The following is a 72,089-nucleotide window of genomic DNA, read 5'->3' as shown; positions in this document are numbered from 1 at the left end:
GAAAGCTGCCTGGAGGAAAAGGACCTGTGGTTGCTGGTTGACAGCCAGCTGAATCTGAGTCAGCAGTGTGCCCAGGTGGCCAAGAAGGCCAATGGCACTTTGGCCCATGTCAAGGATTGTGTGGCCAGCAGGACCAGGGCAGTGATCACTCCCCTCTACTTGGTGCTGAAGAGGCCACACCTTGAATCCTTTGCTCAGCTTTTTACCCTGAACTCCAAGAAGCGTCTGAGGGAGTTGGGATTGTTTGGTCTGGAGAAGAGGCATCTCAGGGGAGATCTTATTATTCTCTAAAACGCTCTGAAAAGAGATTCTAGCAAGATGGGGTTTGGTCTCTTCTCCCAAGTAACAAGTGATAGGACAAGAGGAAATGGCCGCAAGTTGCACCAGGTTTAGATTGGATACTAGGAAACAACTTCTCACTCATAATATTGTCAAACATTGGAATAGGCTGATTAGGGAAGTAGTTGAATCACTATGCCTGGAGGTATTTAAAAGATGTGTAGGTGTGGCACTTAAGGACTTGATTTAGTGTGGACTTGGCAGTAACGGGCTAACAGTTGGACTCAATGACCTTAAAGGTTTTTTTCAACTTAAATGATTCTATGATTCTAACTTCATATGTGACAGAATTTTCCAGCCACTTTGGTGTAGGGCTCCGATGCCTTATAACCATTAGTATGATATGCTAATTTGCTTCACATATGTCTTAAATAGTTATGACATTTTTTAAGTTCACCTGCTCTTTCTTTTCTTAGGGGAGTGATGGGAATTTTAATATGTGGTGAACCAAAATTAATTTAGTATTTAATCTAAATTTGTTTCTGTTCCTTTGTAGTGCAAGTTTTCATTGATGCCTTCATAGTAGATGTAACAGATAACCAATCTGTATCTGATGTAGACAAACACAAAAAATTGATGACAAGTGGAAATGTGTTTCTAACTGTAGTGGGAGTTTGAGTTGGCTTCAAGTTCTAATGTTTATGCAATATAAATTATTAGAGAGGCTAAAGCATTGCCAGTAGCTGAACTTGGATAGAAAGTTGGATAGAAACTTAGCTATAGCACACACTGAGTTGAGTCTTTTCTGTTTCTGCATGCACATGTACACACAGAACTACTGGCATAAAGGAGACTCTGAACCTAAAAAGTTAGTCTAGATACTGCTAAAGAAGTGTTGGAGTAAGTAGCGCTTGAGAAGTTCACACTAGTGGTTTGTTTCTATTTCTTCCAGAACAGCTCTGACTCTCAAGGTGCACCAATGCACGTGTTTGTGGGACAGGCCTGAATATGGATCACTGAATATTTTTAGCTTAAAAAGCATTCTTCCTCATTTCAGTGAGCTTTGGATGTAGGACAGGATAAGCCACAAATAGAATAAGGGACTTGTGTGGCGTATCACAGGCAATAAAGCTCTGCACATATCTCTCCTGAATTGAATACTGTGACAATAAGAGAATCCTGGTACTAAATTACATGTGAATGTTAAACTGTATTGTAAGAGATCTGGTCCAGTATAGAAATGTTTCAGGCAATGAAAGGACAGTTTTGTAGAGTATATAGGACCTATATTCTGAATATCAGTGGGCATTCAGTGTCACCTTGAAGCGCCTGTCTGATTTCTGATTGAAAATCAGATGTGGGAATGTTCATTTTAGAGAGATGTTGTGAGGTATAATATAATTTTCTGCAGAATCCTTTCCTGTTTGTGGCCAAGAGCATACTTGGTAAGAAGCTAATAGTTTTTTAAATGCATAACATTTGCCCTAAGTCATGAATCCAGCTTCCGCAGATATTGACTGTTTAAACGAAGTAAGGATATCATCTTCTTTATGGTCTTACAGAAAAGTTCTGGATTCCAAGGAAGAGCTTTACTTCTGCTAAATGTTTCAGGAGTGTTTCACTCAATCCAGCTGCACTCAAGCCACAATTTTTCAGTTTGATATGAGGCTGAGTGAAAGCTCAGAAAAGAATAAAAATTTAGTCTTACATCTCAGCTATGGCAAGGAAAGTAATTTTAAAAATCATTCAGAAATGATGGGGTAAGGGGAATCTCAGATGTATTTTTCCTAATTTATAACAAACCACAATAATTTTACATTTTAAAGATTTTTTTCTTGTTCAGGAATATTTAGTAAGAACATGTCCAGTTTTGTCTGCATTTTGAGACATAATTCACTGAGATGAATTATTGCTTTGTTTTGTAGTGAGATCACAACTCATAAGATAGAGGATTAATATATATTATCTAGCCCAAATCAGACTTTTATGTATGGTATTTCTTTGTTTAAAGGGGGTGGGGGTGGGAACTCCTGCCTCTGTAGCATTTCCAGAGTAGTGTGCTTTTCACTTAACAGCAGGCAGCAGGTACATCAACAAGAAATTTCAACCACATTTAGCCAAAAGCCATCATGTTCCTCATGTTCTTCACAATGGTGGTAAAAATCAGTCATTAAATAGATCACCAGAGAACACGAGGATCATCTGAACAGATATTGTGTTCTCCTTTCAACTTAGTAACCCAAGGGATCTCCATCTCCTGTCTCCATACTTGACTTGCCACCTATTATTGCCAAGGCATTAACAGAGACCTTTGTAGGATGCATAAAGAGGTCAATATGTACTTTGGACTAAGACAAGTTGTATTGCTATCAGAACATCTCATCTAGGGTTATATCCTATGCATACATATGTACACATAAATATGTACATATAAATAAAAGAAAAATCCTTAAAGTTCCCAGTCATACATACTTTTGCTATCTATTTATTGTACATATTTTTAGTTTTAATAAGGCAAACATTTAATATAAAATATTCAAAAAGATAATTTTCTACCACAAAGTGAGGGAGGTGGGGCGAACTTTATTCCTAAACTCAAGTAACAGCTAAATTCAGATCTGAATTCAGTTCCAGCTTAGAAAAAGAGTAGAGAGAAGCAAGGATGTTTTCACATGTGTCAGACTTTAAGCTAAAGTCTCCTACACTTGCTTTATGCAAGTACTAAATAACTCTGTATTTTATAAATTAAGTAGGTGGACATGATGTTAAGAAATTACTAATTGGCAGTTGGCAGGTGTACCTTATAAAGATGATGGAGAAGTACAGTCAATATAAGTCCTGCTGAATTTCACAACTCAAGCACGTAGGTGTGCACATGAAGAAAATTAGTCGCTAAGTAGAAAAGTAGTAAGAGATTATAACATTATAAAATATGTTGCCTGTTTAACTTGTTTCCCGTTCCTTTTTATTCTCTGGGTTGCAAAAGAAAATATTGCCCACACTTTGAGAAACTAATCATCACTGAATGACACAAATGAAACCAGTGGGACAAGAGCAAACGTGCAGTTAAGATTTTTTTTCTATACTTGATCAATTATGTGTTACTTGATGGGTTAATTTATGGTGACAAAACACAAGCAGCACTTTAGCTTTCAGGCAGCTGAAAGACAGTGTGAGATGTTTCCCTTCTTGCAGTGCAACTACCATGGGAAAAAAGTTAGAGATGCAAGAAAAATACAAATGAGTATGCAGACAGTTTTTCTTGCTCTCTTGCTTTTCTTACCCTAAAAGGGAGAGAAAGAAAGAAAAAAGAGAGTGTGTATGTGTGTTACATGGGAATATTCAGCCATAAAAGTGGTTGCTTCTGAAGACTTCTAGACTTGAAAAAAATTAGGTAGCTTTGAATATAAGCTGTAGTGAAGGTATAGCGTTTAGGTTACCTTTTTCCTAATAACCCTAGTGGGTACAGTAAGAAGAAAGTAGGCCTTCTTTTCCTGTAGGACCTTTCTCAAAAAAACCCCAACTTCATCTTGTATTTGATGCAGTTCTAATTTGTTTTCATTTTTTTAACCAAACTGGAGAAGTGTTTTGTCTCAAATTAACTTGGGTGGATTTTTTTTTTTTTTTGCTAAACTGTGAGAGGAGGGAAAGGGAAGCAGGGAAGAAGCAAAATGTTTTATTTGTTCAAGCCTTTAAAATCTTTTTTATTGAACGCTGGCAATTTTCTAAACAAAAATGTCACTTCAAAATGAAAACAGATGAGTTCATTAAAAAGAAAAGCTTCAAGCTTTTCTGAAATTAAAAAATCCACAATAATAAATTTACTACAACCATAATAAAACTTGTCAAATGATAAAACTCCTTTTATTTTGGGTTTTTTTTTTCTATTTTAGCAAAACATATAATAAAGCAAACCTGCTTTACTTCTGTTTGATTTTAGTTTCAAACTCCTGGCTGACAAGACCTCTTTTTTCCTAATCTTACTGTTGTTAAAAGTTTTTTCTTGGTTTTTTATTTTCCTCTTTCACCTTTCTTTCCTCTTTGATGTTTTTTTTCCTTGCTGCTTCTTATAAATGGAATTTCTCAAGGAATAATCAATGAAGGTGTTAAAGAAGCCACAGAAAGACTGTCAACACTCTGGGGCAGCACAACAGTTATCTCTGTGTGTTAGGTTTCTCTTTCAGCTCAACTCTTCCATGTCCCACACCAAGAAGAATATGGTGACTCAGAAAGAACTCTTGGAAGGTTGCAGGGTAAACCGAAGGAGAAAGATAGTGAGCAATTAATATCTTTCTTGAAATGGTCTTAATCACATTGTTTCCACTGTATTCAGCAGAGTATTGTCGTGTTTATCTTACAATATCACATTGTCCTTTCCCAACATATCAAGTTTACACCCTGCCAGGCAGCACAGAGCTGTCATGCATCCTCTTCCTTCATAAGCAGAAGAGGGTGGAGGTATATATTTCTGGTTTAATTTTGGAAATATTTCCATGCCACAGTATATATCTGTTATTTTGAGAAAATCTTGAGTCTAGCAAAGGGTTTCTGGGATATTCTTCATTGTGTTTCTAGGATATTCTTCATCTTCAGGTGACCCTGAGATTAGCTCAGTTGGTCAGAGAATGGTGCTAATAACACCAAGGTCACTGGGCTGATCCCTGTATGGGCCACTCACTTCAGAGTTGGACTTGATCCTTGTGGGTCCCTTCTAACTCAGAATATTCAGTGAAATCTGTCATAAAGCTATAGCAAATAGGACTTTACATCATCCAGAGAAAAATTTAATAATATAGGTTTGATGTGTGCAAGAATGTCATGTGAAAATAGATGGAATTCTGGTAAAGTGTTAAGAAGAACTTCAGCACAAAGCCAAACCAACAGACTTCAATGCAAGATTACCCCTCATTGCCTTTTTTTTTTTTTTTTGACAACCCTCTCCTTGGTACAATGACCTAATTCAGATGCTGGAAACATTACAGTAGAGAGTTCATGAACTATTGAAAATACACCCCTCATTTCTTGTCTTTTCTCAAGTTTGTAGAAACTCTGTAAATTATAATAACATTCCATCTATGAAAAATAAAGGTGTTTTCAATATTAAAGGAAATTTAATAATTAAAAAATTAAGATATAGTTATGGGATTTTTTGGGGTTTGGGTTTTTTTGGTGTAGTAAAGATTGTGTAAAATGGGGTGCAACATTATTGTTTCCTTCTAAAATTCAGCAAAACCCATCCAGCAAGTTCTGTTTAACTTAGGATCTATTTGTATATTTTTCAGTTTTGGACCTCCTGGCTGTCCAAATGGAGTTTCAGGAGCCTACACTTAAACATCTCTTCATTAATAGCTTGGTCTTAATTATAATATTATTGGATTGTTGCAATCAAAAACCGTGTTGTTTTGATCAGGATGGATGTGGGGATCAAAAAGCAGCTATTGGGAAGAAACTAGAGAGATTGTTTTTTAGCCTCATAAATTGAAGGGCGGAGGAAAATGTGTAATGGATCTGTATAAAAGGATAGCAGAGATGAATTCTAGGGTCAGAGAAGTAGTGCTAAAGGGCAGTGCTAGGCCAGAAAAAAAGGATATTAACTGAATAAATTTTGGCTGGAAAATGCTCCTCTGATGGTAAGAATATTTTGCTCATAGTGTTCTGGAATTGTGTTTTAATGTAGCAGCAAGACTCAGGCCAAACCCAACTCAGAGGTAGATATTGAATGGCTTTCTGAAAGGGATTACACAATCAGCTTGCATTAGCAGAGGTCTTCTTTGGAGGCAGTTTCTTTTCCCGTATTTAATTAATGTATTTTGTTATAATAAAAATTGCAAGGGTTTGAAAATTTGGAACTTAAAACATTTTTAAGACACAATATTCAGAGATTTATATAAGAATCATGTGAATGAAAAGTTTTGCTGAAAGAATGCATTATTGTTTGGAGTTTGTTTCTGGCATTAAGTAAAATGAATCTTGATTATGTGATATACTCTCTATTGCTACATTCTTATGTGATAGCTGTAGATATAACTGGTAGGCCATTGAAAGACATACTTGGAAAATACAAAGGTCATTTATGCCTCTTTCAATACTTCATGTACTTTATTCAAAAATAGACTCTTGCTATGACACAATCTCCTAGATGTGTTGTAATTGTATGTGGTTTGTGGTCATAGTTTAGTAGCTTTGGATTGTGGCCTGAGGTGCAATGAAACAGTTTAGGTATCACAAATGCTACCCTGTTTCCAAAAAAAGATTGGCTTCCCTGTGCTTCTCACCTTGAAATCTTTGGAGATGTGAGCTTTTTGAACCTGTTTGTATTCAATGATGATTTTTCTGGTACACCATACAATTTAACGTAGGGCTTCTTTTCAGTTTTAGGTAGTAAAGTCTATGATACCCCATGCATTGCCTGACAGACTATTATTCCTGAGTCAGGTATTTGGGTTACTCTGGACTCATTTGTGCTGCCTTTTTTTTTTCAGCTTCTGAAATGTAAGAGTTCATGAAGTCCTTGTTGTATACAAAGCTGATTAGACTGAGAAAAGACTTAATTTCTTATAATTTTTTGCTACTTTTTTAGCTCAACTGAAGTGGCAACATTTTATGTAAGCTGCAATATGAGGCCGTCAAAACTCCATGAATGTACGTTGAAAGTCAGGTTTTCTGAATTTGGAAGAACCAATGAAAATCTGCACTTGAAAGTGCAAAGCTGTTGAAAAGAAGCATTTGTATGAATTTATGCCTGGGTCAGGTGAGAGTTTTAGTAATGTACAGATGGTAGCTTTGGAAATAATATCTGAGTTTGTCTAGAAGGTCATGAGAAACGTAAATAACGAGCAAACCATACCAAATAAATGTACATGCTGTGCTGAACTGAGGTAAAACAAATTCACTAAGAAATCACAGAACTAGAGGTCTACTGGCAGCTGCACATTTGTTTCTGTTCAGTGTGTGTGCAGTGAATAAAATCTTAGCCAAGGGTTGTGTTGCACATCTGCCTTGACCCTAATGCTACAGGCTCCAATAAAAACATTAAGAGAAAAAAAAATCTATTTCATGTCTTCCAGCATAGCATACAAAGTCCATTGCTCTCTGGAGTGATTTTAGTAAATACAACTGCTCTTGCCTATGAGGTTTTTAGCTTTCAGTTTCCAATGGCTCAGCGCTGATGCGGCAGATATTAGTGATTTTGTATGTGTGAATTCATGTAAATGGAGCTGGATTAAAAGATTTCAGGCTGGCCTCTCTTTCTCTATTTGTCTGCTTCATGATACTTTCTCAAGAAGATGTCTGCTGAGAAATCCCACTGCAAACTGTGCCTTATGCTACCAGCAAAGCTCTACGTGAGATGTCCAGATGGGATGATTTTCAAAGGCTAAGTCAGTACAAGGCATAAAGTAAGAGGCAAGATTATTAAAGCAATCTTTAAACATTTCAGTTTAGCTTTGATTGGAGAAAAACAACTATATTTCAATATTAAGCTTTTTACTGTCTATGTTTGAACTGCTTTTTCCACTACTGCATATTCAGGCATGGAGAGATTAATCAATAGGGTTCTCTAAATAATTGATCAACTATACAATCAAAATAGTTAATAGAGTGTTTCTGTGTATTTGTTCTCACTGCATAGAAAATTAAGAAGATGTTCAGCAAGTCTTAACCAAAAAGATGCTGTTGCTAGAATGTTTTCTTTCCATATATATAAATTATATAAAAAAATTGAGATTTAAAAAAAAGTCACTTTATGTTGGTGGTTGGGACACTTTACCCAGGAAGTGCCATCACTTGAGTTATTGTGCCTAGTTTGGTACTTATGCATACTTACATATTTCCACAATGTACAAAAGGATGAATAAGGGAGATTGAAGCCCCCATGCAATCACTAGAACATCCAGATAGCAGTGTTGGAGATGTTGGGTTCATCCATCCTTTGGCAAATAAAAAATGCTTGTATTTCATTTTAGGTGACTGGCTACAGCCATTTTTCTACATTTAAAAAAAATCCAATCAAACTTACTGCTGAACAAATCTTTTTTCCTAGTTTGGCCTGAATTTGTGAAAGTGTCAAGCTGAAACTACATTTTATGGAAATTTTGTGGTTTGTAAGTTTTGCCCACCTCTTATCTCTACCCAGATCAAAGCATACCTTAATGTTATTGACCCCAGCGTCAGCCTGCACAAAAAAGTATAGAGAATTGTCTTTTTAATATAGGCGGACAAATCAGCCTCTAAAAAGTGTTCTTCTATGTGCAGTTATTCTCTAACACTAATATTTCCTGGATGATCTCTGACAAAGTAGAAATCTGTGAAGAGAAAATTTTATAGTTCACTGGTAATCATAATAACAGAGTTCTTGTTCCAAGAATGGGGCCTAATTACCTTCTGAAATTCAAAAAAATCAGACTGACTATAGTATATTTTACATCATGTGCTGAAGTTATTTTAGGATATAAGCAATTTCAATCTTTTTTAATAAAAGCTTTTTACATGGCACTTTAGCAAATCTGTGTATAAGTGGGTTTACAGAATCACTTACTTTCTTGGCATTTATTCAGGAAGATGCAAATTCTGTGAACTGTCAGCTATATATAAATGCCATAAATGCACAGCCATAATTTAATTAACTGTTGGGTTTGGAGTTTTTTCCCTTTTAGAAACATCTTTAAAATAAAATAAAATTCTGTGCATCATCTTTGTTGTAATTTTAAATAAAGCTAATTTACAATCCCTGGGAAAATGCCTGCTAATATCTGTCTTTAAAAGTTTGATCCATATGAATTATTGTTCTCTATTTAAAAACAAAATCAATTTAAAAAAAATACATCTTTAATTTTTGCTGTTTTCACTCATGAAAGATTGAGAAATGATTAACAGAGTCCAATGGTAGTGGTGGAGACACTAACAAAAAAAAGTCATAATATATTATTGCATATTGCAACAATTTTCATTGCTTGAAGTGCTTCAAAAACAATCACTCTCTCAAGGGTCTAATCCTGGTCCCATTCAAGCTGATGGAATTTCTTCAATTAATTAAATGAAAAACAGCACAGACACAAGTTAAAATGAACTTGTTAGCTGAAGTGTTGCTTTATATTCTGCCCCTGCAGAGATTAAATTTGTTGCCTACCAAAGGAAATTCTCTTCATTTGTTTACTACATTTTAATTGCAAAACATGTGAAAAGTAATATTTTGCATTCTCATGAGCCACATCCCTGTCTTGCATTTACTTGTGTTTAATCTTCATATGTCTGTGCCACCGTGAGAGGTAAACTCACAGGTTTCCCACATGAAATCAGTCTCTTACCTACTTACCTGTGAATCGTTGCTTTTAAGGCTTGTATAAATTCACTGTTTCAGTCATTCTACCTAAGACGCATATTCTCTGAACATTTTGGCTTTAATTCTCTAGAGTTCAGCACACCTCTAAAAACAGAGCTATCAAATATCTTATGTTATAGTGACTAAGTGTAAAAATGGAATTAAGATCATACCAGGCAGTGCAAGTACACAGCACTTTCTCATTGTGGTGGGCTGCCTGCTTAGATGCTCACCCAGCCGCCTTCCCACTCCTCCTCTTCCACGGGATGGGATTAGGGAAAAAAAGACCTTGAGGGCCAAGACAAAGACAGGGTGCAGGGGAACGAGGAACAGAGTGCTGAGGTCAGTCTGCGCCAGCCCCTCTTGGTCGCTCCTGCCCTCTCGCGCTGTTTCCCTGCTTCGGCGGGGCTTGTCAGGGGAATCCGGCGGCCGGAGCCTCTCTTGCCACTCCTCCTGCTCTCCCCTCGGGGTTGGCAGGGACTTTTCTTCCCCGTTTCCCCTCACCCCTCTCTGCCCAGGGCTCAGGGACTGCCTGGTCTCGCCTCTTCTCAGGGGCACCCCTGCAACCTCCACAAACACCTGGACACTTGCGCCTCACACACTCATCAAGAGACGTGTAGCAGACACCCTGCAGACACAGGGCAGAAAATTATGTTGCTCCCCTCAGGTAATTTCCTACTGATGGAGGAGCACAGCTGCCTCGGCTGCTCTCTAGCCCGCACGCATAAAACGCAGTGTTGTAATTGATTTGTGACAAAACTGACATGGTGAAATGTCGATTTACATAGGTAATTGCACACCGTAAATGATCCAGGGATTTTTAGTAACTGTGACAATTACCATGAGAAAAAGCTAAACAAATGTTAGCAGTTGGAAAAATAAACCTGCCATTTGGTTGTGAAGAGGCTTTTGGGAAGGTGGTTCACCTGTTCCTAATAGCAGTGTATCTCTGCTGCCAGCACCTAGGCCTGCGGACCTGGATGTTTGTGAGTGGAAATCTACTGCAGCATGCCAGTAATATTTCGTGTGGGTGGTTGCACAGAGTGCTGTGGAGCCATAGAAATATTAAGTATGTATTAAAACACCCCCTCGATGTAGATCCAGGCTAGCAGTAGTAAGTACATAGATTTACGGTTAGGTGGTGCTTGTTGTGCTGAAGGAAATATTACATATTTCAGTGTTGTTATTAAATGTAGCAAAGGCTTCTGTCTTTACAGCAATGATAGGAGGTCTTTACACCTGGCTGTGTACAGTGCTGACTTCAACAATGTAAGGTTTTGGACGCCAAAGAGTCTTTGCTAATGATCTTTTTTAAGGTATGAAGAACCTCTATTGACCTTAGTGATACTAGTCCAAGGGATTAGTATAATGAAGTTCTGAAGCATTTTTTCCTTGGGAGATAAAGACCAGGAGATAAATAAGTGTATAATAATGGAGGACAGGACAGGACACAACAAAACCTACGTGTTAACAAAATCAATTAGGACTTTCAAAAGGCCTTTGAAAACATGCTTCTTTCCCTCAGAAGCACAGAGAAGAAGCCAAGTAGCCATGATGTGGAAAACAAAATGTTACTTTTGAATCTGCAAATGATTAGGTCAACAAATAAAAAAAATAAAGTGATCAGTGTTTATCCCACTAAAAAGATACTGTCAGAAGTACAGAAATCCCCCTAGAACTATCGTACTTATTTCCCAGCTTTTATTTATATGCAGAGAAGAAGGAATTAGCAAATTTCATATGAAAAAAATTTGAGAAGTTACAAAGGGTCTGCCTATGCTGTAAAGTAAATATTGAAGTACCTGAGTTAGCTCAAAACAAGCACTGGAATATTTTAGAGGTGATAAACTGGCAATTTATCAGCTGATTTTTCACTCCTAGGTTCCTCAGTAAGAAACAACTAGGGAAGACAGGGCTTCTCACAGAGTAGGACAGCTGAGACCTTTGCTGAATTAGGTGAACTGCTCTCAGTACCCCAGCTTGGTCCTTTGAATGAAGCTGGGATGTCTCCCTGTTGCAGTGAAAATTGCATCTAAAACAATTTAGGGGAATCTCTGGGCACCATGGTTTGGAAAACAAAACAATCAAACAGTCAGAAGGGAAAAAAGAAAAAACAAAAATAAAACCAAAACAAGAAACCACCAACACAAAAAATACCAAACCACATTTCTTTGAACTTTTGTACCTTTAAATGATGAGGATCCAAAAACTATCAGCTATTTATGTCCTTTACAAGAATATACAAAGCTACAATAATAAGTTAGAAAAAATGTTTTGAAAGGGATCATTATCACTATATCACTTGTGTTTAGAGGAGGATAAGCCAGCCTTTACTGTCTGAGGTCAGGAGGAAACTTTTTCTTGTTGGGATAGCTCTTCCTATGACCACCTACTGAGTAGATTTTACTGTACCTCTTACTAAGTCAGCCAGGATTGCCCACTGTTGAAGGCAGGATAACAGGGTATACGAACCACTGGTCTCTTTTAGCATGGGAGCTTTTTTCCCATAAAGCTCAATGAGGGAAACTAAGAGAAATATGGTTTGTGCATCTCAGGTTGAGGTAAGAGACAAGGAGGATACTGCAGAGGGATTCTTCCATCGCATTAGCTTCTGGACTGAAAATGTATACTAAGGTGTTTGGGTTTGTTTGTTGTTTGGTTTGGATTTGTGTTTGTTTAATTTTTTGTTCAGTTGTTTGGGGTTTGGGGGTTTTTGTTTGTTTGTTTGTTTGTTTTGTTTTGTTATTTTAATATATTTTCCTGTGTGTTATTGTCTTATTGCTACCTATATATTTTATTTTTTTTTTTTATAATAGAGAAACTTTTTATTTTGGCAATTTACTGTGCCAACCATACAAGACAAGGCCCTGACAAGGTCCCATGTAAATCGGATACAGCTGTTTCCTAAATCCAGTCATTCCTGCCGTGCTGTTTTCTAGTAATTACCTCCTGTACAAGAAACGCTGTATTCCTGTATTGTGCCCCTGAGTATACTAAGTATTTCTATTAGCTTGCCTGCTAATAGATTTGGTATGTTTTTGGTATGTTTGTTTTTTTTAAATAATATCTTTCATTCATCTAAATAAATAATACGGGTGCTGTACTTTGCATCATCAGTATTCCCACTGGTTTAAGAAAGTTTTTGGTGTATTATACACTCGGTGCCTCCCTTGGTGTCTGCTTATGGAGGTTTGAGATTAGTGCTTGCTTGTATATTCTGCAGTTTTGTCAATCATAAACTGAGATGCTCAAAGTTGACGTGCTGGCTGATCATAATTTTTCCACAACTTTTCTTCTGCTTCTGGGAAACGTATATCTGTTTCTGTCATTTAGTCCCTGATTTTTTTGAGTAATTTGTCAAAGAATTAATGCAATGTCAACAAATTACCACAGGCTTTCTTGTCTCCAGCTGCAACATAGCTGTAAAGGGCTTTTTTTAATGTCCCCATCTCTGAAAATGTGGAGGTTTATTTGTGTATTTGTTCATTGTCACTAAAGCCTGTTATATAACGTAATTTCCAAGGTCATCCTGTCCTATTTCTGGCCCCAATACAACAAAACTCTTAAGCACTCAGTTATCTTTAGGTGTTAAGTATTCCTACTGTCTTTGACATTGTTTTGATGCCTTCCTGTGAAAAGGAATCTGCTTCCTGGATAAAATCTGATTTATTTTGCATATTCAGTGATATGCTGCCTTCTCCTTGCAAATGTAGAGTCTCTGTCATGCTTTACAGAAAGCACAAAGTTAAATAAGTTTTCTATAAAAACTTATTTCTACATGGTCTGTTTTCTTCTCTGAGTAAAACAGACCAGTGAGGCAAACCATACAGAATTTAAAGCCTGATGGGGACATACTTCTGCTTATAGCAGTAGTAACTTCTTGTCCCATCAGCCACTTGGTTTTTTCACACTGTGCACTCCATGTCCTTCTGTTCATTTGGAGTGATCTTTTTTTAATTTTTTCTTTTTCCTTGGAAACCTTTAATCTCAGAGGATAACACTGGAATCATATTGGAAATGAAATATACTGTGCAATTTCAGATGGTGAACTTTACCTACGTTTTCCAGGTTTTATGTCATAGCTTTCCCTTGACTTTACTCATGTTCACAGTCAGTCCTATATAACAATTTTTGAAAATGGAAGAAAAATTCCTGAATCTATTCATGACCCTTTTCCATGCCTTTTGAAGTACAATGATTGCCGTTTTCCCTCAGGGGTGAAAAAGCAATTTCTGTCCTCTGTCCTCTACTGATTTTTCACTGCAAAGATCACCAAAAAAACAGCCAAATATTCTAAGATTAATTTGTTTAAAAAGCCTAGCAACCTCTGCATCACTTAAATATTAGTTTTTCACCAAGCATGTTATAGTTCAAAGACTTTTATGCAATGTGTCTCTCTATCCTATCTTCCTGAAATGGTAAAGCATGAAACGAACCTATTCTGAATGAAGATGGATGACAATATATGATTTGCATTTATAGCATAACTGTTTTTAGGGTTTTCTATTATTCTATGAGTTTTAATTCTTCTTTACAGGCCTGTGAAAGAAACATTATTACCTACACTACTTTCCAGATAAGCAAAAGCATGAAAGGGCACATGCGAATATTTTGAAATGTAAATATGGTATATCCTCTGGATGCCTCATTTAAATTAGACCCGTTAGTCTTGTACTTTTCAGTATAAATATGTTTAGTTTTGCTATTCAACTCTGGTAGTGCTGCAGGTAGCTGTTCCAAAGCTGTAAAAGTCTGAAGAAAGTGCCAGGGAAGAAGAAACTGGTTCCAGAAAGGGAAGAAAAGAATGTGTCAGATTTATTTTTTCATGATATTACACTGTTTGAATAACAGTGTTGCTGTGTTTTGAAATTTGAAATTCAAAAGTTCATTGCAAGAAATAAATGTTATGATACTGCATATGCCCTGATTTCTATCAATTCCTAATAAACAGTGACTTGTTCATAACATATTGACCCTTTATACCTCTTTTGAAAACAGGTAAATGGGATAGCAACTGTATTTGTGAAACTCCTGGAAAAATTGTGATCAACCCACAGTAAATACAGCTTCCGTCATAGCACTTGAACATCTGTCAGAAGTTCTAGTTAGAAATCACAAATAAAAATACTCCATATTGATTCATGTGCATTTCCAGAACCCAGGACACTGAAAGAATTTTGTGTCACTTGGAGTGATATAGAATGCCAACTGTATTTATTTTCTGAGAGCCCTCCTTGCCAGGCTGTGAGTAATGCCCTGTTGTACATTCTGCATTTTGTATTCCAAAGTCCACATTGTGTTCCTTGTTCCAAGTCATGAAATCTGGATGTGTTGGAGGCAAAATAAATTTTTATTACTCCTTGGTGTGATCCTTAGATAAAAGAGCAGGTTACTTTAGATGACACAGACAACCAGTTCAGTATAATTGAAAAGAAAATTGTGCTTCCTTGCCTGTGTCATAATTCAGGCTTTGTTTCTGATATAGGATAAAGATGACTATAAAATCTTTGAATGAGCATCAGTGCAAAGCTTAGGATAAAACTTGTCCTAAGTATAGCTCTGATAAGACACCATCTAGGCTTCAGTAAACACACAAGTGTAAGTAGCATAAATTACTGTTTGAAATTTCTGAAGTAATTTCCCTGATCCTCTTGTTAAATAAGTTGGCTGTGGATGGTCCATCAGTTTAAAGGATAGAACAAAAGGTCCTACAACTACAAAACAAACTATTTTGGCTTGCTTCTTGGGTGGCTGCTTATTGTTTTACAAGACAATGGGAATTGTCAGTGTTTTGGATTATTTTCATAAATTTATTAAATATTTATTGTCAGGAATACTCCAGTTTTGCATTTTGAAACTTGACACTACTTACATTTTGAAGAAATTCTCTGGTGCTTTTCCAGTTTTCTGTGACTTTTCCTAACCACTCACTTTCAAAATCCTTTTAATTTTTATTTGTGGACTGAGTAAACAATCTGGAAGTCATTGATAGACAACAAAAATGGCACCCCACAATGCCATTTAAAAAAAAAAGGGCGACAGATGCTATTATCTTGTCTACATTTGACATACTTTCCTAAAATTTCCCACAATTACTGGCTCAATTTCAGCTCTACTGGTGGGAAAAAATGTAGAAATGTTAGTATACACACCGCACTGATGCGAGCTGGTGTTTCAGATCATCCATTGTTATTTATTTTTGTTTTTTACTTGTGTATTACAGTTTCTAGGACCCAGAGTCATGGATCAAGGATCCCATTGAGCTAGACACCAGGCCAGCTGTAGGGAGCAAGACTGTCCCTGCCACACTGGGTTAAAACATGATAGTTAAAACACTGATGAGCCGTGCACGTAAAAATGTCTCTTTTGTTAACAGAAATGCAGAGGCAGACCAATACAGCTCCCAGCAAATTAAAATACTAGTCTGTACTTTTACAACAGCTTCTGTGGGGAGGTTGTGCTTCCTTTACCACTCTAAGACCAAGGCATTTCTTGAAGTTTGATTCTACTCACTACTACAATATAGTGATTAAATATATGTTGATAAAATATGTGTTTATTTTATTTTAGAAATAAATATAAAAATTATCCTGGGGAATGAAGGAATGGACACATCATGAAAGACTTAGTATATTATGTAGCTTTTGTTCCCTATTGGCAGATGTACTTGGGACGTACTTGTCCTTCCTCTATTTTTATGTAGGTTGCTGAAGAGCTGGAGAAAATAAATTTCAAAAAGGTTTTATCTTTCTTGTGAAAATTTCTCTTATACAAATATATCACTATATATACTGCCATAATCTCTAATTTAGCAGGTCAAGTTCACCCCTATGTCAAAGCAACCAGATTCAGTAGACATGTAAGTTATGGAACTGTGGAAGTAATTTGTTAAACTATAAATGATACTATGTTCCCAGCAGCACAGAATCTGCTATTTCTGGAGAACTGAACACATTTTTACTGATCTGAGATCAAGTTGGAGCCTTAAAACCTGTTTCTTGCTCTGATTGGTTTTGACCAGAGGAAGTATATTTGTTGAAATGAGACTTTCTTTCAGAGGAAGGTGATTAATTGCCCTTTTAAAGCAGGTACATGGGCCAGAATAAAAATGTTTTAACCTCTACAGCTTTTTCCTATGGGGAAAACGTGCTGCCTTTTCTTTGTTTTCAGGAGTAGATGGGGTTTCAATAACTATAAGAAGACAATAATTTCTGGACACATTGAAGTACTGATTGTCTGTAAATTTAACTGATAACAAACTGGAGTGGCATGATGAATGAAGTTAGTACAGTATAAAATATTAGCCTGGAGCATTCTTACTTATCCTGAATTACATTAGTTCTCGATAATGTCTGGATTTTTTCTTCTTCAGCACCAAATGCAGAGTTGCTGGGAATTCACCATGTTGTGTAACAGGATTAACATTTATTTATGGATTTCATTCATCAGTACTGAAGTAATTTCCCAAAGGCATTTTTTGAATGCTTTATTATTATTGTATCAACTTTCCATTGTATCATCATGATATTTTTGGTAGGGAGATGGCAAGTATGCAGGCATTTCAAAAGAATGCAGGAACTTGGAGCTCCACTGGAAGGCTTTCATTTGTAATTTCTTAACAGTGCCAGTCTGCCATAAGTATTAATATTTCTTGTTATCAATTATAATGAATAGATGAACTGCTTTGATTTCACTTCTGCTCGTTTCATAGCAAGTTTAGACAAAAGAGAGTAAGAACTTTGCTGGATTTCTTGAGAGTAGGACAATGACTGGCATCTTCATACAATCTCTACAGAAGGGACATTTAAAAATTCTAAACTGGTAGAGATTACAGGGATGTAGTTGCCCTGTCTTACAGTCCCTTGTGGATCTTTCAGATTGAGGCAAGCTCCCCTCTGTCCTTTGCTAAGAAACATCATTCCCCTTTGTTTTCTTCTGTGCTATCCAGAAATAGAATCCAACTTGCCTTTTTTTTTAATCTCTCTGTAGTTTTATTCTATGAGATCACAGTTCCCTGGGACGACACCTATGGAGAGATGAAACTACTACTTCTATTTCTTTAGCAAGTGCTTTGGTTTAATATTTCCATTGTGTAGCTTATTTAGCATGTTTCTGGCTACATAATTACTTTGTTATGACCTTCTAAGAATACCGTTATTAAAACCCCACACATCCTACAATGAGAAGTATCAATTTCATGGTAATCTTACTGGAATTATTTCTGGGTTTGCTAAAAGGTCATTGGGTGAGGCTATTGTTATAGATGCTAAAATTGGAACTAAGACCACCAGGTGAAAACCTACTTTTCTCCCTCACAAATCCAGCTGGTTGAAGATGCACAGCTACGAAGCCCTTGTGATCATTCTTTCCACTGAAAACTTTGCAGTACAACAGGTTGCATGTCAGGAAAACAACTGTGCAGCTGCATTCTCCATCTCATCCACATGATGAGTGTAAGAAGAGATGACAGAAATAAACCCTAGCTCAATCAAGTGACATTACATTAGGAATTGCAAAGAAAATACTTAAGAGTTTAGTAATCCATTAATGTTTCTTTTCTAAAAATTAGACCTTTTATAGAGCTACAAGGAATGAGCATTAACCATGATTTAAGACAAATAGAAAAAAAGAAATGAAAACTTTTCAAAACAGTTCCAGGAAGTCAGGCATCATTATGCTTGCCTTTAGTGATGAAGCTTTTTAGAGACAGGTCAAATTCCTTCCTAGAGTAAATTGCATTAGCGGGCACAAAGCATCTGGGAAAATATGGTATGTCTAGAAACACCCTAAATGGCCTGTTTTCAGAAGGCCTCTCTGTATAACATGGTTTGATGTTTTTCCTGTGTACGGTTTAGTTGGTTGGTTATTTTTTCCAAAGTCAAATATGGGCTAGGAGATGAGATATAAAAAAAGTATTTGGAAGAGTATGGTCTATTATGTATAGCACTGATTATCAGAAAAAAAACAGTTTTGAATGGAGAAATGAAATCATATGTGATTGCAGGTAATTTATAATGGGAAAGGGTAGAGAGTGAAGATAGGTCAAAGAAAAAAAAATCTGAAGATGGACATCGTGGGTTTTACCTTGAATGATTACAATTTGCAGATGGACCATAAGTAGATCAATTTGGAAGATTTTTTTTTAATCTGGGAAATTCTTGTTCGCTGTTCATGAATCAGTTGTTTTGTTTCCCTTAGGGAGAACATTACTGAAGTCTTTTAAAATGACAATGAAACACTTGACTTAGCTTGACTGCAGAAGTCAACTCAAAACAAAATATTATTTGGGTCAGAAAGATGACACATGCATGTATTACTTTGCATAATATCTCACATTTTACATTGTTCTTCAAACAGTATAGGAACGAAGAACCTGCACCTGAAACTACCTCTGTTATGTTTTATAGTGAAAATTGTATTATGATATTAATTTGTCACAGCTAAATTTGTGTCATATAAATGCAGTGTTTACATTAGCTTACATTAGCATTTTCATTGGGCATTTGATGAGAAAAGTGGGAAGAGTTTGGCTGTTGCAGCAAAATTCTGAAACTGAAGAATTAGTTAAAAACTAGGAAGTCAAAGATTTCCAAATTCAGATTTTAACAAGGGTACCAACTTTTGCAAGGAATTAATTTCTTGCATATTGAACATGTTTTTAAGTGTGAGCACACAATCTCCTCACCTGCTCAAAGGGTTATCTCAGACTTATTTTTGATCTGATACTGTGTGGTGGAAAGAAGTAGGCCTATATTCATATCATCTTATGAAGAAGCTTCAGTTCCACAGTAGCAAATGCCCAGGATAGAGTTTAGCATTAACCAGCTTCTTTCAAATCATTATTCTGAATTGGAGTGTAATTTCCCTTTTAATGCTGATATGCACCCTTTTCCTCTGCCACTCCGAGTCAGGCAGCTGGAATTTTTTAAAAGTGTGCTTAATGCTGTGGTACAGTAATGTTTGATTTTTGTGTAAAGGAAATGACGGGAGAAAAAACTTTAATTTAAAATTTCCAGATAAGTCTCTTGCAAATGTGGCCGGGACTGTTTTTAGAACTTTTTGCCTCCTGTTTAATTTGTACCTCTGCAAGTCCAAGAGGAAAAATCAAATGTGGCATAAAAAATTGTATTGAAGTGCATTTAGATGAGAAACTCTTCTTCCTTAGAATTGTTGCATTTGAATAGCTATGCAACCCTTTAAGGCAATTTAGGGCATAGAGTGGGAACAAGGTCAGAGGCAAGCTGAGGAATGTGTTTCAATCAATGAAATACTTTATTTTCAAAGTATTTTCTGATGTGTCCTGTTTCTTGGTAAATAGGAAATGTAGAAACACGATAGTGTAAAGGAATAGTCATGGACCACGTGCTGTAATCAAGTGACTGCTGGTATTAAATGGTCCCGTTAACCTGAGTACACAATTTGTAGGCAGTACTATTGAAATATCTCTGCTTTATTGTCTTGCAACCCTTAAATAATAGTTTCAGATGTTTAAGGCTCCACTCTGTGTCTTACAGGGACAAGAAATACCTGCCTATTTTCTGTTGAATCCCCCTTTTGTTTCATTCATTTTGCTGCATTATTTTATTAGTTTCTTTGCATGCAGAGATGGTTCAGGAGGCACTCTATTGCTACTTAAGATGGAGACAGAAACCACTGCACCATCCCCACTGTAAGCAAAACTCTTTTCACATCTATTGAGTGTCTCAACAGACAAAAGAGCTTTGATCACTTTCAGTCTCTTTTAACAAGGGACTTGTTTTAATTATAGAATGCTTTAGCTATTACTAAACATTTGCCTGGCACAGTTGGCATATGACATCATTTTACAAAAGCTTGGGTTTCTTAAGAACATTCCAGCCTTAGGCTGCTCTTCTTAGAACTAAAGAAGGAGCATTATTTTTCCACCAACTGAAGAAGGTATCTTTAAATTAGAGCCAAAAAAAATAAGATAATAATCCAGAACCATTCCCAAGTAATGACCACAAAGCAACAGTTACCTAATGAAGACTTATTTATATTCACTACTGCAGTGTTTCTGGTGACTTCATGAAAATACCAAAAATGTTCCCATTCCCTCATGTAGAAAAAAATAGGACAGAATTTCTCGTAATCTCCTGACCAGCATTCATTTTATAAAGTTGTATTGTTCTCTAAAAAAAAAAAAAAAAAAGATGGGGAATGTTTTTCTATTCTTGTATATGCTGTATACAATATATATTATAGATTAAATGCCACTTAGGGTCAGTATAATGTAAGAAGAATTTGTCAGATTTGTAAATTAATAATGAAAACAATAAGTAATATGTGATGTGTGAGTCTGACTACATTGCAATAAGCATAGTTCATATAGAAATACAGTACTAACATTTGTTGTCCTTGGTATCTATTAGCATTTTCTTTATTTCCTAAAGTAGAGTAAGATATAATGAAATGGGTCTTGTAAATTAAATTTTATTAATTCTTTGATAGAGCAGAATATGAAGACTATTCTCAACATCATTTTTGTAACCAGTGTAAATTCTATGCATATCCCATGGTCTGGGCTTGTTTGTCTTGTCTTCATTCAGCCTTATGACTTAAGTCAGGATTATATTTTTCCTGTAATGAGATGTAAACCATTCATATTTTTCACACAACATAGTATGTTTAAAACTTAGCATAATGTAGCTACAATATTATGACAGTGGCTGTCTGAAGTTAAAGTTTTATAAAAGCCTCTCAAGTTCATTGAATGATTTCTCAGAAATAAAGACTGCTGAACTAAAATTTTACAGCTTGGTGTTTGTCCAAGTTTAGTCTTTTCTGATATTTTTGAGAAAATAGTTTGGTTTTGGATGTCTCAGCATCACCAGTATAGAGTACTGCTTCTAGGTAAAGCAAACATATATATAGATCTCTCACTGAATCTTAATATTTCTGCATTCCTGTAAGTCTCAGTTCTGATTTGATTGACTACAGAAGTGCAGGGTCAGGCAGGGAGAATTAGTAATCCAGGCATATGATTTTTTTAACACCACTGTAAGTATTTCAGTCATATTTTCTTATAAATTAAAATTTCTTACTTTCCTAATTGCACACTTGAGGGAATTTATTTAGGATTTTTTCATATTTTCAGCAGTATAGATCCTATTCTAATTGTATGTTGCATATGTGCATCAAACCCAGCAGCTCTTTAGTGATCTCTAAGATAAGTTTATCTTTTTACTAACTTCAATGTAAGTGGGTCCATATCTGCAGTGTATGGCAAATAAAATGAGGATTAGTATGCTTGGGGTATATTTATGTGAATTTTCTTTAGAAAGCTTGTCAGTTTACCATCTGGTGATTATTACTAAATATTTGACCATTACCAAAATACTCTGATCTGAGTTGAATAAATTTCAAAAATCAATTTATATATCCTTTGTTCTCATGGCTTTTGAGCCACTCTAGAACATGTGACTTTGCTCACCAGTTCAAAGAAATCTTTGTGTTACTATTTTTTTAATGTACATAATTAAAAAAGCTACAATTATTTACCTATATTAAACACATTACAGAAGTTATTGCTTATGATTTCATCGTTCAGTGCATAGGTTGTGTATTATCACCCCAGGCATTAGCACTACAGCTGACATCAAGAGTCCAAAACCTCATTAAATTGGATGAGTGTGAATGGTATTCAATACCATTTAACATTTGGTGCATTTAGCCTTCTGTTTTCACAAGGTTGAATAAGATTTTGTTTTCTTAAGCTTTGGATTTGCCTGCCTTCAAAAGAGAACTTAATTTTTTATTTTAGAAAAATTATCTCTCTGCAGAGTTTACATGGAACATCTGCATTGCAAAATTAAACAGTGGAATTGTAGTCATCTTTATCACACTAATCCTTCCCCAGAGATTAGACTGTATTTATTTTAGTATCTGAAGTATTTCAGCATATTTAGCATGAATAGATTCATATTATCTTTAATTACGCTATTTAAACCCTGTTCAACTTAATGCTCAGATAAGTCCCATTCTTCAGGAGCCATTGATATGTCTAGGGTGAGAATTTAGTAGGATAACGTCATTGACAGTCTTTGTAGCTCTGATTTAGTTCTATTAGCGTGACATATTGAAACCTCACTAAATTTCTCTGTTACGTCTAGGGATGCCAGCCTTGTCAGTTGGTGAAAGTTGCACAGTGTAACCAGATGTGGTTTCAGTTTAGGGAGACCTTAGTACAGGTGTGAGACACAAATGTGAGCCTCTCCTGTTTGTGTTCACATCATAGCTCCAAGCAGTGGGTGGCCGGTGAATGCGATCACACTTTGTGAAGTCTACCTGCATTTCAGGAGGCTGCCCGTTGTATTCCAAAATGTTGATAGGTCTTTATTCCACCAGCAAATCCGATACAGTGCTGGACCCCAGCTGCTGTTGCTGTGTTTTTTCGCATAGATAGAAGTCTTTTAAAATATTTTTGTAAAATATAATAACTCAAAAAGCAACTGTGTGCTCTAAGTAGTGTTTTAATGCATAAATTACAAAATGCAATTGTAAACATGAAGTTTTTGATTATATAGATCTAAAATAAACTTTGTATCAAGTATATTATTTTGCTGATTCTGGAATGGCACAGAAGCACTTCAAGCATTTGTCCTAAGTTAACCACTTCCTGTATTTCCCCTGAGAAGCAGTGGTGCAGGCCTAGAGGGGAATGAGAAGGAAGAGAAATTATTTGGGGACTCTTTAGGGTAGGTTTGCAGGAGTTCTGGGCTAATACAAATGGACACTAATTAACCTCAAATCTTCAGCTGCATTCTCTTCATGCAGCTTTACAAGCACTACACTTGGAGGGGGAGAACTGGAGAGGGAAGACGAAGCAAAAAAGTACAAACCACATTTCCGTGTTTCTCTTGAGCTCTCTGCTGTTGCGTTGGCACAAGTTCTTCATCTCTCTCAGTCATTGTAACTGCTCTTCTTCCTGGAGGACGAGGAGCCAGAGTAGGCTTTGCTGCTTTTCATTAGCACCCGTCCCGGAACGCCTTTGAACGCTGGCAGGGCATTCTCACAGGGCACTGTGAAGAAGAGGGGCAGTGCGGCTGCCAGTCTAGTCCAGCACTTGTGAAAGATTATAAAAAATGCATCCCCTCACAGGTGTTATTTTTATATTGCATAGAAAGGGAACCAAACCAAAAATTTTCTGAAATGTGACAAAAATATTTGTGTATGAAACTGACTTAAAAATGCTGATTTTTCAAAGCTGCTCTTAACAGAAGCATGCATTTCAAAGGATGGTGCGCTGCAAAACATTCCTGCTTTCTGTGAAGGCGTCACAAATTTTGATCTGTGTCCTGGTTAGAACGGCTGGGACCAATTCATCCCTGGATGGGTGTAACCCAAAACTGTGTATTCTATAGCCTCCATGCCATTTCCCAAAAACTGCTGTCAGTAGAGGCCTGCAAGGTGGGAAGATGTTCCTGTACCCTTTTATGGAATTCCCCGCTCTGATATCCTTATATCCTGCTCTAATACCCTTTTATGGAAGAGGGACTGAGCATCCGCATGCCCTTTTATGGAATTCCCTACTCTGAGGGAGGGACTGAGCACTCCCGCCTGAACTGGAGAGTATATAACTGGGAGTTTCAGAGCCTTGGGACGCTCTCTCTCGTGGGACCCAGAGGAAGACAGCAGACCACCGCTGCTCCCAACCAGGCTGAGACCACCACCCTCGACTGGACTGCAATCACCACTTCTGACCAGACTGCAGCAGCTCTCCCACCAGCAGGTTTATTCCCTCTCCCTTTGCTTTGGACTCGGGGGGTGGGCCAAGGTACACCACTTTTGTTCATACCCCAGGGTGCTGGGTTTGTACATTTGGGTTTTGTGGATTAAAACCAATTGTCTGTCTGTATAATTGTACTTATTGCATTATTTTAATAAATTGTTATTCTGACTTGAGACCCCTGGTGGCCTAGTGGTTAGCGTGCAGGACTTTCACTGCTGCGACCACGGGTTCAAATCCCGGTCTCCTGGCCTGATGGAGGTCGTTAGCCCTGTGTGGCCATCCATCTATGAGAAGGACACTCTAAACAAACCTACGTCCTGAGGACCTCACTGCCATTGTCCAAGCTTGCTTGGCCCCGGCAGATGAACCTTAGGATTAAAGGGTGGGCTCAGTTCAGCGCAGGCTGTGTCTCACCTAAAAAATCCATTGCGCAGGCTGGAAAGGTAAAAGACCTTTCCCCAAATCTTCGTTCACGAAGATGGGCCATTATTATTATTATATTCTGACTTATAAATCTCTCTTTTGAATTGAGTTCATTTTGCCTTGCTGGTTAACTTTTAAACCAGCACAATCTGACAGAAACAGCTAGCTGAACAGAAAGGTTGCTGATACAACATGAGAAGTAGGAATATGGAAGTTTAAATCACATCTCTGCAAGGTATCAGGTGAGTCGCCACACTGTTATACCCTTGGCTTTACTTGTGTGGAACTATTCCACTTTATAGAAAAAGAAAAATAAAAAACATTAGTGGGAACTTAACTTTTGGTATTGCACAGGACTTTGTCAAGTCACTCCCTAACTCAAATACATAATTATTAATTACTAACTGTAACCTGAAATTGAACAAGTATAACAAGGTAGAAAAATATTTACCTGGAAATAGCAAATCTAATGTAAGTCTCTTTTCACCACTTTTTTTTCTTACTTTGGTAGACTTGAGAGCAGAGGGAATACTGAGCCAGCACTGAGTAGGCTGGTAGGCACAGCAGGTGCAGGCTGATGCACAGTCTCCCTCCTGGTTAGCTCGTGATCCAGTGAAAATACCTGCTTCTCAGTCCACGACAATGTGATTGTACAGCTTCTGGACATGCAGTTCGTGGTATGATCTCTGGTACTTTACACAGTGAAGTGTAAAGAACTGAAGAATATAAATATGTGTTGAAACTTTTGCTTTTCAGCGCTATTAAAAAATTATCATCTTCATACAGTGGTAGACCACTGCTTTTTTTAATCGCTGTCTTTGGTTTGCTGGTGAACCAAGATGTTCTTTGGTTATTACCATGGAATTGTGTGGCTTTTTGCTATTAATTATAGAATTTTAGGGTTAAAAGGGAGCACAAGAGAGCATCTAGTTCATTACCCTGCCCCAAGGCAGCATGAGCTAATCCTGACAGATGTTTGTCTAACCTGTCCCAAAGCTTTACAAATATTCTTTAAGGCCCCCAGGCAGTCTATTACAGAGCTTCACTACCCTTACTCTTGGGTATTTTTTGCTAATGTTTAAAAAACTTCTTTTCTGCTGTTAAGCCTGTCACTTCTTGTCACTGTGGATATGGGAAGCAGATTGCTAGCTTGCCCTTTGCAGTAGTCTGGGGTTATTTTTGTTTTGTGTTTTGTGTTTGGTTGGTTGGTTTGTGGGCTTTTTTTAGATTAAAAATCATATAATGTCTCTCCTGGTTTACTTTGCTTGGTAGAGCTCCAGTTCTTTCAGTCTTCTCTTGCGGACGATATTTTCTCTAGGCCATGCATAGTGCTATCCTGTATACCTGTAAACTCTCTTCAGACAATTCCTGCGTTTCCTCTTTTACCACAACCCAGAAGGTATTCTACCAATCAGATTGACTGCATTCTTCTGCACTAGAAACTTTGTTCTTCTAAAACTCCTCTTCATCTGTGGTCTACTATTGCAATGATAGATAACAACAATACAGAGTCAATTTATGTTGATGTAGTACTTTTTGTGTTAAGAGATTACCACTTTAGGCAGTAACAATATCATATATACTTATTCAGTTGTTGTTTTTTCATCAACATGTACTAAAGACCGGTGTAGTAGACTAGATACTGAACTAGACGATATTATTAAGAATGGCTGTATGCTCTAATAATCCATGTTTTTCAGTGATGTCTTACTGCTGGGTATATGAAACTTCTAGGATATGTTTCTTCAATGCTTTAAAAATGAGTGCAAAATTGGGCACGCTAACAGAACTATTGAACGTTCATTTTATACTAAGCTTTTAAACAGAACTCTGCACTGTCGTCTGTCTAGCTGATAGTCAAATCAGTTGCTGTTCAGCAGAAGAGCCAGCAAATGCTGTGTGGGCCAGGGAAAATTTCAGTCCGTCAAACTGTATGGAAATAATTTTTCCCAGCTTAAAATGGAAGGATTTGGGACCATTGCATATGCATCCATGAAAACTAGGCATTTTTAGATATCAGAGGCATTGTGAATGACTTGTAATCTTCATGGAAATCTTTAACAAGCATTACCCCTAGCCATAGCCTTGAATTTCCATGACTGTCTCTCCAAAAGTGTGTCTCTGGGGGAAAATAGTGTCTTGGTTTGATTGCTAAATTCAAAGTGAGGAGTTCAGTTATTTGTATAAGACTGTTGTTAAGTCATGTCTTAAGAGTTAAATGATTTAAAGCATTTTGCTATAACAGAACTTTCATTTGCACCAACCCTCTCTTCCTTGAAAACAAACATTCAAGGTGGGTATCCAGCTTTTGAGCAAATGTTCCTCAATGTAGAAAATTCTTTTACTGTATGTTAAAGAAAAAGCCAGATTTTTTTGGTTTTGTTTTGAGGGGTTTGTTTGTTTGTTTGTTTGGGGGGTGTTTTGTTTGTTTTTTCCTTTCTTTCTTGTTTTCTTTTTGAGAAATCCTTTGTCATCATAGTCAGGTCTCTGTCACTGTCCCTAGTTTTTTCTTGAATGCTCTGTTTGAAGATATGAGCACCTTGTCTAAAAAGCCAGCTGGGATGCCACAAATAGTGTGCTCTATTTATGACTGCAAAGTAATTACAATGGAATTTAAAGACTTGGTTTATAGATCCAAGATGAGGATCTTCTGTGTACTCTAAAAGGATGAATCCTTTCCAGACCACTTCTTATTTGGCTGAAGATGAACTTGAGGAAGCATTTTGGAGTGTCAGCCAAGCCTGCTTTTAGAAAGACCTGGGTGGGATTCATACTGCTGATATCCAAAGAGGCCCTGATTTTAATCTCTGCATGGTTATTTTATTGTAGTTATGAAACCATGAATTAACTTTAAAGTTTTCAGGGATGAAAGGACACATATAAGCAAGTGCCTGTTATCTTTTTTAGATTCATGGGAAAATATTTCATCCAGTGTCCTAGCTGCATTCTCTTGTGGACTTGTCTTTTGTTTATTCTTTTTCTGTGTGGTATGCATTTTAGTTTCTTTCCTGTGAGAGCAAAAAACTCTGTGTGTGAGATAAATATGTTTTAGGAACAGAAAAAAAGATGGGAAATTTAGAGAGGAGAGAGAGGTTAATCTGCTATATGTAAATGAAAGTGTAGTAAGTATTCCCTACTTAAGGTGAAGCTCAATATAGCTCTTCTTGGTAAATGTCACTGAAAATTGTACAGTATTTCTCAGCTAAAGAGTTGTTTTCAGAATTCAATAAGGAGCAACAGTCTTAAACAATAATACGAGAAATATAAGGAATATGTTTTAGATAATCTAGAAACATTTTATAGTTTAAATACTGTTCTCTCCCCAGTTTTTTTAGGCACCTCATCACTTACTCTCCCTGTCCATAAATTGTATGGATGTCAGGGCATAATTTGTAGGAAAAATATACTTATTCTGCATAAAATTTTAACATCTAAACATAAATGAAAGTAACATTGGGGCAAAAGAGAAATATACATCTGTAATGACTGTGACATAGAAAAATGCATTCTCTAAGTACTACTTTAAATGATTTTGAGGTAAAGAGGTCTCTTTACCTTCAAAATGAGACTTATTTTGTCATCAAGACAAAGGATATTTGACTGCATGACTGTATTTCCAAGCAAATGTTTATATTTTGGTATTTAAAGAATAAGATGTGCTGGTATACTCAAACATATAGTGACAGTCTCTTTCTGGTTTGCTTCTTGAGATATGGTCAAATGGGATTTCCAGATCTAACTCGAAGGTAAAACTGGACCCATCTAGTGGTAATGAAATTAGTTAATGAGCCGTGGCCAATGTACAGGCAGTACAGGCAGTACAGAAAAGAGCGGTGAGACCACTTTGAATGTAGCCACTGAGTGAACATACAGTTAAAACAAGACTTGCTTCTTCTTACTAGTATGGAGAATCAGATGTTTCAAAGTCCATTCTGTATTCTTTTCATTATGAAGTTATAATTCTTGAGCTGACCTGCGTGCTAATGACATTATTAAAAAATGTCTTCTGAAAATGAAATTCTCTGCTTCATTTGTCTTTCTTCATGGATGAACAACATTTTCTTCTTTCTTCCATCTGCTGTACCCTGTGTTTCAGCTTTCCTTTTATTTCTACAATGTCATTTAACAGCTGTAATAAATGTATTAGGGTTCCTACATATAGTTAAACTTGTGTTCTTAACACAGTTTGAATCAGACAGCAGCAAATACAAAATTAAAATGAGACTGGTGTGCCAAAAAGGTGGCCTAAATGGAATGATGCGGCTGTCCTTGGCAGTCTGCTGAGCAGATACCGTCAGTGTCACTTGGGGGGAGAGGGAGCAGGGGATGAGCAACAAAGGACCATCTGCTGCACGTTTTTTATACTGAGATTATGCAGTTTTTCTGGTCCCTGTTCCAAAAGTGGCAGATCTTGACTGTCTGTGTGGTTTTTTTAGTGGTTACATATAGCTGCAGTGCATGTTGGCAAACAGAACTGACACCATCTTTGTCAGGAAGCAATTGTTTGCATAGTTAGTCTGAGTCTAGAAAGTACTTGTGTTCATCCTGACCATCTCTGCATTCCCAGCCTACACCATTTTGCCTTTTTATCCCTTCTCAAAGAGGAAAAAGTATAACCAAACTCCAGATAATTTAGTGAGCCTCTTCAAATATTATTGCAATTGTGTTGGCGTAAGTAAGAACTGCTCTTTGGGTCAAAGGCTGCTAGTTAAACAAATACACTTATGCCACTCAGACTGCCTACCATTATTAGAGCACTGTCAATACTTTTTTAATATATTTGTTTTGGGTTTGCATTTTTTTTAGAAGTTTTTACATGTGGATATGAGAACACAACAAAATTAACACATCCAAAGGTTGGAAATTACTTATAACTTTGTGGGATGTAAAAATTTGTGGAATAAAGCACATTTGTGTACCCGTGCCATGTGAAACGTCTTGTTCATAAAGCACACTTGTGTACCCGTGCCATGTGAAACGTCTTGTTCACACATTAGTGGAAATTTAAGAGTTTTCAAAATTGGCATACCTTTTCCTTCTTCTAAATCTATACGGCAGGACCCAGTTCCAATATCCTGCTCTGTCAGCATGGGCAAAATGCTTAGTGAAATCAGCAAACTCATAAACTGCACTTTAAAAGGATAACAAGATCTGAATATAGGAACAACCATCATACTTATTTGAGAGAAAAAAATTGCCCTTAAAAGCTTAGCTGAGGCTAAATCATCATTTATGCAATTTGGGTGACAGTTATTTAATGTTGGCAGCTGCATATGTCTATGTACCACTGCCATCCTAGTCAATGGAAGATGTCATAACCATTCAAGTGATTTATCAGTTTATAATTGTTATGCTCTGTAGTAGCTAGAGGCCAGGAACAAGATAGCAGAAATTCTGCTTTAGCTCAAATTTTCTCTGTGGGGACATCCTACAGAATTGTAGTAAGAATGAAATCAGTGTTTTACTATGGAAACTCAATAGAATTATCTCATCCAAAAGCCTATATAATTTACTAGCCATAATTATAATTCTTTGCTCTGTAGACTGTAACACAGAATTGCTCTTACTGTGGGATGATTGAGAAAACAAACTACAAAATTTTTTTTATGCGGTTATAATTCTCCATTAAATTAGTATTCTTCCAAACTGTTTCAAATAAAAAGCCTCCAAAATTAGCACATCCTTCAAGAAGAGGTTTTACAAAGGTAATTGTGCTGCCATAATGCATTTCTACCAAAGAAAAGGTTAGGTATAAACAATAGAACTAAACTAAAGCAATCCATGCTCAATTTACCAAGCCACATGAACAAAAGAAAGATTAGGTGGGCTTACTCCCTGGTATAGTTGTTTCCGCATGCTTTCCTTTCTATTCCAAAGCTGACACAGAATGACCAAAGACTTCCCTATTTTAAATCTCTGAAATCCACCTGTAGTTCCTTGGATTGTAAATATTACCTTCCAACTATGAACAATGTTAACTGATTGAGGTTTGCCTGAATCTGCAGGGGGCCTGAATCAGATCTCAAAGCTACTTCTGTTCTGCCACTTTGAAAAAATGATGATGCATATCATTATTCCTATTATTAAATGTTTCAATAGTTGCCCTTTAGTAACTGGTTTACATGCTTCCCCAGGAATTCAAATATTTTCTCATCATCAGTGCAGAAAGCTCTGAACTTCTGCCATCTTATTATACATATCCTTAGTCCTCTTACTTTTCTACGTTCTTAAAACAAAAGTCTGCATGGAGCATTTAGATTGTTTCCTTTTGTACATTTCCTTTAGTATAAATGAATATGGAGAATGATGGTAACAGAGCTGCCCTTAGGAAGTGAAATGTAAAACTTTCAATCAGTACTATTTTTAGAGGTTATTTGGGCAATTACAGAAAAATCTTAGAGAATTTATTTGAGAACACTAGTCTATCATATGAGTAGTTTATAGCTCATTTTCTTTTTTTAAATAGTCATTCCATACCAAGAATTTCTTAGTCTACAAGGCTGTTTAAAGGGTAAATATTATAGAAGAAAAGAAATTGTGGGGACACAGGGGACAAGTTATCTGAAAACTTGAGCACAAGTAAGAAGTTGAATTTCATAAGAAATAAAATAGGAAAGTAATCTGGGTTTTCTAAATGCATACAATTACAGTAGTGAGGAAAAAAAAGTTATATTTTCATTTTCATTTCATGGAGCATAGCTCCATTTTTATGTTTAGTACAACATGCTGAATAACTGCCCCTGTCTGGCACCGAGTCATACCAGAATACAGGTATGCTGCATGCAATCAGGATCCATCAGTACTGTGCCTTTTTTTCTATCTGATATACTTTCTGTAAGGTGTATCTGCAGCTTTTGCACAGTTAGGTGGTCTGTGCTTTTAACAAAACTAGCAAATTTGTTTCCAAAACACAGCTTCAAAGAATGGACAACTAGTTCCACTGTTCTCATGTCTCAGACGGAAGCTCTGTGGCAGAGGATTTAATATGGTTTCAGGTCACTTCATTACACAGCAAGTCTGATGCCCTGCTTTAACTCAGCTCTACTTGGACAGGAAACAGAAGGGACAGGAGTAGCTCTGAGCCAGTTTTAGATCCCTCTGAAGTCTTGGGCTGTCCTCAGATGTACTTAGTTCTTATAAGAAACCAGAGTAACCTCAGAACCTCACTGTCCATTGCTGTGAATGGAGTACAGCAGTAATCAGGAAATTTAGTCCCTTGACCTGTGTGGAGAGCTTTGTGCAAGTGATCTAGAGTTACTGCTGTTACCTTTATATTTTTTTTAATATCTTGAGAAATTCCTTTCAGAGAGGTAGGTTATATTTTAAGTTGTCCTTCTGCTGTTTTTGTATTATAAAAGAGCTAAGACATTCAGCACATACTGGGACCATTATACTTCCACGCACAGGACAGATCTTCCTAACAGTGTAAGCCTAGATTGAAAAGGAATAGATTGCCTTACACCTATGCATAGAATCTATTTAAATCATGTATCTGTTTTTTGCTGTATGGATTTTGTATCTTATGTTCCTTCACTTTTATTTAAATGCCAGTATAGAAATTGCAATGCATGAGGCCACCAAATCCATGTAAACATCAAAGATTTAAGAAACTAAGACTGTTCAAATGTAAAGAAAAATGTAAAGACATGTTGTAGTCTGATGAAGATTACCAGACCATCACAGCAAAGCAAAGCATCCTTCAAACCTCAGGAAAAAATGCACTGAAGAGTTACCATGGGAACAACAAATTTAAAGAACAAATAAAACCCAACAGCCATCTTCACCTCAACAAAATTATACAAACAAACAATGAAAGCAGAATCATATATATAGTTATCATATAACTAAGCATAATGTGGAAAACTAAGATATTAAACATGGGAATAAAAGGGGGGTGGTGGAAGGAGGGGGCAGGAGAGGAATGACCCAACGAGCCAGTGCTAACTAAGACATAAAACAAAAAATAAAAATGCCATATAGAAAAAACAATTGATCATCACTGCAAGACAAAATGTAAAACTAAGCAAATGCTTCAATCTAGATAATAGCATTTTTTGTGTGATATCTACTAATTTTTTACAGTATCATCAGTGGATTTTTCAACACTGTACACAGGCAGCCTGCTGCACCCACTGTACTGTGTTATGCTTATTTAATGAGAATAGTTTTTGTCTATCATATTGACATTAATGAAGAATATATTAGATATTGATAACCTGAAAATATAGAATACATGGGATTTTGATTAAAGGGATGTTGATCTATGTTTCCTTAGACATTCAGGTCCCTTTAGACTCACGCTTCTCTAATATACGCCTACCTATTTTTAAAAGCCAACTGTGGGAAACTACAAGGTAGTGTTATAAAGTGACATTTATTTGACATGAGAAGGAAAGGCTATTAACCTGTAGCTGGAATATTTTTAAAGAAGAACTCAGATGGGAAAAAAAGACCAGTGAGAATAAGCCCCCTAAGATTAATTTGTATGTTGAGAGTGTCTTGAAAGTGTTCTGTCTTCCTCAACCAAATAGTTGATTTATGGATATGATGGCAATAAAAATTTATAATGTAAGAAAAGAGAAAAACCAAAACCAAACCAAACCCAAAATCTTAGCACACTTCAATGTGTTGGAAGGTTCCTTCTTTATATTTTGCTTATGAGATAAAATGTAATTTCTCAAATTACTGGAGTCCATTAAGGAAGAACAAGCCTGTGTGGTCCAAAATCTCAAAGGGATTCTGGTTTATATTCGGGAAGCAGTTTGTTCATGTTCTCCCAGAAAAATATTTGTTACTTAGCTGTTAAATCAAAGATGGGTCCATGCTGCCAAATAGATTTGAACTCAAACCATTAGAGAATTTTAGGTCGTTCCCTTTCAGAACTTTGATTTGTGCCCATCTCTTAATGTGGTGAATCTTTTAAACTTCTGATTGCTTTACCAGTATTAGTTAACAGATGAAACTGTGTGAACATTGAAGGGAGGGTGGGGGGAATGGTGCAATTTGAAAGGTTCTATTGATTTTCTTCAGCCAGCCTTTGAGTTTGCCTCTTTCCACTTTTTGGCAAGGTCATGGTTCTAATGAAAATTTGAATGAGCTGTTCAATTTGCGTATGGGAGAACTTATAATGGAAGTGGGTATTTTTGCATTATTTTGACTCGGCCTGAAGGTCAAATAACTAACAAAATACACGTTATGCATTTATACACTGTACTAGTAGAAGACAATCATCTGCACTTAAAAGTTGTAAACATTGTCGTTGAGTGAACTTGAGCAACTGAATTTGTTCCTGATCATTCTTCTTGCAGAGGGAGGGAACACATTCATCAGATAAATAATTAATTAATTTTGAAAATGGGGAACCCCATCTCTTGCTGATGAAAGGCAAAATCCTTCCCATCAATTTAAAATCTACCTGGTCACATCAAGTCAGAGAAGTTAGTTGTTTACTTCAGATACCAATTAGTGTCTGTTCCATAGTTGGGAATACATCTCAACATTTCTTGAGATCTCATCCTATGATAACATTTGGAGTTATTCCAAGCAGGTCAGTGCCTCCTAGAATAGCCATTGAACATGGGAATCTGTGCAAAAGTTGAAAATTAACAACAAACTGAGAAAGTTATAACAGTGCTATAATATTAGCAGCTTGAAGCAAATTAATCATGCTTCTACTGTAGAAATATCACTACTGAGGTTAATCATAAGAGAGATTGTTAAGAGAAAACCACTTCCACCTTGAAATATGTGGCATAATCAATAGCAAAAAGTAAATGGGTGATCAGTGAAGATCCATTTGGTTTACTGTTTACTGTTTACTGCATGGTTGCTAAGCAATGCCTTGGAAGATGTGAGCCAGGTTTGTGAAATTGAAGTTTTTTATCCATTACAGATTTTTCTCCCTGCGTGAGTCTGCGTCAGTAGCACATAGTGAAATTCAAAGTTATTCCAGACTCCTTTATTATTTGTGCTGACTGCTACTGAAAACCTTGCATGATTGTAAAATACATTCTACACTATAGAACTCAAAAATTAATGCAATTGTTTGAATAATTTTTTTTGATGGAACAAAAGCCCAACCAACCTAAGCCAAACACCACGGATTTGTTCCTTTTTATTTGTTTACAAGGATATGATTGTGAAACATTACTAATAAACTTTTATTAACAATAATAAATGACAGCTGTGTGTAACATGTACCAAAAGCCTGTTCAAAGATCCGTTCCTAGGTTGCATGTCATGTTTAAAGCTATAAAGTATAATGACCTTTTCAGAGATCAAAGCCCCATCTTTTTTTTTTTCCAAAAGAGATGTTTGAGGTTGTAAGAGCAGTGAACCCATTGAGTGAAGTTTCAGTTTCTACCAGAAGTTAATTAACAGAGAAGTTCAGACTGATAGTGCCATGGGTGAATAAGGGAGACAAGCCAGGTGGATGGGCAGTTGACTACATGCACTTTTCCTCATGCACCACCCAGGAGAAAAATTTGCTACCAAAGGATCCTCCCCCTTCCATGGGACTATGTAATGAAACCGCTATAGGTGGACCTCCTTATGCATTGTTGTGGTGGATGTATGGTTGGCACAGAGCAAGGCCTTGCTGTTAGTCAGCTTGCTATGCTTCATCACTCATAACAGTGCACTCTCTCATGCCTGCACAGAAGCATGGCTAATGCAACACCTTTCATGTTCTTAGTTCTGCAGAAAGTTTTCTAGGCTGACTCCATTCAACTGGTGTAAGCCTGACAAAGGATAGCCTCAACATCTGGATGCACATTCCTGTATCTCCATCAGTGTTGTCACAGGCCTTGATGCTCCCTGTCTATGAAGAATCTTTACTGAAGCATGCTCTGGAAATAGTACCTGTTCTTCCTATGGTATGTGCTATACACTTTGCTTTTATTTATACTGGTGGGTTAATAAAAACACCAGTTCAGAAAGCTATTAAAAGGCTGACTGGCCTCTCATTGTCCTCAAACCTGACTTGAAATTCCTTAAGTATAAAGAGGCAAACTGATCTGTGAAGGAGCAATGATGTTTGAAATAAACTACCAGAACACTGCCACAAATAAGGAAAAGTATATTTTAATTCGCTACCTTTGGTCTGATGTCTTGCCTGGAGAGGGCAGGCAGTCTTCCTACAACTGAAGCTCGTAGGTTGTCTTGTCCTCTGCCGTATCATAAGACAGGTAGTATGGATCATAGAACACAATGTTGCTGGCACTACTTGCCATTTTAAAAATCAGACGTAATTCTTTCAGGCTTTCTTTGTGGTGCAAAGGACCATGAACTCTGTTATGGGTTGTTTTAACCATAAGGCTCCAAATTCCAGATAAAATCATTTTGTCAGTCTTCTGAGAAATAAGTAAAAATGATGATGAAAGCAAAATAATTTTTCTCAACATTTTTCCTGAATGAAATTTTGTATAAACCATTTCATGTTTTATGGGTTTGGTGTCTGCAGAACTTCCTTTTCTACAAAATCTAAATTTGGTTGAGTAGAAGCTGTGACTAAAGGAAGATCTTGTCAATTTTAATCGACCTGGTGAAGTAAGATTTCTCTCTCTGCTGTCTTTCTTGCATATTACAGCATCACTGACTTTGTCTTTAACTGGAAGATCATTCTGAGTAAAGATAGGCTTCTCAAGGAATGTGTTCAAACTTCACACTGTTGATAGCTGTGCTGACACTGAACAGATGTTAAAAAGGCTAGTCCCGGTGCTGACTTGAACTTTCACAATCTTTGGTCACTATTTTTACCATCTATGCTCTTAGACAGCATTTTTCTGTGCTGTATTCATCTGTAAAATTCTTCAGCTGAGCAGAGAACCAGCACAGGTGGGGTTCATCATCAGAAGTACCTGGTATTTCACCACCTTTCTTTCACTCAGCATAATTTTGACTTCCTGGCAACCCTTTCCAAACGCCAGCTTCACAGATTCTTCGTTTGCTTACAAGTGCTCTAGAGAATCACAGGGAGTTTTGCCTTTCTCTGCTTAGGCTGGCATCCTAAAGTGTTTCAGCAATGATATCTTAGCAGCCAGGTTTGGAGGGCTGCAGCTCAGAATGAGGGAAGGGTCTATTTTGGGTGGTATTACTCCATTGCAGACACAGAGACTGTGGATAAGCACATATATTTATAAGGGTTGAATTTTGGAAGACACCAGATGCCGCAGTGATGAGTGCCGTACAAGTACCTAGATAAATTGTTTTCTGGTAGGCTGCCAATATAACATCAAATTAAGTATGAAGTTAACACCTTGTGTTGCATGGTGGCCATGAACATTTCACCCTGAAGAGGAGAAATTGATGACACTGTGCTATCAGCAACTTCAAGTTTTACTATAGTTTAATAGAAAACTAAGTTCCCATACTGATGGCACCAGAAAAATTATAAGATGGCATATTATAGAATGAGATTAAGAAACAAGTTGACAGCAAGTACAGGTTAAATAACACATTTAGGTACAGCAATAGCGTTGTCTGTATAGAATTACCTTCCCATCAGTAGCAGTCTTTGCCATTGGGTTTGGATCAGACTGACAAAGCATTGCAGCTCATATATAAGCAAACAGATGTATACATAAGTAAGTTTTCAGAATCATAGAAGCAATTAAGCTAACTGGTATACTTTTGGTACAGACATAAAATGACAATGCAGCACCCTTATCTCTGGGTTTGGTCCTAATATTGTGCATATATATTTGTGGTTCCTTTGTCTGTCTCTCTCTCTTCCCCCCTCTTTGGTAACATTGTCCAGATCTTCTTTCCTGCCTGTGGGGCCTCACATTAGGGTATCATATTTTTTTCCTATCTGGTGGCCTGCGATTTGTCCATTCGTCTATCACTTGAGTGTTTCTATTTTGGTGCCAACTTATAACATCCCAGACTTCAGAGCAAGGGTTTCTGACAGAGAGATTATGCCATGGACCTGCTTCTTTCCCATTTGCGATCATAAAAACTACCCCTTTTGTTCACACAAAGCCCCTGCAATATGCTGCTCAGGGAACTAAGGCCTGCCCTAACAAGGCAGAATTTCTCTTAGAGAAAATGGAATAATTCCAATGGAGTCATCTATATGCTGCACACTTTTCTCACCCAGGCATGTAGGAGTTGTATCTGGGCAGACTGGGTACAGTTTCATTCTGTTCCAGAATTAGGAGAGCAGATGGGTGACTTAGAGTCATATTTCCCTCCCATCTCTGATCCTGTACTGAATCCAGACCAAAATCTCTGTTTTCCATCTCATCACCCTCGTTCTCTTCTTCTAGCCAGGCTCATTCTTTTCTCTCTTCCCCAGCCTCCTCAAGGAGATGTTGTCTTTATTTCAACAAGAGATGTTTACCAAAAGTTCCCTCTATACTTTGTGATAAAGGATGAGTGTTGATCCAAAGCTAGGAGGCATGGAGTATCTTTCTCCCCACTCCATCCCACCCTCCAATTCAAGTAGAATGAAAGTAAACTTGTGCTAAAAGCAGAATTTTATGTTTTGTAATCTATTTCAAAGGTTGAAGAGAGGGCTTGTTAGAGTACTTGTACTCCAAGGGTGACAATATTATCTTAATAAGGGAAAGGTGTTCTTTGAGCAGGGAAGTCTGCCTTCAGTGTGCTTGCATTCAATCCCCTTGAAATTGTTGCTGCTGTTGCTTTTCTGAATGCCTTTGAATTGCAGGCAGGTTTCTCGCTATAACAGGTTTGATTCCAGATTATTCTGCATGAGGAACCAAAAAATATTTCCATTTCCACCTTTTTGCAGCACATTTTTCACCTTTTTGGTGCTAAAGTGCTATGAGGAGAGCTGGGGTTGTTTTATTCTTGGCTGTAGCTCTTTATTCCATAAAGTATATGGACAATCAAAGGGACAAAATGGAAATACAAAGCTCACCAGTTATCTATGCTTTATCCATGGAGACTGTTCCTTTCATCTTCCTATTGAGTACTTGGTTTTGTCTACATTTACCTGGGTCATTTTTAAAATTTTTAAATCACTCTTATTACTGTACTGTCTAATCTCTCATTAAATTATTTACATAACATGCACTACAGGACAACTCATTACCTGGAAGTGGTCTAGAAATGAAATCTCTTAAGACCTTGGTTAACTTTAATATTAAAGTTATGACAAAACAATTTAACAAGCCATCAAAAGGTACATTGAGACTCCTCACAGGCATTCCTGCATTCACAAACTTTTTTTCATGCAAAATAATCTGTGCCACATAAAGAGTACTATATAAATGCAACTGCACTTTAAGGGTAATGCATTGCATAAGAGTGTACACTTCTACTATCAAAACTGGCTTTTACAGCCTTAAGCCCAGTCCTTAAAAGTAAGGTTAAGCAAGACTATGCTATCTGAGATATTGATGTTGTTGTTTTCCTCTGGATGGTAAGTATTACCTTTTATCCCTTAGATTTCATTCCTCTATCAACCTTACTGTGATAGTTTATTGTTTCTGAGACTTGTTGTGTCTTACATACTTTGAAGCATGACCACCACCCTGAACTTCCCTTTTAAGGACACTCATGTCAAGGGTGTATCAAACATGCCTGTGTCACAGGGGGATGCCAGTGCTGTATAAAGACAACAGAGTGTAGAAAGGATCCCACTGACAGAAATCAGAGCTCTTTCCCCAACCCCCTACCCTTCTTATTTCACCAAATATATAAGAGCATATGCACAGACAAACTGGTGTCCCATTACATTCCTCCAGGGTAAATAATTTATCAGGACTAATGCTGATTAAGTATAAATGTGGAGAGTGTCAGGAATCCAGGTGACACAGTAGTGTGTGCTGGGTTTTGCCTCCAAGGAGTCCAGGTCACATTTCTCCCTTTACATCCATTGGGGAATGTTTGTGGTTCTTGCATGTTATTTTACTTTTTGTTTTCTACTCTTAAAAGAAAACAAAATATATTCACTCTGGCTACAGCGTCACAGCACACATTTAGTCCTAGAGCATGTACTCATTACAAGATAATTACATTTGGTTGGATCTTCAAATCACGGATTTTATCCGAGCCTTTTTACAAATCCTTCTGTTTCAGTCCCTCTTGAATATATTTTATTCCTGAAGTTATATCTGTCTGTTTTAAAAATGCTTCAGTTTATTTCTGCCTTAAAGCCATAAGCTTTAAGCATGTTAAAGATTGTGTACATGTACCTCTCATCAGATCTCAACTGCACTGCATGGGTATAATACAGGCCCTTAAGCAGGCCTTGGGACTCCAGTAGCTCTCAGAACATCCAAAAGCTAGATTTTCTAACACCTGGGATGTTGATGTGGAGGTAGTCATAGTATCCAAGACACTTTTTAAAATGGATCTCAACCAAATGATTAATGTGGTTCTTGCACTACTGAGATGGTAAATGCCAATGGCTGTTTAAAATTCTAGGCCTAAAATACTACACTGATACAGAGTGTGCCTGAGCTCTGCTGATAGCAGCTACTTAGAAGATCTTTGTCAAATATACAGTTTAATTAGATCAAAAGTATATCCCCTACAAAGAGGGCAAAAAGTCAGGATGGGAAATTGAAGGAGTGCTCTTCTCCATGGAGAGCACAAACTTCAGCAGAAGCTCGAACCATTAGTCCAGAGAGATGAGAGTTTTGACTAGATGTAAATCAACAGCAACAGTAGCTGGAACACACAGCTGGGGAAATGGATGGGAGGAAGGCTAAACATCTTTTTTAGAGCTCTGCTGATCAAGGAACTTTAACCTAGTACTGCCAGGCTCACTTTTGACATGCTTCATGGTGTAGCTTGGGTCATCCTTAAGTCAATACTACTGTGGACAGGAAGGAAAGTGCCTCTAATGGACTGGAGTGTTCTCTGTTGTATAGGGACTTCGGATGGAGGGATGAACAGAATGATTTTTATTAAGTAATATTTGCTAGATGGTGTACCAAAAGTGCATAAATCTGAGGGGATCTGGCCCTTTTTAAAAGCAAGAAAGCTAATGGGAGAAGACCCATTAGATGAAACAACTGATAGCACCATCAAAGAATTCCCCATCACAATATTTTTGTGTCCACCAAAAAATGACTACCTGGGCTCTCAGCTGTAAACTGCATCCCCAGATTTGATGGATAAGGAATCAGTTGGATGGACATATCCAGAGAGTAGTGGTCAATGGCTCTGTGTCCAGGTGAAGGCCAGTGATGAGTGGTGTCCCTCAGGGGTCTGTCTTGGCACTGGTGCTGATTATCATTGACACAGACAGTGAGATTGAGTGCACCCTCAGCAAGTTTGCAGATGACATAAAGCTGAGCAGTGCAGCTAGTGCAACTGATGGATAGGATGCCATCCAGGCAGACCTGGACAAACTTGAGAAGTGGGCCCATAGGAACCTCATGAGATTTAACAATTTCAAGTGCAAAGTGCTGCACCTTGGTCAGGACAATCCCAGACATGAGTCCAGACTCATGAAGAAAAGAACAGAAGAACTCATTCAGAGCAGCCCTGTGGAGAAGGACTTCAGGGTTCTGGTGAACGAAAAGCTGGACACAAACCAACAGAATTCACTTGCAGTCCAGAAGGCCAGTGGTATCCTGGGCTGAATCAAAAGAGTGGTGGCCAGCAGGTAAAAAGAGATGATTCTTGCTCTCTGCTCTTCCCTTGTAAGACCCCACCTGCAGTGCTCCATCCAGGTCTGAAGTCCTCAGCACAAGAAAGATGTGGGCCTGTTAGAGTGGGTCCAGAGCAGGCCATGAAGATGCTCAGAGGGTTGGAGCATCTCTCCTATGAAGACAGACTGAGAGAGCTGGAGTTGTTGTGCATGGAGAAGAGAAGGCTCCGAGGAGACCTCATTGCAGTCCTACAGTACTTTAAGGGGACTTATAAAAAAAGAGGAAGATTGACTTTTTACATGGGCACAGGATAAAGGGAAACAGTTTTGAACTAAAAGGGAAGATATTTACATTAGATTGAAATAAATTCTTCACTGGTGGTGAGGCACTGGAAAAGGTTGCTCAGAGAAGTGTTGGATGCCCCATCCCTGGAATTGTTCAATGCAAGGTTGGATGGGGCTTTGAGCAACCTGTTCTAGTGGGTGGCATCCCTGCTCTTGGCAGGGGGATTAGAACACTAAATGATTATTAAGGTCCCTTCCAACCCAAGCCATTCTATGATTCTGTGAAATAAGATACCAAAACCAGAATTTTTTACAGGAAAGAGGAGACACCCTTTCCTTATACTTTCAGTCCTAGCAGTCTCAAGGTCCACGCCTCAGAGTCCAAGGCAGTTATCTTTTGAGTTACCTATTTCTCATATAGCTCCTTGTAAGTGCATTAGCAAGAAATCCAGTGGAATGGGCAGACTCATGGAAGAGGAGACAAACTCTTGTCTTCTGATGTGGAATATTTAGAGTAAGGCAAAGCAAAATGTTTAAATTAACCAGAAGTCTACCAAATTTAGAAAAAAAAAATGAAAATCATGTTAGTTAACTAATGTAAGAACAGTCATTATATAGTAGAAATATGTGCCTCTTGTTGTGGACTGATTTGATTTACTAACATTTTTAATCAGACCATATCTGGTCTGTTCTATTTGCTTGTTGTGTTAAACTGTGTTGACAGCTATGCTAGAGAAAGTACTCCAATGCACTCAATAGATAGGGAAAGACATAAAAGCTTTTCAAAGAATAACTGGGAATAAATCCTATAAATAAATGTAGAAATGAGCTTAAAACCACAAAAATTTGTTGGAGCTAGTCTTGGCTTTTCCCAAATACTAGGCATATTCAAACCTAAAGTTCTAACCTTTTTCTGTTTGGAAGAAATGACTTTGAAAATAAAATCATGTGAGAGGTTTAAAATTTTCAAAATGTGTTGATGAAAACATTTTTGTTGTTTCTAGTTTTGTTTTAATTTAACTTATCAACTCAAATATAATTTCACTTAGGTTTCTTTAAATCTGAATACCAAAGCTGTTTTTTATATAAATAGCAACATTATTGTTTGAAACATTTTTTCCTCATGAAAAGTGTTGGTGCCATGCAAGCTGTTTTTCTTTTTTTTCTGGACAGTCTTACAATGCTAGTTATTTTGTCCAGCCTCTGAATTACACAGCTGTTGGGTTTTACTGTCAGTCCCCTAATTCAGGTTTTCTTGTTTCACAGGATTTGATTAATCAAAATAATTATTTTAAGTTTATTGTGAAATGTCTGTTAAGTCTGGCAAGTGTTTTAGCCCGAATGAAGAGTAATGCTATCTAAACTTAGGATAGAAGACTGTAAGAAATAACATCTTGATGAAGGAAAAAATAGACTCAGAACCTGCTTCTGAAATACTTCATTTTTGTGTTTATATATAGCAGTCATGTTCATCACAGACAACTTAAAGGATGGGGACAATACTGACTTAACTGTACCTGTCATCTTGACAAGGTGGAAAGAGAGTGTCATTTCAAGCTAGCTGGGAAAAGAGCACGGAGCCCTCTTGGAAGTGGTACAAGGAAGTCTACATGCTGCACACGAGTCAGTCTTCTTTGGAAATCTTTTATTAGTACTAAGCAATAAACTAACTAGCATGTGTTCAATATCATGAGATACAGCTTGAGTGTTCCTGCCCCTACTCGGAGACCTGTTGGTTGGAGTAACAATTTTAAGCAGTAGATGGCTGTGGAGACATTCAGGCCTGATCCTGCAAGGTCTGCTGTCGAATGAAGCCTGTTACTCATCTCACATAACATACAGCCCAAGTCAGTTTGGCTTGATGCAGCCAACTTACCTGATTTACCCTTTCTGTGGGTGGGACAAGTGAGCAATGAGCACCTTGCCAATGAGACACAGCGACCTTCCAGTATTTCTGAGCACTCACTTGTGGCTGGTTAAATCAGCCTTTGATAGTAGTCACCCAATGACTGTATATGCCATTGGCACACTCTCAGAAACCAAATCAGATGCCTGCTTCTTGTGAAGGACTTGTAATGAAAAACCAGAGCTGTGTTGAATTCAGCATTTGAGTGGATTTGGAATGTTTTATGGGAAAAAAAATAGAAAATAACATGACTCATTCTAAGACAGCCATGAAATACAGCAGTGTCAGAATCATAAATCGTTGTCCATGAATGTATCACCCATCTATTAGAGCCAGACTTCTGTCAATGGTTCTGCCAATAAAAGACTGGCTTTTGCATAATTTTTAAGGTGGAACATGCTTGACTTAATCACAAAACAAAGGTTGCCACTGGAAAATCATTGTGGCATTGTTTCAGATTATTTCCTCCTCCATTTTCAGCAGCTGTAGATACTGTACTGTGGAGCAGTAGCCTTCTTGAATAGGTTTTGTGGACATTAGGAGCAATAAAGGAAATGCTGACAACACAGTTTCCAAAATTACTCAGAGATCATTACTAAAATTGGAACCCCATCAAGGAGGCAGCATAAAAGAAATAAAGCCATGCTTCAGAAAATGATGTCTTGTCTTTCCTCATACAGGATGTTCTGATAAACCCAGAAAAATAATCTTATTTCTTAGCTATCCCCTCTAATGCCTAAAAATCAATAGATTCATAAAACTATCTCTAGCTGAATCACCCTAGTTGCAAGGAGCAACCTATATTTTGCTGAGGTGTGTACAAAACATAAACAGTTAAGGACTGAATGGGATAGATTGTTTTCAGTGGTGTTATGTGTGCTCGCACAGAAGAAGAAAAAAGCCACATACTCTATTCCAATTTGTGCTATTCTGTGTGAGGTATCCTAGAGAATGAAGACTGTGATCATTTAGAGCAGCTTAAACTCAACCATGTTTTCATAGTGCTTGTGTTGGTTATCATAGTCTCTTAGAAAATGTGGTAATACTGAGAATAACAAGCGATAACTGTAGGGGGGACAATAAAGCAAGTCTGAGAGCTGATGTAAAAATTGCCAGCTCTTAACTTTCCGGATGACATAATTGCTGTCACCACAATCCATCGATGCAAAGAGGCTGGAAGCAAGCTGGCAGAAATACAAATTTTTCAGTGAGTTGACTGGTGGAGTAATTTATTTAACTGTCCTTTTGAGCAATGTTAGGACTTATATAGGCTCCACATAGAGCACATACTCTATATCCTCCCTATGAAATATGATGAAGTACAGATCTTTTTGAGCACATTAGCAACGAGATCCAAAACAACAGGGCTATAATTTTGCAGTTACTGTGCATGATCCATTCCCCCTCACCCGCCATCCCTTTTCTGGCTGTTACTTTTTAAAGCATGAAATATATCCTGTAGTGCAATCCATCCTGAAAGAATATATTATCAGTGCTTCTGTGTAGAGGATGGAACTGTCTGAAGATTTCTGTTATGTTTCTAATCTTTCCAGTCTTTTTCAAATTGTTTTCAGAACAAGACAAGTCAAACTCACTTGAACTGGGAAATGGAAAAGGAGTAGCCAGAATTAAGAGCATTACTATATAATAAAATGTAAGGGACTATTAAGATTTTCAGTGCCTTAAAAAATTGTAATGGGATGCTGGCTAAAGTGCTTTGCGTACAAGGAAGATTGTAAATACTTTAATTGCCAAAGTCAAGCTTCTTCATTGCTGTTGTCTGTAATTCAGGACCACCTAAGGAAAGTGAAAGTGAAAGTTATGTTCACACAAGTGAAAGACTTGAGTCACGTCAAGTGCATAATTTAGGAAGTATTGAATGAGATGTGGTACTATGATCTTGACATAGCTTAGAGAACTTGCATGCTCTAACACAGTGAGGTGAAGTATTTTTTTACTCAATATATAAGACTGGCAGGGTGCAGTGAAACAGACTTTTTTTTTAATTGTTTTTTCCACATTTATTCAGGGGGGAAAAAAAAATTGAAGCAAATACCTTAAAAAAAGTCATAGGGAAAAAAAGTTACCTCTCTCTTATACAATGTAGGAGTGTTTATGCTCCTTTAAGCAGCCCAAGAAAGTGGGAAGAACTTCTTTGCTATGGGATCTCTAGAGACTGCCAGTTCCATTTCTACTCCTAACAGAGTTTTCTGGAGGTCGTAAGCAATTCAATGGATTTTAAGTAAGCAAGTATTAAAAGAGTTTTGTCTGAACCTTGCTGCCATAGACAGAACCTGTCTCTTTTGGCTGGGATTGTGATTCCATTTTCTTGGCAGCTAGTATGAAGACCATGGAGCTTGTGGAGCATACAGAAACTACAGCGTTATTCCAAAACAAGCTGCAGAAGTGCTATGGCAAAACTATAACTTTTTATGTCCCTTAGAGAAACTGCTTGTTGCACTGACCTGACATTAATGCATCTGGGAAAGGAGTCTGACAAGAAGCCCACATGAAAATACACAGGATTTAATGTTTGAAATGATATTTGGCCATCTGACTGAAGCTCCCACTTGTCACAAGCCATGGGGACAATGCCTCACACACTTCAGTAGTCAAAATTTCAAAAACAAGCTATGTGATTCTAGTCAGGACATATTTTGATTTGTTAAGTGAATTATGAAGATGATCCAGTAGGAATTGGCCTGAAATTGGCCCATCTATCATTCAATACGTAACATGTTTTTTACATTATGATTCATGCTGTCATTGCAATTGCTGTAACTATCAACTGATAGATGAGAGTGGGAGCCAATGTAAACCTCAGGGTAAACAGGGAGGGTAAGCATTACTTTCAGAGGAGTTGTGCCTGCTCCACTCCACCAATTAATTTAATTAGCTTCATGAAATGTCACATACCATTCTTTGTTGTGTTGTCGAGGGAAGATGAGGATTTTGAAGGATGTGCGAGTCTTTCCTCCTGTTATGTGGCATAAATCAACAAAAGTCTTTTTCTACAAGGGGAAAAATAGACTCCTACAGTGAGATCCTGTCTAGTGCTAGGAGCACTGCTTTGATGAGGTAGTCTCACTCCCTAACTTTCAGAACTAGCAACAAAAGTATGACCAAATGTCGAAGTTCACAGTAAGGATAATCAGTTACAACTAAAAGATACTGAATCTTTGTATTTGTGCTGAACAAACTGAGATAATTGCATCAGCAAAAAAGATGAAATGCTTCTCAGAGGTCCACTATGTGAACACCATTGCTATGCCACAGTGCTTGCTGTGTTTTCTTACTGTGCTCCCTTTTTGCACACAAAAGCTCTGTTCTCTGTGGGAAGAATTTTTGGAAGCCCAAAGAATGCAGGATCAGGTAGAAATCAGGCATGGACATACTGGCTGTGTTTTCAGAGCATGATATATCATTCCCTTGCTAGTTTCTCATAATTCCTGGCTCATAGAGCACACTTTATTGCGAGAAAGCAGTATAGCTGGTCTATGTTGTTGGGACATAGCCCAGATGTGTGTCAGGGACATACAGCAGGCAGCACTCTGCTATTTGTTTTTTGAGTGCTTGTATGTCATCAAACTGCCCATACATAATTCAGATATAAGTGAAAGCCACTTTCCTGAGCTCCCTTGTTGATCCATAAGGTCTTTTTAATTTTGTAGAAGCTTGCAGTGGCAAAGAGCAGAGGTAGTTAGAAATGCTTTTGTCTTTCCTGTTGGTTGCATTTGTTTAAATTTCAGTTCCTAATCTGACATAGTGTTCTCAGAGCCATATCTTTTAAAACTTTTCAGTAATATTAATAGGCAATGAGGCTAGCCTGTGTCAATTTTACATAGCGAAGGATTTTTTTCTTAGATGAACTTTTAAGTATATACAGCATCATTTTTTATTGCTTAGCACTGTAGCATATTTGTTGTATAAAAATGATGTCTTTTCATTCCTCCTACTGCTACCTTCCATTCTTTGCCAATCTACATAATGGTTTTGGAGGATAAATGAAGAAGTTCTGTCTGGGTTCTTAATGAAAGCTCCTTTTTTGTCTTATCTTCCACCCTCAAAGTAACTTTCTGATAAATTTGTTTGTTAGACAAGATAAACTGTTTGCTTCAGCTTTGGTTTAATTTTTATACTGAACTGTAAAAAAAAATTCACAAGAAGGGATGCTTGGTTAGTGCCAGAGCTAGAAAAACATTTCTGCATTTCTACAATTACTTAAAACTTGCAATCCCTTTGGGATTGCTTTGTGCATAAAATCTAGGAAAAAGTTTATTGGCAGAATATTTGCAAAAAGAGCAAATTTGGGACTTAAAATAATTCCCTTTAGTTTAGATTTTAAATATCCAGTCTTATTTAGGGTTTTCTGATTATTTTTTGCTTGACTGTTTGTGGAGCAGGGCATAAGAAATCCAGTCACAAAAGAGTGCTCTATTGTGCTTGGTGCATACATGTAAGATGATGATGGTCCCTACCACTACAAGTCTAAATTTAAACCTATCCTCTGTCTGGATGTCTCTGAGTATGTGTTATTTTTCAACTCAAATCTTGTAGAAATGGAGAGACTTTGGACATTCGTGTCTGAATGACCTAGATGCAGTGTGAGTGATCAGTTCATGGGGCATGTGGAGAGCACAGGCAGGTACAGGATGGTGGTCTGCATTTATCTGGTAAACTGGGCTCAAATCACTGATACAGTGCATCAGGGATAGGTATTTAGGAGGTGTTGTTCATGCACCGCTAAGTGCAAAAATAAACATCCCAACCTATGGCGCTGACATCTCGAGGCCACAGTCACCACACCACAGCAAGAACTGAAGCAGAGAGCACTTGCAACAAGCAGTTCAGGAAGAATCTACATCTAGCCAAATGGTGAAATTTATTCATGAGCTGAGAGACAACATAGTGCTTCGAGAATGATTTGAACCCTATTCAGAGGATTGAAGTGATGCATGTACTTCATGCTGGTCCTCCACAGAGGAATGAAATTCATCCAATGTGAATAGTTTTGGATAGAGAATGAATATTTAAACCACATGGAGACAACTGATGAATAGAAAAAGAGGATAAATTATCAAATTAATTAATATTAGTAGTGAGTGCTTACAAATACTGCTCATCATGGACTAGACCTTTTGTTGCTCTTACTGGGTGGGCCCTAGCTGGTTTGAATTATCTTTGTAAGGAAACAATCATCAAAGAAGGAAAAACATATTTTAAGAAACTCTTTTAATACAGCATAACTCAGAACAAAATATACTGTTGTTTAATACAGCTATCACAGGCACAATTCTGAATATGTAAAAATGAACCTCTTGGCTTGAAAGAAGAACAATATCCTATTCCAATACATTACTTACCATGAGGAGTTTTAGTCAAATATAATGTATTTGTTTGTAACAACCTCGAACATAATTGGCCCATAAAAGAGAAAGAGAGAGCAGCAAGCCAAATGCAAATGCTTGAGTTCTGTGAAGAAGTACTGAATAACATATTTATTTGGTTTTTATTAGTACCATAAAAGATAAGGTTAACTCTTATATGTAAAACAAACAGAAAACAATGTAGAAGTTCTACACTGTAGTCCAGAAGACTTTGATGCTTTCATGTGTACTCTTTCCGAATACTATGCAACCCCCTCAATTTTAATCACTTTCAACTTCTTTAATGTATGATACTCTCCCTTTAAAATTTTGAGGATTTTTGCAATGCCTGAAGTCAATAAAGAAGAGCTGTTAGGGATATTCTAAATAATAATAAATATTTTTAAATTTGTTGATGAAAAACTTAAAAAATGTTTGTAATTTAAGAACAAAGCATACATAATTTTTCAATCATAACCAAAAGCTTCTGCAGTGCAATATTCAGCCATTAACTCTAATAATTACATGATCTATGTCGTTTCATTGAAAAAAAAAATCACACTTTAAATTTGTAAATTTTTACATTGTAGCAAAGATTTTGAAGCACTTAAGTGCCCTCAGATCATTAGAACATTGCATAAAAAGGAAGCTTACAATCTTTGGTTTTATGAACCTCACCTGAAAAAAAGTATTTCCAGATGGAAGTATTATGTTTATTTGACTTAATTTTTCATTAAATTAAGTTAATCACCCCCTGTCTCTTCTCTATATTTCCCAGTTATAGTTTTCGTCCATCTTCCTTAGTTGACATCTTGTAGAGTGTAATTTAGTTTCAACATTGTGTGTAGTTTATACTTACATGACCTATGCTAACATCAGAGTTTTCAGTGGTGTCTGTTACTGGCCCAGCTTTATTTCCATTGAAGTCACTGATTCCCTCTCCTCCTATCCCTGATGTCAGTGGCAGCACCTAGGCCATTATCAAATGCACTCTAAAAAACTGATGTCTCTCTCAGTTGTACACAGTCAAAATAGTGATCCTGTCCTTGATATATCCTAAAGTATTCCTATTTGAGTTCAGTATAAATTAAAACCCTAATTTATGTATCTGCTTTCTTCCCAGCATCAGGGCAATTGGCTGAGATCTTGCTATAGCCTTTTAATACCTTTATTTTTCCAAACCAACTTCCTTAAAGCTAGATTTTGGGTTTCAAGCCTTTGGTTTCAAAATATAGCAGTGCCAACATGTTAGCTATTGCCATCATTAGCACTTTGGATTTCTTTGGAATAGCACAACAATCTATGCAAAACTTACCTTCTCAATCACAGAAGAGACTGACCTGTGGAAACAAAAAAGTCCACATGCTGTGATCTAGAGGATAGAGATTACATATATTGTAAATAATACATGGGTCAGAGATAGGAAATATGCTCTGAAGGGGCTACAACGCCCCTCCAGCAGTCTGGAAGGTGAAGCAGAAGAGGCTGAAAACATTTGCAAGAACAAATGGAGGAGGGAAAGCGTTTAACCTTCTTAGGGAGCCTAGGAGCTAGCAGGGAAGTAACAGCTAGTGTGTGCATCAAAATTCCTGAAGGGACGAGCATACCTAAGGGCAGGAACTAGAGTCAAGGGATAGTGAAGGTTAGAGTCCTCTCTTCAACTTCCTTCCTGTTGGCTGGGGGGAGCCCTACCCCAAAGGCCCACTGCAGCCTCCTCACCCAGCTTTGGGCTGTGATGGCGTTGGGCCCTCCTTGAGAGATGGAGTATATGCTCCCTTCACTTCATATGGTCCTTTTCTTTTACCTGCTTCTGTTTTTCTCCTTTTCATCTTACTTACTGACTTTATTCTTCAAAACTTTTAATGTTCCACGTTTTAATGCACTGGTCTTCTCAATGTCTTAAGACATGCTTTTTCGGTTCATCTTCCTTAATTGGAAAAGGCAGTGTTACATAGTAGGTCTATGATAAGGTGATAGTCATGTGCCCTGAGTCAGTGATGTGATATTAATCAACCTGCATTATGCAATGATTACCTATATCAGTACAACATGAATCATTCCCACAAATAGTGCAGACTTTCACCTGGTTGTTATCTTAGAGCTTTCTACCATTTTCTGTTCCTCTTTGGGTGTATGGTTGGTTCTTATTTTGACATCATGTTGTGAGATTCCATCAAATATATCTTTTAATTGTCTTCCTAATTATTCCAGTCCTTGGCAAACTGAAATACACAAACTTATACAGCTGAATCTCCAAATGCCCATGATGCAACAGATAAAACTTTCTCAAATAGTTACAGAAATTTTCTTCTCTTGCAAATTGCGTTATGACTGCTTTGAAATCTAGTGGAAATAATTAAAAAGTGGTGAGAACATTTGTTGCAAGCCCATCTTTAACATATTAAAATCACTCCTGAAACAATACTGGCTAGGGACAAAAGGTAGTGTTTCAAGAAGAAAATACAGAAGAAAATAAAGAGTTGGCCTGCCACTCCCAACGCATGCATGCACAGTCTGCCACAACATTTTTGTAGATCATCCCATTTTTAAATCACCAGAATGCAAAATAGACACTTGTTTTATTTTCCACATTTGAATCAGTTAGGTGACGTCAGAGACGCCCATGTTATAAATTATTCTAATATAAAGTGGACTGAACAAAAAGGTGAATGCAACTTTGGGTATCATTTATTCATAGACCAGTTTACTGCTGGTGAATATGGGGAAATATTTTACCCTGAGTTTTTCTTTGAAGTTTTCTATTACTATAGGAAAATACGTATGAACATGTGTGTGGCAAGAAAGCTTTCTTCCCTGTGTGCAGAGTAGGCGCGCTTAGCCAATGGAGTGTGCTAAAATCCTTGCTCAGAGATGTAGGACTTTCACAGATAGGTTTATCACTGGAAGACAGTCTATGGCACTGAAAATTAGAAAAAAACCCTTCCCAGTGTAACAGCAAATCTATTCATAATGATTTTATATTAGCATCAGTGCCTAGTGAGATATTTTCACAGCCTGATTTAACAAATTCTTTGTGAGGTTCTGACAAGATTTGAAAAAAATATTTATAGATATGGAATACTAACAGTGGACAATAGTTTGATATTTAAGTCCTAACAGGAGAATTATAAAGGTCTGTAACTCACAAGTGGTGAAGCAAGAAGTACTGTAAATTAAAAAAATCCTATTACTCATTTCTGAGCGGGAAAGTACTTTATTGACAGTTCCCATAAATTTCTGGACTTCTTCCTTTATTGCTTTAAATGCATTAATTAATTTTTGATATTTTTTTGTATGTGGTTTTATATATTTGACTAGTGTTGAAGGCAGTGTAAGGAAAAGAAATTAGCTATGCCACGGTGAGGCATATCACTCCATGTGTTAGGGTTTGGATCTTTCTGTGATTTGCAGAAGGAATATTACCTGTTTTCTCCATTTTCTCATCTCATGTTGAGTCGTGTGAGAGGTTTTTGTTTGTAGAGTGGATTTTTTGCCTTTTACCCTGTGGGGACATGAGATCACAGATACCCAATCCGTATTAGGGAACTCAACTCCTTAACTTAAGGATATTTTCCACTGACTGCTAAAGAGAATCTACAGATTAAGAAAACCTTTGAGTTGCCTGAAAAGGAGGATATTTTGTCTTAATACAGCCACCTACGCTCTAACTGGTCCTTTATGTCTTTATATGATGCTGTTTTGAAGACATGAACAAGATCTGCAATTGTGATCCTGTTGCATTTAGGAGCAATAGGTGCACTTGCAGGCCCGAATGGGGTGGCCACTCCCCATAGATATAGACCTGGTCTGGCATGAAGTTTGCATTTGCCTTCATTTCTGAAGGCAATCTGTATTTGCATCTCCAGATGCATATAATATTTTTGATGTTTTACATTAAACAAAAAAAAAGATGGGAAAAACTGAAGAAGAAAAATCATGCTGGAATCTTAGGCTATGTGTTTTAAGACCAAAAATTTCTTCTTTCCCTCTCTTCCACCCTCCTTCAGTAGTCAATAGTTTTGGATCCTGTGTAAATGTAACAGACATGACAGATTTAGAAAGGAAGAAATGTGGAACTATTGCTCTATAATTTACTTACAAAAAAAATAAAGTACCAAAAATAGTATTAAAATACCCAAGTTTATTACCTTTTCAAAGCGATCTACTTCCACAGTAATTAATGCATATGTAAAAAAAAAAGGGATTTTTTATAGAACTGGCTGATAGTTTAACGTATCACACACATTATGACTTCTCTGAAATCTTAAGGAATGCATTACACTGCTGAAAACACACATGATCTTTATCGAGGCAGTTATTGAGAGTCTATCTCATATCATCTCAGTTCAGTTATGTTGTTGATTGTGACTGTAAATGCTCACATATTGCTGTGAACACAAATTCGGTTTTACATGCTACTCATTGTAATCACTCAACTGAAAACAAAGAAACTTACTAGTCAGGTACACAATGGAATATATTACAGTTTTTATAACAGATTCCTGTAATTAATGCAAGAGTTTTATAAGGTGCTCATGACTATTTTGTCTTCAGTATACTGCTGTGGTAATCCCCAAGTAATGGGATAAACACAGAAAGGAGTCAAGAAATATGGCTCTCCAATAACCATTCATGGAAAATGATGGAAAATTAATCACATTAGCAGACAGTAGCATATTTCATTATCTTCTACATTAAGTCAGTTTGGTAAAATTTAGATGGAAAATTTAGAATACTAAAAAGCAAGAAGAAAAAGCCAAACCATGCCAAAGCCCCAAAAAAGTCAACCAACCAAAAAAAAAAATAAACCCCAAAAACCCAATGCAAGAGGAATATTCATTTTTCAGACCACTCCTGATGTGACAGGACTTCACGAGTCCACAAGGTGAGATAGACTGCACATATCAATAGCTGCATTATAGAAAATCAAGTCTTACTTTCTGTTAGAGAATATATCCTGATTAGAGATTATCATACATAATCTCTATTGTTTTGAGATTTTGGACAATGCTCTCAGACACGTGGTATGATTTTTGTGCCTGTGCAGGACCTAAGAGTTGGTTTTGATGATCCTTTATGGGTCCCTTCTGACTCAGGATATTCTATGATTCTGTGGTAATCAATTTCATAACTGAGATGGACTGAGACAGACACCATTGCTTTTGCTGCTATACACAAAAAGAGATTCACATTTGGTGGAACCGGGAGAGCAGAATGGAAAAAACATAGCGAAATATGCTTGTGGAAGGATAACAAATTGGAAAAGTTAAAAGAAGGGTCAATGTGTGCTCCCCTGAAGGTACCTTTCAACATAAAAGAATTTTGTTCCACAAGCAATGATGTTCAAGAATTGCTGTTATGGTGGGCAGTGTTAGATATAATCCTGATTTGTTGTTCTCCTCTTCATTGTCCTAATGTCAGTAAATAAGTAAAATACTACAGGTTAGTGAGAGCACTGTTACTGGCAAGATCTGGCTTTGGACACCCTTTCTTGCTCTTTTGCATTGCTAAATGCAGGTTTCTGATCAGATGTTTGTCTGAAATAAAGACACCTCTTTTGATATTTCCTACTGTTTGTTGTTTTGCCTTTTAAAATTTGCCTGAATTGAGGAAAAGATAGGGTTATTGGTGGTGGCACTAGACTGACCCTAACTGAAGAAAAAAAAAGGTGGTACATGTGAGAATTGCAAAAGATTGGCATTGCTCCTTTATTATTTAAATTCCACATTTCTGAAAGATATATATAAATTTCTAGAAGACATAAAAACGTATCATGCAGGTAAATAAACAGAGGTTTGATTGAACCTCTTTAATTTCCTATGTATTTGAGAATTGCTTAGTAACTTTCTTACTTGGTTTCTGCTGCTACTTGAGATTTTTGACTGCTGTACAGAATCTGGGAACATATTTTTCTCAGTTAGGAATAAGTAACTGTCACAAGAATAAATATATTCTTATCTTACATCAAGGAATTGGTGGGCTATCTTTTGTAACTATTTTTACTGTAATATTTTCTTCTATAATAAGTTTGCTGACAAGTTATTTTTCCCCACAGGAGTAGTAGTCTCAGGGAAATTAGAGATAGAAAAGTCCTATTAGGTCATGTTGTCAATTTTCCTGTCAACACAAGAATGCTCCTTGCAAAGAGATTTTCTTCAGTATTTCTGTCTTCTGAGCCATATAAAAAAAAAAGTCAGACTATGCATTTTCTAATGTAATAACAGCAGCGAGAAATTAGGAGCTGCTATTTAAATTCTTTTTTGGGGCAAGAGTGATCAGAACATATTGGAAAGAAATTCCAGACAGTTCTTTATAAAGTAAAAAATATTTAATGGTGAGGTAGGAGTAAGGAGTGAGTTTTTATAAACTTTAACACAAATTACCCACTTTGGGTAATGATATTTGGTTATTTTGGTCTTCAAAAAGTGCTTCTTGCAAGGTTCGGGCTGCACGTAGAAAAGGTACTATTGGGCCTATTCCTCTGGCCACTGCTCACAAAAACTATGCTTACTTAGGTCATACCACAGATTGGAATGAGGTCAGTCATAGGAATAGGAACTGGTTTTACAAATAACAGTTTTTAACAACGATTGTATTAGCGGGGGGGGGAGAGTAATATGGAGAGCTGGGTAACAAATATATTTTGTATTCTGGGAAAATGTTTATGTAATAAAAAATGTTCCTGTTGCACAGGTGGGGGCAGGAAACATCTTTAAAAGTTTTCCATCTTGCAAAGAATGTGTGGGTGTACCTGTGCACTCGCACAAACACGCAGATCATCCAACATCCCTGTGCTTAGGGTGCATACCCATCTCTGTGCTTTCACCAGCTTCATGAAGGCTATTCCAAGGTAGATCTCTTCTAGGCTTCTTTTTGCAGGTATGGGAGCTCTTTCATGGCACTTTATTATTTTTAATATTAAATGGGGTGGCTGCAGTGAGAGTGAATGCCCATGATATGGCCCAATTTTAAGAGTCTTACATGGTATGTGAGCAACTATCTGAAAAAGAGCTCTGAAGTCAGGTCTCACACGGCCAGCAAGCTCTGTAATCACCTGTGAGCCGTTGGCTTTCCTTGACCTTCACAATTTCACACTGGAACTCCAGTATTTTCTTAGAAAATCCTGTGAGAACTGAACAGCTTTTATTTGCTGACTTTATTTACTCAAGAAGACCAGTGTATTATGGTATCATTCACATTATCATTTTCTCAAGCCCTTTTAATAAAATACATAAATTTTTGTTACTGGTTATGTTTGTTAGTATTCGCTGTTCCCACAGTGTGTTTCAGCTTCTGAATTAACGTGGCCCTCTAGCATGAACAACTGCATGTTGCTGTCTGAACATTGTTTTTAATGGATTTTACATAATAATCTGCATTGCGGCGTTGAAATATGTTGCTATAACTCTTTTTGTTTGTCAGGTGGTGGTTTCATTTTGGTTTTATGATTTGTAAGTACATGACAACATTTACGATAATATAATATACAGCGTGAAATCCTGTCCAAGTTCCAGATGAATGAATATCAAAAGGCAGTGCATAAAAGACATTGTAATCTTTATCTAAAACTAGTGGCTGGTTTGGTACGTAAAAAAATCAGGAAATAGTGCAAATATTTGACATATTTATTTCTTGAGGGTAGTGTGTCTCAGAATTGATACCTTACAAAGAAGACTGTTGAAAAGCAAGAATTTCTAAGTTTTACCAATGACTTTCACAATAAAGTTTGGGTTTGGGGTGGGTTTTTTTAGCCTTTATTGGGTCTTTTAACCACTTGCTATTTTGAAAGAACTTTAAAATTCTTGTTCTTCTCTTGCCATGCTGCTTTATCAAAGAATATGCATTGTCTGCCTCTGACTGAGTATATATTATTCAGTTGCTTTGCCTCTGGGATCTCTTAAAAAGCTGTCAGTGGAAATCCAGCTAGAAAAATAGACTCTTTGCTTGTCTCAATGGCTAGTTTTTAATGCAGGATCATTTTGAGTTCAGTGGGAATTTCTTATGCTTTCATAGAGAAGTGGGAGGTGGTTTCTTCTAAATAGGAATGCTTGAACACATGCATACACATACTCTGGACATGACTGCATTGTCTTTCAGCGTTCCAGAGTACTGCACAACCTAGAATAAATGTGAATCCAGAATTTTCTATTTGTGGAATTGCTAAGATGGATTTTGATAAAGGGAAAAAAGATAAGATTTGATGAAAGGAAAATGGGGAGAAAGGTAGCCCTGAGTTCAGTGAGTTAAAAGTGGTACATCCTGCCATACTAGTGTTGCAGAATTCATGGCTGGATTTCCAGGTTAGAAAAAAAAAAAAAGGAGGATCTCAGAGTGCAAATTGGAAAGTCATGCAAAGAAAAGAAGTGTAGGCTCAAAGGGTCCCAACCTGACAGGCTGACTAGTAGGTACCGCTGGTAATGCAGTAACAAAAAAGAAAGTGCAAGGTTTGTGTTCACTGAGAGGCATTTCAAACAAATGGTGATGTGTAGTAACAGATAGCATGTGCTAGTTTTGTCCTTGTTGTGAAGCTATGTAAACAGCTACAAAGCCATTCCCATTGTGTTTGAGGGAGATGTCTCAAAATTAGAACAAGTGCAGAAAAAAGATTTTTAGTCTGAAAAATAGTAAACTAAACAGAAATTACTAAAAATGCATGCACTTGGTACACAAAGTGGAAAATAAAGAATCATGCAAGATTGAGATGGGCCAGAGAATCATTATTGACTTATGTTAAACTCAGGTAGGTAATTAAGTCAAGTTTCCTTACCATTATAGCACTGAATCTTCCAGCTGAGAGAGAATGTGGAGCTACAAAGGTTTCTTAACATGCTACAAAAGTTTGTTATCATACCTCTGAGAGTGGAGACTAGGCATGATGGTGCAGGAAACTGCTTTCCACTTTGTGTTTCCCTCCTTATCTCCGGTAAGAGTAAGGCAGAATTGCTGGGGATGGCAGGGACCTCTTGAGGTCACCTGGTCAAATCCCCCCACTCGAACAGGGTCACTTAGATCCCAAGCCACTCAGGACTGTGTCCAGTCAGCTTTTGAATGTCTTCATAGATGTATATTCCACTATTTCTCTGAAAAAACAGTGGTAGGGCTTGGACAGCCTTAGAGTAAAACTGTGTTTCCTGATGTTCAGACAGCATCTCCTGTGTTTCAGTTTGCGTCTATTGTCTCTGGTCCTGTCACTGTCCAACACTGAAAGAAGCCTGACTGCCTTTTTTTGCACTTTCCCTTCATTTATTTATACACATTGATAAGATCTCCCCGAGTCTTCTCTTCTCCAGGCTGCACAGACCCAGCTCTCTCAACCCTTCTCATAAGAAAGGTGCTCCAGTCCTTTAGCCTTCTTAGTGGGCTGGAATCTCTTCATTATGTCCATGTCTCTCTCATACTGTGGAGCCCAGACCTGGACCCAGCACTCTAGATGAGGTCTCACCAGTGCTGAACAGAGAGAAAAGATCATCTTCCTTGACTTGCTGGTGATGCTTTTCCTAGCATAGCCCCAGATGCTCTTGGCTGGCTTTGCCGCAAGGTTGCATCAGTCTCCTTGGACAGTTTGCTGTCAACCAGGACCACAAGGTCCTTCTCAGTAAAGCTACTTTCCAGCAGGTCTCCCCCTGTGTGTATAGCTTTCTCCTGAGATGCAGGGCTTTTTATCATTTTCCCTTGCTAAAGTTCATAGGATTCCTCTCAGCCTGTTTCTCCAGCCTGTTGAGGTCCTTCTGAGAATCACAGCACATCCATCTGGCATGTCAGCCACTCCTTCCAGCTCTGTCCCAGTCTCCAGGTCATTAATGAAGCTGTTGAACAGTACTGACCGCAGTATCCACCCCTGGGGTACACCACTGGTGATTCGCCTCAAAGTGGACTTTATGCCACTACTCACAACCCTCTGAGCCTAACCATTGTGTCGGGTTTTAATCCACCTCACTATCCACTCACTTATCTAACCAGTATTTTATCAGTTTTATTATGGGAGAGAGCATCAAAGACTTTACTAAAGTCCAGGTAGACAACATTCACTTCTCCCTCCTCATCCATCAAGGTGATCCTCCTCCACTGAGAGTAAGTATTCCTTGCTCCAGACTTTCCTCATGCGGGTCTCAGGGGAGAAATGTGAATATTTCCATACTGTCTTCATCACCTTCACTGGATTTTGCAGGAGCTTCCCAACAGAGCTGGTACTTAACAATGGTGAGTTAAAGGTGCGTAACTAAAGCAATATTTGTCATCTGTCAAAGAATATTATTGCACCCCGTTGTAGTTAAACCTGATTAAGATATGTTGTCTTCCTCATTTGCTCAAAGTGGTGCCTAAAATACAAGTGAGAAAAGCAAAGCAGGTATGGTCATACTATTTAAAAGGCATGCCCAAGAGATAGAAAAGAGATACCACGTAGAACACCCATACAGATGGAACTAGACAGGGAAAACTCCATCAAAGGACATTTCAAAGTTCCTTGTCAAACATGTTTATTACTTCCAGGCTTTGCATAGACTGACTCCAGCTCTTTAAAATATGACACACATAGATGTTTGTGTAAGATGAAGTGATTATTGGAGCTGTTTTATATTTCAGAACACAGGTTTGAGGATTGCATGTGGATGTTGTGATTCATGACCCTACATCATTTAAGGATTGACAGTGTTGTAGCAGTAGACCTTTAATTTTCTACTGGTCATTTATCATATTTAAGATATATACCTCAAAGCTCTATACTTACATTAGTTATACTCCAATTCAATTTAAAGATTAGTACAAGAGAAGGGGGGGAAAAAGGGTTTTTTTCAACAGTTTTTCTCCCTGAAAAGTTCCAAAGCATGTCGAGGTCAGAAGTGTAGTAGTGACTTTTTCATGGTCCAGACATTTCGGACATGTAAAACAGCCTCTGTTGAAACAACACAGCTGTAGCGACCAACTTGAATTACATTCAGAATTTAGGTTGACAGCATGGAGCTCAGTGGAGTCATTCAGGGCCAAATCCTGCTTTTCTTGTTAATGCAGGTGGTTCCTGCGTCTTCCAGGTGACTGTAAATTAAAAAAAAAAAAAAATTAAGATATATCTTTCTTCAACAAACTTTAAAAGAGGTACTTTTAAAAATATATATTGCTAGATTTTTGTTCAACACTTTTTGGTCAGTAGGAGTGGTTCCTAAATTTATTCTTAAATCATCTTATAAATAACACATTCATCTCAAAACTCTAGAATTTAAAGCACAGTTCTGATGAGAATATATTTCCAAACTCAAAAGACAAACTGAATGCTTGAGCATGTGAAGTGCTGAGAAAGCTAAGTAAAGGTGATTTCTTTCAAATTGCTTCATTCAGGGTAAATATGCTGTACTGACCTTAATGCTGCTTTGTGCCCAGCACTTCAGAGGACTCACAAGTATCTTGGCAACCTCACTCATTTCATACTGAGATCCAGAGAAAAGCTTTCTCAAGGTGCCATTGCAAAGTTGGATCAGGTATTTACTTTCCAGAAAACTTCTGTCTCATGAGAGGGGAGATCTGCTGATAACTTACCCAAAAAAGCTGGATAGGTATTCCCTTACCACTATGCTAGTAAGTATATTTACAAGGTCAGGTTTCTAGCAGAGAAAAGGAAGTTATCTGATGTTGATAGTATGGTAGGGTTTTACAAGGAGGTATTGGATTTCAGTATTCTCCTTTCCACCTGCAGATACCAAATGACAATTACAGATACCAAATGACAATTGTTTGCTGACGTTTTAGTGAAGACTGAGTGGAAGAGTAAACAGAAGGGGAAAATCCTAGTCTTGAGCAGCCAAAGTGAAAAAAAAACCAAAACAGCTCTCTTGGAGAGGTGGGGGTGCTAAAAAACAAACATGAAAATCATTCTTACAATTGAGCATTTTCCCTGATACTTAAAAAATGTAAACCATTGTAATTTTACCTCATAGCTCATCTTCTGATCCCAGTCTTCTGTTCTTTCACTTGTTTGGTCTTTTGTTGTCATTGTTTCTTTAGAACCTGGGATTTGAGGCTTTATCATATCTCAGGGTCTTATGAGAGAGTATTTTCTCTGCAGAGGTCTTTCTAGCCTGACAAGGTCAGCTTAAAAGGCCCTGAAATACGAAGGCATTGTTGAGGGTGCAAAAGCCTTCCAGAAGATAAACTTTTAAACTTTGTTTTTGTTTTGTCCTGCTACTTTACTTTACCATGGCAAGATGCCTGGACTCTTGCTAAATGCTCAAGTAAAGCTAACTTTGTGTTTGCATGTTCTCTTGAATTTTGTTTTCTGATTTTGGCTGCTAGACACCCTACGAGGGCAATGGTAAGAGACAAAGGGAGTAAAACTGCAAATGCTAGGTTCAGAGGAAAACATTTATCCCATCAAAACAGCCCTTTGTTTTTCTTGCATTTGGACTAGGTATCTGGGTAAATGTCTGGATACACTAGTCATGGACATCTGATTTTTTCAAGGACAAAACCTGGTGAAATGCAAAGGTGTGTTTAAAGCTCTGGCCTGATGAAATAGCAAAGCCATGACTGGCTGCTGCTACTTAGAGCTATGAAATCCATAGAATAAACCCTGAGTTAAAAAAAGTTTCCTCTCTCATAAGACTACTTCATCTCTTCTTACTGTCCTGTAGAAATTAACATACCCTATACACTGTATACTGTATCTTGATATATACAGTAACAGTTGGTATAGCTGATTTCCAAGGGCAGCTTCGTGAAAAGGTGTATTGTATTTTAAAACAAGTCAGAAATCAGTTTTGAAGATTTAGTTGGAGTAGCAGGGGATAGAGGTCATCTGTGTCTTTCTCAGTATTACCCCTCCCCCATGGAGGCAAAACAACTGAAAAAGTTGTGCACCACTTGGTTTTTATATTATTGTTACTCTTCATGCCATTCTGTAGCTGTGAGCCCACCGAGGTCTGTGCAGCTCACTGGCAACTGGGGCCTTACCCTTCCATAGAGGTTTGGCTCTGTTGCTCCAATGGGAGCTGGAGTCAGCAGAGGCAACTGCAGTATTCTGCTGCCAGCAGATGCTGGGTTTCTGCTTTGCTTTCCTGGGAGACAATGAGATTCATTTGCAGAAGTGTAGAGGGGACTTTATTGCAAGCCCTGGGTTATGCTGCCAGACTATGCTGTAGAGACAGTGATCCATGATTTTGGGGCTGCAGGGCCAGAAGATCCCTGAGCATTGCAGCCCTCTGGTAAGCACTGTATAGCCACACTGGGCAGCGAAAACTGCTTATCCTGCTACATGTGGCTTTATTACAGGGCCGAGTATTTCAGGATTTAAGTTTTTGTCATATCACTGTCTGTTTTGTTACTTGAGGTGACCCCCAGGATTACTGAAAGGAATACTTTTCTACATGGCATGTCTGCTGTTGATTTTGGATGTTGTATAATCTTCCTTCCTCACCATTTCTGCTGCTCTTACAAAACCGTTTCCTGGGGGAGAAGGGAGATCCAGTAAGAGGACCATTTGTTCCTTAAACTGTGGCACTAAGGAAGCTGTATCCACTGCAGTGATCTGGTTCCCTTCTCCTGTTCTGCTGATGGGCTCTCCCACAGTGTATCCAATTTTCTTTGCACACAACCCAGAGCTGATCCCTGTGTATCCATTCCCCTTTCCTTCTCCCATCTCTATAGCATCCTTGAGTGCTTCCCAGTTGGATGCAATGCATTAGATGCTGCAGGGTCCTCTGGGCATGAAGGAAAGAGCTGCTGGCAGGTATGTTGTGTAGGCATGACCAGCATCTCCTGCTCTTCTTTTATCCTTGGCTTTCCAGACATTCATGGGAATCTGATATCTTTGCAAGTCCTACCTTCTCCCACCCTTGTCAAAACATAATTAAGACTAGCATAAAGGTTCAAATCTGGGAGGAGAGCCAGATGGACAGAGAGCATAATCATGCAAGCTTACTCCTCTACAGAACTCAAACTTGCAATGCTGAACTTGCAAAGTAACCGGTGTTACATTTGTGGGTAAAGGGTTAGATTAACCATTAATAGGGGAATGGGGGTTCATGTTCTTCCACCTAAGTTATTTTGCTCAGCTGTGTACATTGTCTCTGCCTCTTACGGACAGTTCTCAGATGATTGCAGGCAGCAGCACTGCACAGAGACCTTGGAAAGAACACGTGAGGCTGCACTAGGGTTCCCCTTGGCATTTTGCCAATTTTCTTTCTGCAAAACTGGACACCTATGAAATTTCCATTACATCAATATTGTAGTTGTTTCAACAAAACAGAGATCATTCAGCAGTGTTACAGAATTTGTTTGCACTGCCTTTTTTTCTTTCTTTCTCTTTTTTTTTTTTTTTTTTTTTTTGAGTTGAAATAATAAGCAAGCTACATGGAAAGGGTGAACATATACCCAGGAAATAGTTTGCTGATAACATAGGAGCCTTCATGTCTGCTGGGTGGTGCCCTAAGTTTTCTTAACAAAGAAGTGAGTGTTAGTTCTTCAAATAAAAGTTACTTTTTGCACTCACGTAACTGAGGCTGAGAATTTCCAAGATGAAAATGTTGGCTTTTTATTTATTTTTCTTTTTTTTTAATGGAACATAATTTGAGTGGGATCTCCTCTCCCTCCCGCAAACCCCTACCCCCCACATTGCCTTCCTCGACTTATGAGGATTACAGTATCCCAAAAACTCTTTAGTACTGTGAGCAAAGGAAACAAAAATGGCTTTGCATTATGAACTGAACAGAGATTAAGTTATTGGAGGCCTTGAAATAGCTCTTTCTCAACTTCCATTCCCATGAGGTTATCCACATAAAGTTGCTGTTTAGTACAGGGTCAGCATGATGAAATTTATTTGTTGAGTCTCTTTGGTGCCAAAGCTGTTGCCAACAATCTGATCCACCTGATAGTGGTACTATTTCAAAAATGTCCAGTCAGTAACAGAAATGCAGTGTCTGTAGAGTTTCAAAGATAGCAGTAATAAATGGGATCAGAGCAAAGAAATCAAAACAAAACTGCCTCTTCTTTTAATAAAATAAATGCATATAATAATTACTTAGACCATTTACAAGCTATGAAAAAGTAGACAATATTACTTTTTCATTTCACAGGCCACCCCTGCCCCTAAGCATGTGGAATCTTTTTTATACAGCTCCATCAGTATACTGTATTGGATGTGCTTGTGTCAACTGTTACATAAAAAAAAAATAACTGCTAGCTGGCCCTTTCAGATAAAAGTTGATTGTGGGGGAGAGTACAGGATGAAAGGGTTAAGACAGCACGTATTGTGGATTTTGCACATGGTGTCCATTTTGTTTCCTTTTGGTTTACTACATTTAAAGAACTCTGCCTAACCATTAGTTATACCAAAAAACCCACAGTACTGTATATCTACATAAATTATACATGAAATAAAGGCTTAGGAGATGAAGTCTTGCCATTTTAAGTACATATGTTATAAAACTATATATGCTTTTACTTAGTCTCCAAACTGCAAGGGAGCGTTGTCTTTCATTTTATTTTACAAAACCTTTAATTACCAACATCAAATGAAATTATGATAATCTCCTCTTTGTTTAGTCATCTGTGAAATGAGTTTAGGGCAATGATTCCCTCTAAGTCAGTACCACATCAAAACCCTAGTTTGTATGGGAGTAGTGAGACTGTGTTAACTTTGGGCAATTCAATTTCCAATTTTGCATTTTATAAGGAATATATATATACAGGTATAGGGATACCACGAGAAGCTTTCCACTCAACAGCCTGCCTTTATTTTGTTGCAGACTAATATGAAACATTGGGAAGAGTCCATCATACCCTTTCCCACCTCTGCAGCTTGGCAGAGACTCTTTGAGATGACTGAAAACCCCTTTTGCAGTAGCCTCCCGCTCTGACCTCTGTTGTCCTACTGCTACTCTAAGGTAATGTGATTTGACCATCATGCTTTCTGCTTACATGCAAGTATTAGCCAAAACTGTTTAAAAAAAAAAAAGTCAATAAATTGCTTTCGTATTCTCCCATTCATGAAATAGGACGTTTGCAATGCAAAGGCCTGTTTTCATTTGTTGTATTGCAAAATAAATGTCTGGCAGGAAGCAAAGCCATCTGTAGTTTCAAATTTCTACATGCCCAGCTTGGTGCACCAGCTGATAACATTATGACAGTTTCTTGGCCACCTCAGCTGGTCAATGTGCTCTAACCTATTTGAAGGGCGTGTTCTACCTTTTGGTCCACCTCCACACCAAGGGCTGCTTCTTCATGACTGCCTGTTGCAGTCAGGCTGCTGCAGCAATCCTGAAAGAGCCATCCTTCTATGGGAGTCTCACAGCAGTAGCAGGGACCATAATTGTGTTTACTGAAGCTTAGGGTTACCCCTCACATAGTGAGCATGGATCCTGCCTGGAAGGCATGCCTTTCCCCTTTTCCCCCTCTGGTTTTGGCTACAGGTGATTTTCTTACATTTGAAGGTCTCAGAATGGCTGTGGAGGCTTTTTACTCTGAGATGGTGTTTTCTAAAGACAATACCAAATACTTTCCACTGCCAGTACTTAGAAAGGGCAGGACTATCTTAGGCTCAAGCAAGGTAGGCTCTAGTTCAAGGAAAGCAGACTCATGAAGACAGCAAAATCACAGCAGTAATGACTTGCTCCCTACCCTTATTGAATGACATAAGTCTGTGCAAGAGCGAGCTGCCTGGCCTTGGTCTTGGGTAGCCGTGTGTCCCAGCTACTGGTGTATCCTAGTTGGTGTATTGAGATACTTTTGCCCTGATTTTTTCTTGACCCAGAAAATGGCAAAATTTAATGTTGCCCAGATAGCTGAGAAGCTTGAAACTTCCCTTTTGTACGGCTGCACATGCTCAGGCAGCAGATTTTGAAAATGAGGTGTAGAATGTAAGCCTGCAAGGCCTGTCAAGAGCCTGCAAGGTGTACCGTAACTTTGTTTAAGACAGGTTAGGGTTGAGGGTGGGCCTCATAGTCATGGTTCATGCTATTTGTCATAGTAGCAGTACAAGGAACAAGTGCAGTGTTGTCAGTATTATTTTAGGTATTTAATCAAGGGCCATAAGCTGACTCAGTCACAAGTAGATGATCAAAATCTCTTTTCGGTTCCACTCTCACAGAAATTGTTCTCACTCTTTTCACCTAGTTTAGTCTATATTCCTTTTATATGCTATCCACTGAATTCTGATTATATTCTAAATGATTTTTTTTCTTTTTGTGATGTCTTGATTGTCCCACTTTTTGTATGTTCCGATTGCAATTAGAAACCAATCGCACTTTATTCAAGCTAGTGGTGTCAGAGGGTTTTAAAAATGTGCACGATGAATTAATTCACAGATCCTTTATTCAGAGAAAGAGATGTCAAGTGAAAGAGATGCCAAAATTAAAAAAAAAAATAAATCAGTATTTCAGGAAATGTCAGGATTTCAGATTTCTGTATTTTACCAGTTAAGATCAGAGTAAGACAGCAATAAATGATTATAAATCTTCAGTTAGTCAGTCTCAGTATGGACACTGGTAGTTCAAATGCATGTCATCCAACCCTTCACCCCTTTGTCCTAATGATAGACTACTTGGTATTTTCTCCTAAAGCTTTATTTAACCTATTGTATGTTAGGTTTCCCGTGCCAAATCCTCTAGGTCTATTTTCATAATTTACATGATAAGATAAACAGTATTTGTCTGCTGAGAAAGGCTAAATTGCCTGCCTCTTGCTTCATGTCTAATCTGTTGCTTCAAATAAGATAAAGCATATACAGCACATAAATAATATCAGAAATTTATTTTTGTGGAACACATATTGATGGAGTTTTAAAACAAATAAGCATTACATAGTCTTGAGCAAAGGTTATTGACTTTAACTGTTTAATTCCCTGACTTCTGCTGTCCTTTCCGTAAAGGCCTCTGCAAACAGGCACACATTGCCCAGCGTCCTGGGCTTGTGCTGAGCCGGTGTTCCAGTGCACTGTCAGGGAAGGCACGTCTTCCTGGTGAGCACCCTTGCCAGCTCTGGGTGATGAAACCCAGGGAAATAGACCTGAGGCACCCCTGTGAAATATAAGGGGAAAGGTAATCTCTTCTCTAACTTGGCTGTAGGCTTCAAAGACAGCCCAGGCACAAACAAGCTGGCACCATGGGGCCAGGCATGCTTGTGGATTCACAGCCATCCCACCTGCAGAGGCAGGAGGCCAGCGGCTACTGCTTTCTGGACCCACTCCAGCTTGTCAGATTCCTCCGAGGCTGACAGAGAGCAGCTGCAGTCTTACTACAGGGAATGGGGACCCAGGCAGAACCAGTGTCACCTTAGAGAGCTGGACAGAGAGGCCATGTGTCAGACAGGTTGATCTCTGGTGAATTTGGTTGTGTTCATATTCCATAGAGGTGGAAAGGCAGAGACAGCGTATACCACCAGATGGATAAACATTAGTATTAAACAACGGCTATACAGCTGGAGTACGTTTCTCAGATGAGATATGAGGGCTGCTGAAACTGCAGCCCTCCAGAAGGGAAAGTGCGAGGTGGAGGGTGATTTGTTATTTTACACTTCAGTGCACTTTGATGGGCAGCAAACCAATGTGGAGAACTGTGCCATTAATATGCAAAAGAGCAACAAGATGGAAAACCAGACATAAGTAACTCTTAAATGATTGTGCTCCCCCCTTCTCCCCACTAGCCTCTTCCCCCACATTCTCAAGAACCTCACCGGAATGATATTACATTTTAAAGAAAAATCTTGTTGAATACTCCAAGTCCAGGTATTACGGTGTGGTGATACTTCTCACTGGAATGGGCTAAACAGTTTTGTATTCAGTACAAAAAAAACCCACAAGAAATACACTGAATTTTGCATGCATAGGAGAGTATATAACATTATTTGGATTTTTCCATCTTCAAAAAACTGATACAAAGAATTAGTTCAGGAGGATATTGTGTACTTTTCTCATTGAGAGGTTTGACATGAATACTAGGGGGAAGAGAAAATTGGGCAATGGGACAGGATGCGAATTTGAAAACTAGAAAGTAACATGGGTTACTCAAGTCAGAACAAAACAAATGGTAGTTACTAACTCCAAGTACAGCAACGTACAGCTAAATTTCACTAAAAAACAAAACAAAACAAAAAACTTCCATGTCTGTTGATAATTGATCATTTCAAGACTAAAGTTTCAAAATATTTAAGAGAGCTTTGCCCTTGTCCTGGCAAAAATCAGGTTTTTACTTCATTAGTATATATCTCACACTGATTTATTGTATTGCAATTGCTGTAGCTTGGCATGTATGTAGCTGAAGGCCATGTTTAGAATCATAGTGTTTAAATGTTTTTGTTTTAATTAATTCTGTGTTAAAATCATTTAGTGCTAGTTGGCCTGGAGACCTTCACTAAAGAAGACTTCACTTGTCGGTGTGATATTTCCTGGTAAAAGAATGGTTAGATAAATAAACATCACTACCACCACTACCGAAAACAACAACAAAAAAATCCACCATGCACTAGCCAAGTTTTCATACTGGCATTCCTTTCTAAGTTCTCATCACCGTCAGACATCCCCTCAAGTCCTGCCATGGTACTGTTGATTTTGTATTATGAGAACAAGACGAGTGCCTGGAGGTGCTGCAGATAGCATAGCTGGATTAAGGAAGCCTGCAAATTGTGGCAGCAATTCCCATTAAAAACTTTTTAATTACCACACATATCGTGCCAAGAAACGATTGCAAAATATGGATAGTTTGATTTGTTTCATGTCTCCAGGGTGTGTTGTAAAATGGGAATCTGGGACTATTATCTTTAAAAAAGAGTAACTGTCACAGACAGACTAACCCATGATGCTTGTAGTGCCAGTGGTATTCTGCTAGGTCAAGAAAAATTGATGGGTGAGCCCTTAAAACAATCTCTTGTATTATATTTTAGCAGATAGAGGCACTTTCTTTTGCTAACTTCCCTCTCCTGTGGAAGCCCCTTTTTGGAATATTTACTTTGGTAAGATGAACCCATTTTCTGAGATGTCCCATGTTCCACTGCCTCAATAAGAAAACTATAGTACATGACACTTTTAGGGGAGGTACACTCTAACCTGAAGACTGAAGAAACATGCATATCAGCAGGAAGGCAGCAGGGATTTCCCGGAAACCAAACTCTGTATATTGTCTCCTCCTCCTCTATATTGTGGTGGGCAGATACAGCTGTGAAGCTGAGGTATTTTCTAAATTGCATCTTTAAAACTTTTAATGTTCAAAACAGGACTTCATGGAGACATTTGAGTCTCTTACCATTTGATGACTCATGACTCCATTGCTTTGCTTTTTTTCAGTGTGAGAATTTTGATTTATCAAGATTTTTGACCCTGTCACAGAACATTAAAAATGCAAGGGATGTAAATTTAAGGATTATTTTGTCAGGGTTTTGTCATTCAGCTGTAGGTTGGGCCCTGTTAAAAGGTTTTAAATGCTTCACATCTGCTGTGCCACAGCAGAGGAAAACAGAACCATGTCTGAAGTATAAAGTGCGGTTGCAGTCAGAAAAGTGACTATATGAAAATGGCATGTTCTTAGTCAACAGATCCATTCCCTATGTGTTTACCACTTTCATATGCATGCTTGACTTGTGAGAGTAAGTCTGTTATTACATTTCAATCCTTTTGCCTATGGAGTGCCAGCAGGGCTATGGGGAGCAAACACTATGGTGTGCTATCTATCACATCACCAGTGGATTAATTAGTGAAATCCCAGTTTCAAAATCTTTGTTCAAAGATCGCAGCTTCCAAATCTTTTACGGTGGAGAGGGTTCCTGAGACAGCCTATCTTTCAGAGGCATGGCTGACAGCATAATACTGGTTAACCTTGCTTCCGTCTCCATTCCCCCCCACATGCCTAAAAAGGAACAAACCAAAACAAACTCTAGTCCAAAACCAAGCTCACGTACCATCTTTTTGGTTTCAAACCAAATAAATTTGATCTGGAAGTCATTGAGAAACAGTAAACATGAAACCCTACCGTGACATATTTACAGAGTGATATATTCAGAAAGTGACCGCACTTAAATAAAATAAGTTCAAAGACCAGTAATCAAAACCAAATATGGTCAGTCCATCTTCCAAAACAAAAAGAAAAAAGACAGCTGAAACTATCATTTCTTGGGTTGGATGGATATTGGTATATGAATGGTAGCAAACAGACCATAAGCTGGTATGATCAAGTATGAAGTGGAAAAATTAGTATTAGAACAAAAAACTTACATGAATGAAAAGCCTGAAGCAAAATTTATCTGTTGGCTTTCATCGTTCATGTTATTAGTGTTCTAGGAAAACTAAGCAGAGAATATCTCCTCTCTTCTCCTTCTTGGACTGTTTTAAGAGTTTGTAACACAGTAGTGAACAAATCAGTGCCATAATTCAATCCTAGGCTTTTCCTCTGCTGCAAATGGCCAGCCCAGCTGAGGTTGCAAACTCATTTCTCATAAGTAATTTTTTTCATCTGCATACTTCTGAACTGCTCTGTCTCACGGGGTAGGGTGAGTGGGCATACGTTTCTGCAATCCCAAAAGGTAAGTAGATGTGCTCTGTTTTGGGCTGTCTGCAATCACCAATGTCAGGTAACGTTTTAGTCATTTGCATTCTTGCAAACTGTGAACTGTATGAGAGGTGACGTGTAGGTGGGTGAAAATTATATCTCTGGAACTTTCCAAGTGAATTTCCACATGTGGAAAGGCTGGAACAAGATGTAAATTGAAGAAACTTACATTCACTTAAGCCTTTTTAAACTTTCTTCTAAATCCATTTAAATATCTTATAAGGTGATAAAATTTAAAAGCCCCTTTTCTATTCTGACATGCTACTAATTTATCAACTAGTGTACTTTGAAGTGAGTGGGGAAGGAGGAAGATACTAACAATTTTGATTAATAACTTTCAACTTTCTTGCTTTAGAAATTATTACTCTTCAGCTGCCATGTGTTCTTTCCTACAATATTTCACTTGCACTTGTTCTATTTTCTTCCTGTGATGGAAGTCTCAGTGGAAAGTACTATGTCATGTAAATAATATACACATGACAGTCTATTATTTTGTGAGGTTATTAATCCCTGTAGAATTGAGAGCTTTCTGGTTCGCCTTAATGTAAAATCCATAAGCATGTTCCCATATAGAAAAACTCTCGCACTTGTATTTCATAAAGCTTAGAAAAGATCTTCTCTGAGATCTCCTGAGAAATTTTAAGAATCTTAAAAACATCTTGATAAACTTTGAAATGCAGATTAAGATTCAGACAGGCTTCACTTTTATCTCTGTATACAGTACTCACGGATATTTAAAAATTGCTTAAACCCCTGCTGCTTCTAAGTTTGGTGTGTGTTAATGAAGCCTTGAAGAAATCAATTTTAATTGCAGATGGCACCAACACAAGTTGTCCCTCTCAGGAACAGGGAAACATTAATGTAGGGAACTGGAATTAAGCCAGCTTGGAGTACAAAAGAGGTGTTCCCAAAGCCTCATATCTATACATAAATAATGCCTAATTCCTGCCTCCTTTACCATATATCCTTACTAAATACTTCACAAAGCTGCAAAGTTAGAAATGCATGTGTGAGTGTACAGTCAGAGTTTTTCTTGACTTGGAATTTTCCTGAGAAAAGGTCTAAGTCACATCTATTTTACTATAAAAGCACAAAATTGGATTTTCAAAGTGTTGTAATTAGACAAATCAAAATAAAGTGGCACTGATGAAATCCTCTTCCTGAGGACTGTTTTCACCCCAGGTTTCTACTTTCTAGCTGCTTCTAGAAAGTCTTGCTGTTCTAAAATGGAAAAGAGTTTTTTTTTCTTTTTTCCTGTGGTGAAATTTTTCTCTTTCCCCTACATTTCCTCTCCCTTTATTTCTACAATGACTGAACTGTTCATGCTTGAGAAAAAAAAAAAAAATAAAAAATTAAAAGTAATCACCTATGGCCAGAGGCTCAGAAAATATAATCCTAGTGATAGCTGTCTGAAAGGTCTGTCATTGTGTGGAAGCAAGAGCTGTACTATGGACTTCTGTTATCTTTCTTGAAGCAGTGACATTTTTTGCAGAATCTATGCTTTAAGAATTATTAAGCTTGTAACAACCATTATTAGGTACGGTTTACAGTATCTCCCTGAAAGAAATAACTTCATAGAAGTAAAATGAAAATCTGTAAAGAAGAAAACTGAACAGCTCACTTAATGGTCACTTGAAAAAACAAAATGGCTTGCTTAAGGTTGAACAGGGAGAA

Source organism: Neopelma chrysocephalum, unplaced genomic scaffold, assembly GCF_003984885.1.
Source record: "Neopelma chrysocephalum unplaced genomic scaffold, ASM398488v2 Primary Assembly neopelma1_26, whole genome shotgun sequence".
NCBI classification, from domain to species: Eukaryota; Metazoa; Chordata; class Aves; order Passeriformes; family Pipridae; genus Neopelma; species Neopelma chrysocephalum.
Note: the sequence above shows the minus strand (reverse complement) of the source record.